General features: G+C 40.4%; 1 protein-coding gene across 1 annotated transcript; it reads left to right on the forward strand.

Moving 5' to 3' along the window:
* Positions 1-479: 479 nt before the first annotated feature.
* HSD17B3 (hydroxysteroid 17-beta dehydrogenase 3) lies at positions 480-25075 on the forward strand. The gene is made up of 11 exons (XM_057426462.1): positions 480-918; positions 2977-3023; positions 9556-9631; positions 16674-16781; positions 17517-17584; positions 18767-18802; positions 20751-20785; positions 21823-21904; positions 23520-23585; positions 23908-24057; positions 24731-25075. The coding sequence occupies exons 1-11, from the start codon at positions 765-767 to the stop codon at positions 24845-24847; spliced, it is 939 nt and encodes a 312-aa protein (XP_057282445.1). The 5' UTR covers positions 480-764; the 3' UTR covers positions 24848-25075.
* Positions 25076-60591: the final 35516 nt, after the last annotated feature.

Here is a 60591-nt window from a genome sequence, read left to right on the forward strand (position 1 = left end):
ATTTCATTGATTTTGTCTCAGTTGTGCAGTGAGATACTGTTCCTGTGAGCATTTTTCCCCCTTAAGGTTTTGATACATGTCCTCAATTTTAATACCTTTTCAGACATGGTTTGTTCAGAAAAGCTGAAAGTCCTATTCCTGTGTTAATAGATTACAGTACTTGTTCATGCCATAATTACACAATTTGTAAAATGGGTGTAATGCTATCAAGCTCTTTTCAGAAGGCTCTGTGAAAAGTTTTGTAATACTGCTTTCTATGTATGGAAGGGGTTAGTTAACTTGTGTAACCTTTTATTACTTTGTTTTTGAATTTGTAGATAAATCTATTCTTCTGGTTTCAGTGTAAACTTGCCCTGTAAATGGCTGGGCTAGAGTTTAACTCTTTGTTGTAAAAAGTAGTGCTGATGTTGTTATCCCCAAGGTTTGTAGTATTCCTATCCAAGGCTTTGGTTTGGACACATCTTCAGTCTCTAGGATTACTAAATAACAATAAAAAATATTTTTTTCTTTTTGTTCTTGGGTAGTTTCCAGAAAAGCAGTGAAACCTTTTGTTTAAAATTGTTTAGTTTGAATTTTTTTCAGCAGTTTACAGATTTGGGTGTAGCGTAGATGTTTTTCTAATCTAAACCCTGGACATTCTGTTGAAGAGCAAAATCACGTGATTAGATTAGACTTCTCACTACTCTGCCAGTGTTCGGAGACTAGCAGCTCACTGGAAGGAGGCATTTCCCAGGGAGAAAGCGACTGATTCATACTTGCTCACCATGGAAGCATTCCAGCATCAGCTATTCACTCTTATTGGAGGTCTGATCTGTTTCTATGTTCTGGTAAAATGCATCAGATTTATGAAATACATTTTCCCACATACATGGAGTGCTGTGCCTCAGACTTTCTTTCGGTCGATGGGAGAATGGGCAGGTAAAGGAAATTTCTTCACCTTCTTTTTCTTGTAACTAAGTAGTGGATTGTTAAATTACTAATCAGGAGCAGTTTTCCTTGCATTTCCTTTCCCTATCCCTTAAGGTCAAACCACAGTTTCCACTAGGTGTGGTTTTCTTAATTTCTTTTTCTTTTCTCCTAGTAACTTTAGGTTTATGAGACACCAGGTTTTGCATACTTGGTGAGAATAGAAAAATAGTCAAACTGGCAACAGCTCACACACCTGGTGAGAATTCTTTTTCCATTCCGACTGTTTTTTTTTCTCTACTGCAAATGCTTTCGTTTTAATAGCATTGCCTATATTCTCAGTTTCCTGATATGTGAAGCAACTAGTTTATGTCTAGCATATGGACTCCAATTTTTCAAAGCAACTTTTCTTTGTTCCTGGGGAGGTTGCTCCCATGTTTTGGTTTTATTTTTCCAGACAGCTGAGCTATCCTTACTGGTACCGTTAACAACCAATTCCAATTTAGCCTAAAAACTTCAAAGGCTGCAACTTGGCAGTACTTTTTAAAAGATATTATGCATTCTCATAAAACAACAGAAATATTTAATATACACCTTTTTCTTCCTACTGTTCATTGATGTTTTTCTAAAGCTTGTTAGATCATCAGTATGAAGCAAAAATGAACAGGTATAACTGTTTCTGAGTTCCTGGGCTACACATGTCATTGATGGTGACATCTTGTTAAAAAGTGACCCAAACAGCATGTTTGCACTTCATTCTTTTCCCCCCCCCCGCATTAAACAGGATTGAGTACCTCCTTAATAAGCATATCTCACAGTGGATTAGTCAGAAATGAAATCCACCCCTGTGCAAAAGACCTGCCTGAATAATAGCTGCTTCTGAAGCAATATGTAGGTCTTGTTTTGATTTAAATAAGGAAAGGACCTCTCTTATGTGTGAGGAGGGGAGCAGCACGTGGGACTTCCTGTGTAAAATCTTTGTTTCCACTGAAGGTTGGGAGACTTGTTTCTTTTCATGGACCTTTTATGCTCTCTGTTTTTTGTAAACATAAAGTCATCTGGGCCCAGTAAAATTCATAAGGCTTGGATGATTTACTGGCACATGTGATCCTGGGAATTATGAAAGTTAAAGTTTATTTCCCAACGGACAATTGCATTTCATCTGTGATTCTGCTAGAAAGCTAAAGATCCACTGTTGCTTCACTGAGGGCTCTCTCTTCTCTGTGAAATGAGAGAGTAGTTGCTTTCCTATTGGCAACAAACCTAATGATTCAAAATCACTTTTTCCTCAGTGTCTCTTGCTATTTAAAAGACCTTATCCACATTTTTTTATATCAGACAATTTTCCTTTTTGCTTTGAAACCTTCCAAGGTTTACCTTGGAATTTCTTTGGTGCTTTCCTACTTTATTTCTTTATTTCTAAGTTGATAAGGATTTTCTTTCCTCTTTGGCATTCGTTTGTGTAATATTTAAAGTTTAGTTTGCGTTACAAATGCCAAAGCTTGTTTACTTTCCTAGTAACGCTAAAGCCAGAAGTAAACCTGAGTAGGACAGCTCTGAAGGAAGAGCATTTTATAGATGGTGGCAAGTTTGCTGTGATGTTTCCTTACAGACAGATTTTTTTTGTGGCAGAAATTCTTGCATCAGCTTTAGTCACCAAGAAGTCCATATCTCCTACCATTCTGCCACCAGCATATAAATGAAAAGCTTGCAAAGCAGAACTTGTAAAAATATGTGTATGGAAAAAAATTCTACCCCTTCTTCGGCAACTGACTTGTTGCTGAAGCAATGGCTGCAATTGACTTGTTGCTTGGTTTCGATCCGCTGAAAATAATAGTAATAACTATCTACTGCGTTGGATACATTATTGTGGGGAGGGATTTGCTTTGCAGACAGAAAACACTAAATGAAGCAACAAAATGATGACAAGGTCACAAGGAACTCTTTTTTTTAAGAGAAGATTGATTCTGTTCTTCAGTATAGCATTTAGGACGCAAACTCACTCAGATGATACAGAAGAATAAGCAGAGCTTCAAATGTAATCTTTATTCTTCTTTTTACTTTCTTCAGTGGTCACAGGAGCAGGAGAAGGGCTTGGAAGAGCATATTCCTTTGAGGTAAGATAGATTACTCACCCTTAAGTTTACTTTAACAAAATGGCAAATGCTACCCCTTCATCGGTTTCTGCAAGTTAGTGTAATCACTCTAGGATTCAAAGGCACTGCGACAAACACGGTGCTGATCCTTCTCCCCTGTATGCAGAATGGCATTTATCAACTTTCAAAAGGAAACAGGTGCAGCATTTCAGAGGAAAGTAATTCATTTCACAACGGTCTCATCAGACCAAGGAAATCATAAAGATTTCACATTGCCTTCCAGGGTAGGAAGTCTCCTAAATTGTCCTTTTTTCCCCCAGTTTTGCAGCTAATATGTTTTCTGACTTCCAGTGGGGTGGTTCATCTTTAGCATACAAAATGTAGTTTTCTAGCCTTCACACTTGAAAACATATTTTGAATGATATATGTGAAACAAAATATAACGAAGAAATCTCTATAAATTTATATAAACTGCAGGTTTCAGAAATTATAAGGAAACCTAATGGTTTAATTATGGATTGATAGCTCTTGGAGGCTGCAGGAGGAAGGAGGAGCTCTGTGCTGGTCCTGTGGCTGCTGCTGTGCAGAGTCACTACAGCAGTCCCTTTCTGTTCAACTGTGCTCACCAGCACTGAAGGCAGGGTGATCTTGTACTGTCCTGCACCAGCCTTGGTATTAGTGATAGTGACTGGCTCCTTTTCTAGAAGCTAAACTTGAAGAGAAGGACTTGGGGGTGCTGATTGATGAGAAACTTAACATGAGCTGGCTTCAGTGTGCACTTGCAGCCCAGAAAGCCAACTGTATCCTGGGCTGCATCAAAAGCAGCGTGACCAGCAGGTCAAAGGAGGTGATCCTGCCCCTCTACTCAGCTCTTGTGAGACCTCACCTGGAGTATTGTGCGCAGCTGTGGGGCCCTCAATACAAGAGTGACATGGACTTGCTTGAGTAAGTCCAGAGGAGGCCACAAAGATGATCAGAGGGCTGGAGCACCTCTCCTATGAAGACAGACTGAGAGAGCCAGAATTGTTCTGTCTGGAGAAGGCTCTTGGGAGTCTTAAAAAAGTCTTCCAATATCTACAGGGGGCCAACAAGAAAGCTGGAGAGAGACTTTTTACAAGGGCATGTTGTGGCAAGAGATGGAGCATGGCTTTGAACTGAAAGACAGGCAATTTAGATTGGATCTTAGGAAGAAGTTCTTTCTTGTGAGGGTAGTGAGACACTGGCACAGGTTGCCCAGGGAAGCTTTGGCTGCCCCATCCCTGGCAGTGTTCAAGGCCAGGTTGTATGGGGCTTTGAGCTACCTCGTCTAGTGGAAGGTGTCCTTGCCCATGGCAGGGGGATTGGAACTGGATGAGCTTTAAGGTCCCTTCCAATCCAAATCATCTTATGATTCTCTAACAATAATCAAGAGTTTAGCTGTGATGCAATCTGCTCATAAATTATAAAGTAGACCTCACAGGAAAGTAAGTTGGCTTTTGAATTGATTTACAGGATTAAGCTAGACTTGCAAAGTATGTGCATTGTTTCAGCACCTGCTTTATGATTTTCATTACTGGGAATGGCAATACAATAACTCCTTTTGAAAGTGCATTGAATGTAGGAAGCACAAATACCAGGTATTATTGTTGAACATTTGGCATAGTTGTGATAAAGATCACAGGCTTTCCCATGGGAGAGAAAGGATAATATTGTCACCTTGTCTACTCACTGAGTTGCTGTAGTGATGGACAAATGGAAAGAGTCTGATGAATACATAGGTCTTGGGGAATGGGATGGGATCAAGACAGGGGAAGAAATAGTCAGAAATGCTTGAATATTTACTTAGCACCAAGTGTAGCCATTTGTATGTGCAGCTTGCTGAACTCATTTTGTGTGTGAGCACCTGGCGATATTTTATCCATGTGAAGGCTGCAGGAACCTGTGAATGTCTAGATCAAAGCCTCTGTGTTAAACCACAATATTGTTCTGCTTCTTTTGTGCTGTATGGGTTATGCAAGAGTAAATCTTATTTTAAATGCCAGCTGTAGCATGAAAATGGCTGCTTTTTACCATGAGAAAAAACAAAACAACTACTGTGTAAAAAACCCAAACAAACAAAAAAAAAAAATTGAAAGAAAAAACACAAAGCACCAAAAACCTGAAAAAAATCACAAAAAATCTTGGCTGGAACTGACTGGATTTTGTGGGACATTTCTTCATTATTTTTGGCTTTTGTGGGATGACTGAGAGCCATCTTTATCCATGCTGAGATGTACCTTCCTCTCCAGGTGGTCCCTTTGATAAAACTGTGCTCAGCTACTGCTCTGTGGGGCAGATCCCAAACCCACACCACGTGAGCTCATAGCTTGGCATGTCATCTTGCTGGCTGAGGTCAAAGCACACTTTTTGTGTGGCCTGTGGATAAATAAATCTGACCCTGCTGTTTTAGTATCTGTGTGCCTTTGGAGTTCCTGGCTCAGCACTGCTGTCTTGCTGGTCTGATGTCAGGATATGAAATTCTCTGATGTTCTTCTGGCATAGGTTCCTCTGGTGGTATGGGCTGATGTGAAGTCAAGCCTTATTTGATGACCACAGTGACTGTTCTAGTGTCTGAGCTCTGACGCAAAGTGATGAATTTCTTTCTGACATCCTGAGCTCAGGCGTGGGCTGATAGCAGTACACAAAAACGTAAGGGCTCTGTGCTTGGTGGTAGAATATGGTACAGGAGGCTAAGAAGAGCAGCTCTTGTGTTTTAGAAGGCTAGCATGATGTGGCTTTCTCTGCCCTTTCATGTGGAAATGAAAGTAGGCGGTTCATTAGGTAGGAGCCAACAGATTGAGGCACACTCAGAGATTGTAATATTTACTGGTTCAGTACCCTAATTTTCAAGGTTTATGACTAGATAAAGGTCTCTGCAAAGTCTATTAAGCTCAAGAGCTGGCTTCCATGGAGGCTGTCTGTATTTCTAGAATATCAGGGTGCTTCTGAACGACTGACCTTTTTGAGCTTAACGACCGTGACCATTTAACTGACTGCTCTGATGTCAGAGCACTGGGGTTTTGGGTCTAGTTTGCTATGCTCATTTCAAAAGCTAGGTGTCTGTTAGATTCGGTCTGTTAGTTCTTGAGCTGATAGAGTTTAGACTCACCAGACTTATGACAAGGAACAAAACCAAGGAACAAAACCTAGTGTGCTGCTAGACTGTCACATCTCTACTAAATTGTTAGCGATTCAGGTATCAGTGCAGTCTTGTTTCTTCTGTTTTTCTGATGTAATAACTAAAGATGGGCTTTAGGATCTGTTACTGACTTAGAACTTCAAACGTACTGGGTTTATGGATGAGACCATGCTGTACTCAGAGATTTATGGTTTAGGCCCTGCACACTTCTCATCTGACATCAGGGCACAAGGAGGGTGTTGGTGGCTTATATGGTCACCATTTTTGTTATTGTTAATGGTTCATAACTCTGTCATAACTCAGGCCAGTTCTTGCTTTTAATGAATGCATTAGCAGACCATCTTGAGACAGGCACTGCACTCATTTGTTAATACAACAGTTCCTCAAATCTTAAACCTTCATTTCATTTCCTGAAATTGAGCATAGTATTACCAGCAGTATAATACAAGATAAATATGATGTGAGCTCTTCCACTCCAGTTGGAAGCATATTCTAATTTCTCCACTTGCTCTTGGATTTACCCTGGAAATACTGCTCTTCTACTTGTGTGGCACAGGCGCATAGCTGGCAGAAAGATTGCAGAATTCTTCTGCCCTTTTGTTTCAGTTCTGGTTTGCTGGACCAAAAGAGGTTGAAATATTTGAATCATAGACATCCTAAAGGTGTGAACCTCAGGGAAGGAAAAAAAGGGGTGAAGCACTGAGGACATATCAGCTTACTCCTGGAGATGAATCTCTTTTGTAATAGGTAGAAATTTACAGTAGGTGGCTACAGATCCCATAAAGCATTTTTAAGAATTTTTAAAGTATTACATCTAATTATTCATGTAGAATATAACCAATTTATCAGAGTAACTGTAGCAGTTACATGCATCGGTTGAATCTAAAATCCGTGTCTTGCCTTTCATAAAGCTTTATTGATTAAAATTTTGCCTCAGACTGAGCTGCAAAATCATACTAGAAAATGCAGAGTGACTTTGTAATAATTTAATGTAGGTTTAAATTTTTTAACCATGAGTTTGCAAGACTCCAGTGTGCAGATCCTGCTTGATCTTTCTTCATTATTAGCCCCATTTCTAAATGCTAAGTTGTCATAATTTATTATGGCTGGCAACATTTTGGCAGAGGTGCAGGAGCATTTTAGTCCTTTGCCACTGGGAGTCAGGGTTTCCTAACACAAGCAGATTCACGTTACACAGTGGTGGAAGCTAGTGCTTGTTCTTAAGTGTGAGGGGCAATACCATCCTCTAACATCAAAGCCTTTCTATGTTCAGAATATGTTTTGTGCTAAAGACATCTACATTAAAAGTTACCTTTATTTGAAATGCAGCAGAGTTAAACCTGATTTAACTTTTCCAGTGGATGGCCAGGAATTTCTTTTCTAAACACAGTTCTTTGTGTGAGAGTGCGTTTGAATCTCATAATGTCCTACAAAACCTATTTCTGATAAAGGTGTGCATTTTGTATGTGGGCAAGGAAGCAAAAAGGAATAGTCAGGTGTAGCTTCTTTTGCCTCCAGAAATGGTTATTACAGCATTATACTTCTGCTTAGTCTGGAGTACAGCAGTTAACAATTTGCCACAAACATGAATTTTTAGCTGAAGTACAATGTAATCTTAGCAAAAGGAATATTTTTTTACTTAGGAGATATTATTCTACCAAGTGAAATACAGAGACCTAAGTGAGATGATACTGACAAGCCCAGTGAAGCAGAACTTTGTTTTTATTTTGTATATGACATTGGGTGGTATTTACTTTTGTGTCTGAAGGCACAGAAATTAAATTAAACCCAACTAACACTCCCAAGTGGCAATGACCGTGGAAACGGAGACCATGCCTCCAATTGGAAATGGCTTGAGTCAAGCTTGCTGTGGACAAAGGGAAATCTGCTGCCTCTATGTAGGCAATTAGAGTTCTCTTCCTGGGAACTTCAAATGGAGCCCTTAAGCTTTTGAAACTCCTGAGTGTCTCTAAGTCTGTGCAGGTCTCTTTGGAGCACCAGTCAATTATGTTAAAGGGTCTCCAAAAGCACAGAATTTTGAACTTGGTCTTTATGCTAAAAACACAAATGATTGTGGCTGATGCATTTAATGGGCAGTCTTCCCCTTGTACTCTCAATGTAGTGAATTTTTGAACAAAGGTCCTTATTCCTTAACATTCTCTGCACTGTTTCAGAAGAGCCAAATGGGACAAACTTTTTCACTTAAATAGCTTTAAGCAGAAATCATTGCAGGGCATCAGCTGTGGAAACGAATGGGTCTTCAGTGTGTGGCCTTCACCAGTAAGTTTCTTCTTCTAAGAAAACCTTGTGCTTTCAGATGGCATTGGCTTTATCTTAGTGCTGGCTAATCCAGTTCTTTCTCCTTGCTCTCATGGGCATGGTTTTTTTTTCAGCTTTATCTTTTCTTTCTTCATGCACACAACTCCATTTATCTTCCATTTTTCTGATAATCCGTTTTCAAAAGCTGGGACCACATTTGTCCTTCAGGTTTTACCTCAGACTTTTTAACTGATGGGAATGGGATGCTTTGGGAAAACAGGAGAAAAACATTCTCTATTTGTTCTGCATTTGTTCTGCACATGATAATACCAAGCTGACTATAAACAGAATGCTGTATTAAATAGTATTCATAGGTATAAACTTCAACTATTGCCAATATCTTTGTGGATGTACATTTGTGGCATTGTATTTTGAGGTTTTAAGCACAGATTTCATCTGTTTTCCTTGTTTCTTCTTCTTTTTTTTTTTTATTTATTTGTTTTGTGGTGGTTTTTTTGATTGGTTGGTTTTGGTCTTTTGGTGGTGTTTTTTGGGTGGTTTTTTTTTTTTTGTTGGCTTTTGTTTTGTTTGTTTGCATCTAAAGAAAGAAACAGTTAAAATCTATCATATTTGATTTCTGTTAAAAATATGAATAAGGTTCAATCCCTTTCAAACTCTCAAGCCTTCAATTCAATATATGTAATCTACTTCCTCAGAAGAAAAAGATAAGGATGGAAGGTGATGTTGTAAAATTACTATGATGTCATCAATATATTTGGGCTCTGAGATCCAAGTAGAAATAAAAATGTGTTTCTGGGAAATGTCATGTTTGTTTTAACTGCAGACATGCATTCATTTGAAATTGGCTCAGTATTTTTATTTTTGTACATGTTATTGGGGTTTGACTGCATGTATGCCTTGTAAGGGTCCAAGATTACTCAATTAAGGAGATGTTTTGGAATACTGTTTACTGTTTGGCCTGGTTTTAATATCTGTTGTTTACCCATTAGGCAGATGACAGGTAAATGAAAGCAAATTTAAAAACTCTGTGATTGCTTGTATTGTAGGATTGGAAAAAATTGAAAGATTCTTATCACCTTACTGTTTCCTAACAACTCTCATATTCCTTTCTTGTAGCTGGCAAAACGTGGATTAAATGTAGTTATGATAAGCAGAACTCTTGAAAAACTACAGAGAGCAGCCATTGAAGTCGGTAAGTGTTTGTCTCATCTTCCTGTTTATCAGAGTGGATTTACAGGGAGCTGGGGGTCTCTTCCCTTTGTACAGTGTCTAGTTCAGTAGGCCCCCAGGCATTCCTCTAGCACTAAACATGATTCTGGTATTACCATGTTGCTTGAACGCTTCTGATCATGGATTGCTTTAAAAATGTGTTCTATCATTCAATCAGTGAGATGGGTTTGATAAAAAAAGTGAACGTGTATTCTTTACTGGTTTTATCTGCCTTTAAAATCTTTGGGGCAAAGGAGATGCAATACTAGAGTCATTGGAGGCATCTATGAAATGGTTTAAACTTGGAAAAGTAAGATTACATTTAGGCTAATTTTTGGACATAGCAAAGGAGGAATAAAATTGAAATTAAGGTTCCTGTCTGAATTTAGTTTGTTTGGCAGTTTTTTTAAGGTTTTCAAGTTATATTTGGTTTTTGATAAAGCAATTAAATAGTGTATATTTGGAATTAGTTTAGAATTAATGTTCCCTTTCTTTGGAAGAAATTAGCCATTTACAATGGGAAATGGATTGTTAAAACACATTAAAATTCATGGTTAGGTTTTATTTAGGAGTCAAATGAGTTTCTATCCTCCATTAACTTTAAAGATTGCTGAAATCAAGGTTGCTCTTTCCACTGTCTCTTTTTCTATACATGGCTTCTACCCACCAGATTCCCTCATTCACAGGTTCTTATGTGAAGCATGTGTCACTCCAAAACTACACCTCTGTCAGGAATTACCTTTAAGCAGGCTTAGCAGCTGACTCCAGCTGAGTATCAGGTCCAGTGACAGCAGGGCATCTTTCAGGGACATGGCAGACTGGAAGTGGGTGAAAAAGTCTCTAATATCTGAACCTGCTGCTACCAAAATCAAAGATTTGACCCTGAAAATTTCCATCCAATTTTCCTTCTTCTTTTTTTTTTTTTTTTCCAGGGATAAACTTGTTTTGCTGAGAAGCAACAGGTGTCAGAGGAGGAAAGCACCAACTTGCTATAAGCAGTGATATCTATGAGGTCAATGTGACTATGGCCTACACTAGCCCCTCTTAAATAAACAGCCATAAAAAAAATAATTTCTGTGACAATTAGGTCAGCTCTGGTGCCATTGTTGCATTTCTTTGCAGCTATGATTGTTAAAGAATTACAATACTAAAAACCTGAAGAAATAAAAGCTAAAGAGTTTTTAGTTTCTTTGCATTGTAAATTAAAACCAGAAGCAAAGAATGGAAACAAAAAGATTCCTGACACTAACATAGCTAAGAGAAAACATGGTGAAGGGGTGGAAAGATGACATACTGTAAATTCCATTGGACTATAATTTATTGTAAGGCCATCCACTGGCCACTTTCTTAATTACTGTGCTGAATTGTGTAGCAGTGTGTGATGAAGTACTTGCCATGTCCTGAAAGGTACTCTGAGATAGCCAACCCTGCAAACACTCCTATGCCTGTGCAGAACTGACCCATGACTTCTTGCATGTCAGGAAGCTTTACTGACAGCAGCAGTGTTATCCATGTAATCGAAGGTGTGGGTAGGTGGATGGTTTGACCCCAGCAGCTCAGGCTACGTTGATTAGGCTGCAGTATGTTCAGCTTGGTTGTGACCATAAAGATTTTTCCCCAGAGCTTGCTGAAATTGGTGGCAAACCCCAGTGAGACCTTTCCATTGCTTTTGGTGGGTTTTGGTAGAAGCCCAGAGTGACTCTTCTGTTATTTATTGTGTCAGGTTGGCAATGAGTGCATAACAAGTAGGCGGCACAAACAAAGGGAAAGAGAGGAAGATAGAGTGATGAAAAGCATAGATTATATGACCTGGATGCCATTAAAATCAACAGGGAGCTCTGGATGTGGTCTTATGGTAAAGCTTTGGAAATGTTCCACTAGTTCCGACTTTCAGATTCAGGCTTTACTGTAATTTAGCTGAGCAGTCATTGTGAAGGAAAAAAAAATTAAACTTCTTGTGATGTTATGTCAGTAAATAAACAACGGAAAACAAATATGCAACAGGAACTTGTCCAGAATGATTATACAGTTTTCACAATTTTCTAACTCTCATTGACTTTCTATACTGCTTTAACAAGCAGCATCTCACTCCAAGCAGCTATCACTACCCTGAACTAGATTAGGGCACAGAAAGTTTTTTGCAGGCTGTGTGAATTTGTTGCAAGACTGAACATGTTACTCGTTTCCTTTTTCTTAACAGCTATACCACGTATCTTTTTGCAGTCACTTGGACATCATAATTTAAGACTTGCCTCCCTCTTCAAACTGATAACATTATTTGCCTAATCATACTGTCACATTCCTCTGGAGTACTGAACAAGAGAAATTAAAAGAGCCTAAACTGTGGGTAATTTCAGAGATCTCAGCGTTTGGCTTTCCTGGTTCTACAGGCCAAAAGTGTGCCTGAGAACAACTCTCAAAGCTGGAGTAGGCAGAAATCCTCAGCAAGAAAAACATTTCTCTAGAGAAGCACTGGAATTGAAAACCAAATTTCCACCCATTCAGTCTCGAAAGCTCTTTTAGAATGAGATAAAAGATAAGGAAGTAAGTCTTATGGAGGGCAGACGAGAGGACTATCACACCAGGTGTACTGCTCATTTAACCCATTTAGCACAGTGGTTGTGAAAACATTGATCAAACCATAGTACCAGGAGATTAGAAATTGTTTAGTGTGATGCATGCCTGTCCATAGCAGGGGGCTGGAACTAGATGATCCAAGCCAAACTGTTCTATGATTCTGTGATTTTAGGATGGAATGTATTAACTGCACACTTATTTTATTTCTTCTCTACAGGCAAAGGTAGGTCCTCATTGAGAAGCTATACCTTATGATCAATATACAACCAGGATTACTCTTTTTGTGCTAATGCCAAACAAACAAAAATCCCCACTTCTGTAAAACGCAAAAATTATTCACAACAAGGGTGTCCAGGTTTTGGTGGTGTTAATGAATTTGAGTTTGATGATGCAGGAAGTATTTTATCTACTTCTTCCTCCTGAAATTATTCCTGTTAATATCGAGCAAAGTAGTGCATTAAAAAAAAATCACCTCACACAGTCTGGAATCAAATGTGCCTTGCTCCCACTATGACCTGCACAGGTGCTAATTCATTTAGCTGTCCCCTCTGTTATAGGTTGTTTCCAATCTGTTGTAGTCTGTGTCCTCTGCTTCTCTTGTCCTTCCTGCTTCAAGAGCTAAGCAAGTAACAAACTGAAATCACTGATTAGCATGAGACAACTCACTTGGCACATCTTTCCTTCATCCTCAAGGGTTGCCAAAACTCCTGTTGTGTCTTGCTGATCCCTTGAGGTAAAGTGCTAATGCTCAAGATTCTTTCCCAGTCTTCTGCATTACTCCATAAAAGAGCACTTGATCGATTTCCTGAGTGCTCTGGTACAGTAACAACTTTTTTGTTGCTCATTTGGGATTTGTTTGTTAGTTAGTTAGTTTTTTTTTTGTTGTTGTTTTGTTTTGTTTTCATTTGTTTTTGAGTTTTTTTGGGGGGTGGGTTTTTTTTTCTTTTTTTTTTTGGTGGGGAGGGATGTGTTGGGTTTTTTTGTTGGATTGGTTTTGGTTGGTTAGTTTGTTTTGCTAATTTCATTTTGGTTTTCATTGAGTTTGTCTTCAGTGGTACTTTCTATCATCACTTGCAGTTCTGCTTTTACCCTCATTCTTTTTGTTTCTTCTCTGTTTTCCTGTTATTTCTGAAACCATGTTAGCTTATATTTCTGAGAAGATGCATTTGTCAAAAAAAAACTTTCAAAATGTAGCCAGAACTTGTGCTTTATAATTTAACATGAAAGTTTTTTTATTTCTGCCCAGTCTTAAATTTATTGTTTTGTAACTTCTTTCTCTTATTTAAGTAACTTCTCATTTTGCTCTTCTCTCTGCAAATTTCCACTGAATAAGAATGTCCATCTTGTTCTAAGCACTTCTCACATCATGACCTGTGGCCAGCAGGTAGAGGGAGATGATCCTCCCCCTCTACTCTGTCCTGGTGAGGCCATATCTGGAGTACTGTATCCAGTTCTGGGCTCCTTAGTACAGGAAGGACATGGAACTACTCGAAAGGATCCAGCAGAAGGCTACAAAGATGTTTAGGGGTCTGGAACACCTCTCTTATGAGGAAAGGCTGAGGCAGTTGGGCCTGTTTAGCCTGGAGAAGAGAAGGCTCTGGGGTATCTGATCAGTGCATACAAATATCTTAAGGGTGGGTGTCAAAACGATGGTGCCTCTCTTTTTAGTGGTGGTCAGTGACAGGAGAAGGGGCAATGGGCAAAAACCGAAATGCAGGAAACTCCATCTGAACACATGGAGAAATTTCTTTACTTTGAGAGTGACAGCACTGGAACAGGCTGCCCAGGGCTGTTGTGGAGTCTCCTTCTCTGGAGACATTAAAAACCCACTTGGATGTAACCCCTTGCAACCTGCTTTAGCAGGAGGTTTGGACTAGGTTCCTCCAGAGGTCCCTTCCAACCCCAGCCATTCTGTGATATTCAAGTTTTGTTACAGTACTTCAAAAGGGTCTCCTCTTTCTAGAAAGATCAGTTCTGTGTCACTCGGGCATTCATTTTGTAACCTCAGGTTTTCAGAAGATCTTCATAACTCTCTAAATAGAAAATGAGAGTTTCTGGCACACTGCATGTCCTAACCAACTTCATGCTTCACACTGATTTATTCTATTCCTGATCAATTTCAAAAGACAGCATATTATCCTATCTGACAAGCGGGATTCCCAAGTGGCCTGAGGTCAGAAGGCATTAGATGTATCCTTCTTAATGATATATTTTATAACAAATTGGATTAAACAACTCAGCTCAAGTTTTTCATTTGACTGAAATTAGTTTTCTGCTCATTTTTAACATAGTCAATAAACTGTCCTGATATTTGAAAACCTAGGCTTTCTGTTTCTGGCAAGCTTAAGACTTTTCAAAAGAGTGGAATGGCTTGTGTATTCATAAATCTTTGTCGCAGAGAATTATAGACATCAGAAACATTGGAAATTATTTTTTGGCTCTCTCCTTTGCAGAATTGTTACCATTTTCTGAAGGGCTATCCCTGGATAATTCATTTATCAGCATGATAGTTTTATTGTTTTTTCATATATTGTTTTATTGTTAAATGAGACAGAGGAAAGTCATCTGGAGTACTTGTTTGCTGGCTGACAGTGCTGGTTGCAGCAGTACAGTCTGGTACAGACAAGGGGACACAGAGAAAGTACAAACGTTTTGTTTGATCCTCATTTTTATGTTGCTCTAGTTTTGGCTGCCCTTCTGATTGCCCTCGAGCAATATGGCTACAACATCACTACAGCTTTTAAGACCATCTCATTTTGTTTATAGAGCTCTTCAACCACAAGGTCACCACAGGTGTCCACTCCAGCTGTTGCTGTCCTTTCCCACTCACTGCATTTATCTCACAATGTCCTTTTCCTTATAGTTGTACCATTCACCAGCCTGGGACCATGAGGGGGTCATTTACCACTAGAATAGCTTTTATATGTTGAAGCTTCAAAGGGTGTTTTGTCCCTTTCATTCACACAACACCAGCTTGGAAAGTGGGCAAGAAAAAGGGCAGTGAACATTTCAGATCTGGAGTCAGAACACCTGCTGTTTCCTCAAAGTGCTTGCATTACCTGAGTAGCATAAGGTGGTCAAGACTTGTAGTATATTAAGGAGCAAGTAGGAAAAACTGGGAGGGAACAGCTTTCTCTCATCCTCCAGCAGAGGCTGTGTTTTGTTGCAAACTGGCCTGCTGGACCCAAAGCCAGCTTTTTGCTAACCTTGCTCTCCAGTGGGAGCTGGTGCAAGGCCTCTTCCTAAGTTCTCAAGATTACTGCATGGAAAACATCAAGTTCTCAAGATTAAAGCAAGATTACTGCATGGAAAACATCAAAACCGATTCCTATTCAAGGCAATGCTCTCTGTTGCCTGTATGATAAAATCAGCATCCAAACAAACAGAGACAGTTTCCCAAACAAGACCCATGCAACTGAGTTTCTGCCACTTGCACCGAGTCTGAAACCCAATCATCTATTGACCTTTCCAAGCTTTGCCTCTCACTTTTTCAGCAAACTTCATCTGGATTTCAGGTTGCCCATAAAACTTGAAAGCAGATTTAGTAGCAAGAATTTACAATGTGAACATCTAGTTATTGGGCCCCTTTAAAGGAAAACCTTGCCTTTAAAAATGAGTAAATAAGAGCCTCTACCTCTTTTCCTTATGAAACTTCATTGAAAGTATGAACAGCAATAAATAAACTGCTGAGAAAAATGGTAACGTACAGCTGGGCTCCACTCCTGCATTGCAAAGACACTGGACAAATCACACATATTTCCCCTTCTGTGTAAATTGACCTTGTAAAATTCAAGTCATACCCTCCCTAAAATGCCTTTTAGTCCTGCAAAATTCTGGGGAAAGTTCAGCCTAGGAGAGTGAAAATGTGAAAATAAGAGAGGAATTGTTTGGAAATAATGCAAAAAATACTGTTTCACATTCAGCCCTGTTTTGTCCTCCTCCTACATGAAAAAACAAGCTCTGCTTGTTAAAATGTTCATCTTATACATGGAAACACTTCTAAACTGTTCTGCAAAACAGTGCTTATGTAGAGGACCTGGCTCCCACATTCACTTGCCTAACATGTGCTGATAGTGTTCAGTTATAAATATTATGATGACCAGAGGAAGAAGTCCTGTGTTGTTTATTTCTGGGATTTTTTTTTCCTTACTGAAGGTCCAGATGGTGTTTCTATTTTGTGAGGGAACTTCCACAGATTTCAGGGCATAAATTCATCTTATATATGCCAGGCAATTTCCCTGAAAACAACTGAGTACAGTGGGAATGCTTTGCTTGTGTTGTGATATTTCTGAAAGTAAGAAAATTGAAACAATTGTGTACTATACAGCAGGCATTACTGAATGAGACCTCTGATTTTTTCTCATTACTTAATTTCAGCTCTCCCTCTCTCTGGGTAGATACAAAAGGATTTTCATTTTTTTTTTTTTTTTTTCTTTCCTTAATTACAGAGCAAACCACAGGTCAAAAGGTGAAGATTATACAAGCTGATTTCACTAAAAATTCAGTATATGAGAACATTGAAAAAAATCTGCAAGGCTTGGATATTGGTGTTCTGGGTGAGTCATCAAGATCTGCTAATTGAAGGGTATTTTATGGCTGCAGTGTATTAAACACAGAATTGTACAAATGATGTGTCATAAGAGCTTGTTAGCCAACATTTAAAACCAAGCATGCAGCTGCCTAATGCATTTGAGCATTACTTTTTGTGAACAAGTTTTAAAAGTGAGTTAGGATTCTCCAAAGGCTTCTTGTTTCTCTATGCTGTGGCTTCTTCACTGTGAAACCTCTTCTGCTGCTTTACAAACAGCATTTAGTTTGTGGGGTGACTTCTTCCCTATTTGGCCTCAATAAATTCATTTTCACTCTTGGTTGTTTTGCAACTATGTACAATTCTTATATTCAATCTGAAATGAGCTTGTGGCTAACACTAATTGGTATAATACAGGCAGCAACAATGAAAACATGGTTTTAGGAGGGGCATTCTTTTTGGTTTGGTTTTCTTTCCTTGTGAAGAAAATAATCCTCTTAATAGTGAAACAAATGAAACAACAACAGCAAAACCCAAAACCAAACAAACCCCCAAACTATAGCAACAGACTGGTTTTTCATTCCCTGAATCAGGAGTGATTACTATTGATGACTTCATGAGAACAAGAGTCGATGTTAAACAGCATTTCTATTCGCATACAACTCAAAAGCTTCTGGGCCTTGAGGAGAAGCCATTTGTTTAACTAGCTGAACTATGCGTTTTGTCTAGATTTGGTTCTTATCATTATATTTCCTTTGATTAGTTAACAATGTTGGAATGCTTCATAATCCTCTTCCATGCCGTTTCCTTAATGGATCAGACATAGATGAGGTAGGATTACTCTGTGGGTTTCTACTTTCAATATAACAATGAGGAATTGTAATTCCATTTAACAAGGGACAGATTTTGCCCCTGCTAAAATCAGTGTGTATTTAACTGTTCAGTTGAGTGGGAAAAGAACCCATCCTGAAGGAGTATAGTTTGATTCGGTTTTCATGCTTGGAAGAACTTACAAGAGACACACAATGGTAGATTTCAGCTAAACTGTAGCAAGCGCCCAGTGATAGGGGAAGACTGTGCAGCTGGACAGGTTGTAGGAGGGGTCAGCAGCCCCTCTGGCTCAGGGCTGACTTGTAATATAATGGGGTCAAGCCTGTCACTTCAGCCACAGCTGAAGTATTGGGTTATTGTTAGTATTATGAAAGCTTACTTTCTTTGGAGCACCATCATCTAAGTATGTGAAAAAAAAAAAAAAAAAAAAGAAACCTCTTTAAAATACAGTTTACTTTTGGAATGAATTAATTAATTTACACATGTAGAATAGTTTGACAGTATTTAGGATGTGATCACATTTTTCATTGACTTATTGTTATTTACCTCTATAGTATTAGCCATGAAAAAAAAGAACAACACAGAATTTCTAAACATATTTCTCGCTAGTGCCTGTTTTGGGATCCAGTCAATCTATATATTATAAACTATTACACATAGGAGGTCCACAAGCTGGCTGCTTCACTCTGACCTGCAGTCACATGATGGCATGTCTGGTATGACCTGTGTTTGGTGCGGGTCTTGGGAGGGCATCTCTACATGGCAGTGCTGTTGCAGCGCAGTGTACCTCTGTCATTGAGAGCCACCCACTGTCTGCCCGGCACATCCATGATTTGTTGCCCGTGTGCATCCATTTTGGTTTGCTACTGCCAGCACTGTCCAGACGTCCAGGTTTCTCCATGTGCATTGGCGTGGCTGTGCAAAATGGAAGGCATGGAATCAAGTGGATGCAAAGCAGATTTGCATGCCGTGTTTAAAATAAAATAAATCAGGATTTACCTGCCTTTGACTGTCCCACAGCACAGGGGCAGCCAGTGACAATCTGAGGCAAGCTAAGCAGCTCTAAAAGCAACTGCCTTGCTAAAAGGCTTTTCAGTTGGAATTGTCAGCTGTCTTACCTGGATGAATTGCAAACTCCCTGTGAGTTAGCTATGAACTTAACTGTTTCTTTGCTTCATGCAGAGCCTTGTCAACTGCAACATTATTTCTGTTACAAAGGTATGTGACACACTCGCATCTATGTTACATCTGCAATGCAGTTTATTGGGAAAAGAGTCCCACACAGAGTGTCCAACCAGCTTTCCTTTGCATTTTCATTTAATTTTTCAGCAGACAGCAATTTTCAGTAGGAATGTCAGCACTATTGTAAGGGCCTTATCTGCTCCTAGGGCCTGTGAAATATTTTCATTTAGCTGACTGGAAACATTTTAACACAGTTCTTGGTTGAAACATATTGTTACACTGCAGCTGAAACATGTTGCAAACCATGTTTGTTTTGGTAAACAGATTTGTTTCAGAATCAAAATCTTCAAGGCAAGAAGATCTGCAGTTCGGCTTTTTCTGTACCGTACTCTTGCCTTTTTTCCTTTGATCGCCATTCTGTTCTGAAAAACCAGAATATTTATTTTTATAATAATATTTTAATGTTATTTTACAGAATATTTAGTATCAGTGAAGCACAAAAACTGAAGGAGCTGACTCCCAGTTCTGTACTTTACCTCTTGGTGCTAATTTTGGTTGGCTGCTTTCCTACAAGAACTGTTAGTAGTTAGTATTCCATGCTTTCCAAGAGTGATTAAGATTGGTATTGCTCTGCTGTTTGCAAGCAGTATGTTAACATGAACAAGAGTAGGACAAGAGCTTTGCAGTTCATCTCAACCTTGGTTAATATCTTTCTAAACATGGCATGAAAATTATCAACAGATTTTGTCTTTCTTTGGTTAGCAAACTTTATATCACAAATTTGTACTGCTGCTTGATGACTTCAGATAGTAAATCACATAATATTAGTCAACTGAAACAAATTCTTCTATAAGGTAGTTTGGTGAACTTTCTGCTCCCAGGTTTTATCCTATTTACATGTCAAAAAAATAGCAAAATCTGCAGTACTTGATTGCTATATATATATACACACCTCACAAAAACAGGCGAACATTTTGTACCCTCTCAGTCCAGATAAAAAAAGTGTTTCCATTTATCATTTCCAGATTTACACATACCTCAGAATCCACATCTTCTGCTTCACCAGGACCTGGGGATTCCTTTCCCCCACTGCTGCAATGCATCTTTTTCAGTCTTCCATGAACATTCACCTTCCTCCAAAACACAAAGAAGAAGTCATGCTGCTAATCAGCATTCCTCATAGTTAGGTCCAAATCACCTTCTATTTGTTCCCCCCTGCCCTCCTCCCTGGCTTAATTCCTGCCAGAATCCTGCTCACCATGCATTAGGATGCCCAACTCCAGGTGTTCCTGGCTTCCACAGATGTGGGTGATAAATGCAGCACTGCAAAAGGAGGACCTTTGCAGGTTTTCCACTTGGAAATCCCTCTTTACCCAAGCTGATGTGGCCCATTGCCACCCTTTCTGAAAATAAACTTGTGAACCACACCCTGCTCCTGCAACCACGATGTGTACAATGGCACTATCAAAAAAAATAGGGAATTAGTAAGTACTGAATTAATGTGCAACATTCATTTGCACTACTTTTCATTACTAAAATCCTAAAGCTATTTTTGGTGGCATAAAAAAAAATACTTGTCTTTTCACAGATTTCTGCTTTTTCTAATCCAGGTAGAGCCAGCAGCAAAAATGAAAAACCACTATGAATTTGACTTTCTCCTTACAGTTATAATTCAGTAGTGAAGAATGACAAAATTCAGAAACTGTTGAAAAGCTTTGGAGAAGCAAAAGACTTTCACTGCTTAGAAGACTAAACGTTGGGGGGGTTGGGTTTGGTTTTAGGTTTGTTTTTTGTGTGTTTGTTTGTTTGGTTTGTTTTTCTTTGACAATTCAGATGATTTTCAGGTTATTAACATTTTTAAAATGTCTTCCAAAACTTTGAACTGTTCAAGCAATTGATATCTTGTGAATAAAGCAAGATTAGTTAAAAAATGAAATCAGAAAAGGGGAGAATGGATATAGTTGTTAACATACTTATCTTACAGATGACAAAAATGATTTTGAAACAAATGGAGTCAAGGTAAAACTGATTTTTTCCTAGACCTTACAATAGCTTTTAGCTGTTACCTCCAGTTTATTCAGTTGTAGCTGTGCTTTTTCACTATTAACTTCTGCACTTTTACAGTATGTCAATCAGTAAGAGTTCTTCTGCTGCTAGTGCTGTGTGAATGAATGATAGGAATTGCCACAAACAGTCAGTTGTAGAACAAGACAAAAAATACAAAATATAGGTCTGTGTGCAGTAAAAACATGAAGGCGTTGCAGAAATAAAATGGAGTGGGATGGGTCCAGTTAAGCCATTTCTTAAATGGCATTTGAATAGAATGTCTTCTTCTTCTAAGAGTGGTAGCTGTGCTTGGAATAATGCTTTTCAAGCTCTGAAAATACCTGTACTGCATAAGAGAGATTAATTCAGCTATGCAATTAAGGATCCCTTTTTTGTTTTTAATACATTGTGTAATTTAGACATGGGGGTCCTTAAAGGAGATGCTAAGGTCTTCAGATGGAGCTTTTAGAAAATATCATTAACTACTGCATTTTAGAGGCTAGTGTATGTTCTTTGTTTGGCAACAAAACAAGCTCTTAGTGTTTAATTGTTTTGGTTTGTTTTTTTTTCCTGGTTGTTGCTGAATGAATTGTTTTTAGTGATTTGTACAGGGAATTGTGAATAGGAAAGCTAAAACAACAGATGCCAGGAGCAGGAGAAAGAATGTGCTGGCTAAGGAGCAAAGGGGACCAACCAATTACTTAGAAGCATAAAATCTTTCCACTGATGGCATTTTTTTTTCTCTGTTAGATGTACAATAGCGTGTACAATGTTCCCATGGTTCTGATTGCACTAGGCATTCAAATTTCACTTATGACATTGTTCCTAGCTGGTTTAGATTTAATTGCACCTAACAAAACCATAAAAATTGGGTCTTTGAAAGTGTAGTCTACAGTATAATAGGAGATCTTTGCCTTCTCAGGAAAAAGAGGCTGTTTTCCACTTGTGCAGGCTTATACTACAATACTGTCAAACGTAAACTGAATGTAACTATTTAAATTGAATTTCAGACGGAAAGGTCTTATTCTGAATCTGTCCTCCGGTTTGGGTACTTTCCCTTGTCCACTATACACAATGTACTCAGCTTCTAAGGTAAGTCTGTCTCATTGCTTCATAAAGAAACCCCCACCAAGTGTTACCAACACATTTCTATCAATCAGCAACACAGGGACAAGTTTTCAGGGTTTAAACCTATGTTGCTCTGCTGAAATAACGAAGTAATGTAAAATAGCACTAGTTGAGAGCTAAGAATCAGGGAAGCTATGTAAATGAAATCCAGTTGAAGGTATATCTGATCACTAGAACAGAATTATGCCTTTGCTTAAATACTATTATGCCAGTGCTTGCAATCTGCCCTCGTTCCAGGAAATGATGACTTTTACCCTGCTGTCTCAGCTAGTTTACTCAAAAGTGTAGATGCATAAAAATGCTAGGTTTTGCTTATGGAACCAAGAAAATTCTTGGTATGTGGGTGGTGAGTTGCCTGACTTCATAGATTTCACTTTAAAATTTTGCTCTGAATTTAAGCCTCACAGCTTTTTATAAAAAATGAGGAGTAAATGATTTTTACTGAAGAAGCAACTTGCTTAGCTCAGGTTTGCTTCAAATGGAAGATTCCAACAATATTTGCTTGAACATAAAGTTCAGCTTGGTAAGAATAAGCTAATTATTCTTGGTAAGAAAGTCTAATATTATTTTTTCTGTTTTTAATGTAAGGTTCTTATTACTCCAAATTTGAACTACATTAAAACCAGACAATTTTACTTCCTTACGGTTTCAAAGTGATATGGTACATTGTTTGTATTATTTTTACTTTTTTCATTCTTGAGTATCTTTAATTTTTTCTTTTTTTTTTTTTTTTCCCTAGTGCCCTGAAAAGGAACTATTTTATTTGTCAGTGTACTGATGCTTCGTGCACTATCACAACATTATTGGTGTTTAAATTGTAAGACCCATCGAATGATGACTTTGAAACACTGACATTTTTCCTCTTTAGTAGGACTTTTATATTTCTAATTGCAGAGGAGTGATCCAAGATTGCCAATTTTCTTAATATTTCCTAAACATCTGACTCCTGAAATCTGTCTTGAGAGATACTTAATTTCTACACAAATAAGTTAGTATATGTGTACTCTTCATGGTGTTCTCTTCAAAAGGTAAATCTTAACAGCTGAAGCTAAAGAACCCCCAAATTCTCAAGTACCTGACTTTGAAGATCCTATCTGTAGGCTGTGCTAATATTTTTACACTGAAAGCATGAGTTATATTTCACTCCCCTTTTTTACTGCAAGACAGCAGTGTAAGCATTGAACCGAGAGTGCAGGTGTCAGTCAGAGATGAGAGCCACATGAAACAATAACGAGAATAATGGCATTCAGATATTTAAATGTGACAAAGTTTTCAGCCCAGTCAGTACTTGATTGATGTCTGGCTTGGGTCAATGCCAGGGTCCATCTTTTCTGGTGCAGATAAGAGTCAATTTTGCCATTGATCATGTGCACCAGCAGAAACTGTGTCTCGAAAAGTTTGTTTCTGTGGTTTTCATCACTGTTCTGTGCCTTAGGTTGTGTGATGCTTGGACTTTTTTGTTAAGAACCTGTTCTCATATATTTGTGAGTATCTGTGAGAGTACTTCATTTCCCAAGCTGATATTATTTTGTTGTTTTTGTTTGTTTGTTTGTTTCTGTTTTGTTTTGTTTTGTTTTAGGCTTTTATAAGCACTTTCTCCAAAGCACTACAAGCAGAATATAAGGCAAAGGGAATTATTATACAGGTATTATTATTATTATATCTTGCCTTATTTCCTTAATTTTAGGAAATCAAGGAAACAAAGAATATTTCTTCAGTAATATCTGAGATGCCTAAATCTGTATAACGTTTCCATCCCCGGTGAAGTGCCGGGTGACCCTCTGAAAACTGTCTCCTCCCTGTAGGCAGCTTCTCCCCTTATTCCACCATGGTATCATTCCACATAGTGCCTTAATCCATTGCAAATATGTGTCATAATTTGTCAGATGCTATGGTATTCCTCAGAGTGAATGGCCCTGTGTAAGGGTTAGATGACATTACGCTATTGTTATGACTTCTTATTTTAGGTAGTAACTCCTTATGGTGTTTCTACTCCAATGACAAGGTACCAAAAACCTGATCTTATTACAAAGACAGCAGAAGAGTTCGTGAGCGAATCACTGCAATATGTCACCTTTGGAGATGAAGTTTTCGGATGTTTAGCTCATGAAGTGCTGGTAATTGAATTTGATAGTGTGTAAATGGCTCCCAAAGGCTGAATCAGAATTGTCTAAGCTCAGCAAGTTCTCCTGACTGATTCCAGGGGCCTTAAGGTTGGACATAAATAAGAAACGGTGAACAGGTTGTTGAGGCTAATATGACACCAGTAAACCCTGAAGGGAGGAATACACAAGTAAAGCATAGTTAGCAGTACTTTCTGTGGCTTTCTCCACTTTTGTGTGTAGAGCTCAGCTCAGTTTGATATTTGGTTAGTCTTTATGCTTTTACGAGCTGCCTGTTTACATAAGAAATAGTTCTGAGACCCCTACTCTTTTACAGAAATTGGCCAGCATATTAAAAAGTAATTAATGGGGAAGGGGAAAAACACAAAACCAGACTGTGCTATCACACGAACATAATTTCCTTAGGATACTAAGCTAACAAAACCAGGATAAATATTTATATGTGTCAGCTGTTAATGATGAGCATTAAATAAAAGTATAGGGAAGAAAATATATTTACTGAAAACTCAGAGGAATGAACATTACCTTCTAAGAGAAACATACACACTGAAAGTATAAAGTCAAAGCCTTTGCTTTTCTCTTGCATTCCTGAACACTCTGCTGATTTCTTTCATGAGATTTTGATAACCTTTTGCCTTTGTATTGTTTTTGCTTGATTATTCGGAAGGCACGTGTCCTGCAGTTTGTCCCTTTATGGGTATTCCACAGCAACAGATTTCAAGAAACAGTCTTGCACTCATTTACTAATTATCTGAAGAAGATGTGGAGGAACCCAAACCCTTAACAGTCATTTTTCTGGAGGATGTGCGCTGCAAAACCCCAGCACAACGTGTTTTGCTGTGTCTCTGCATGTGAATGTAGAAGGAATCGATCAGCTTGAACCGTAACTCCATCCAAATCACCTGTTAACTGATAAGTGATTACTTGGTCCAATGACTCTATTAAGCAAATTAATTCCTGTGTCCTTCTTCAAAGACTTTAAAATTTGCTAAAGCTGTTCCAGTTACTTCTATCAGCCTTACATAGGTATTAAGAAATTTATGCTACTATTTTCACACAAGCATGGAGGCCGCAAATATTTACGATTGTTTGATGCTCATGAATAAAACAATAATTTGCTCTACTTGTAAACCTGTTCACAGTGTATTTGATGCTTTTGGTGTGTGTTTTGTGTCTTTGGTTTGTTCCGAAAAGTGAAGGAAATTTACAAGAATTAAAAAAGGAAGCTTTCAGGATGTTAAGTACACACTGGACCTTTGGAAGTCTGCAGCTACAAAAAATGTGTGTCTGTTCATTGCCTGTGAATGACTTCATCCTCTGCAATATCTGATACGAGCTGGAGGAGTCAGGAGCATGGGCAAAAGATATGACACAATTCTACATTCCTAGATGAATGCAGAAAGCATATCTTTTGACTCTAGGTACCTATGAAGATTATACTTGATGCTACTTGAAAGGCGTTTCAAGGACAACACTATCAGGCACAATCAGCATGGGTTCACAAAGGGAAAGTCATGTTTAACTAGTCCTTCTGTGATAAGGCCACTCATTTAGTGGGTGAGGGGAAGGTGGTGGATGTAGTTTTTCTTGATTTTAGTAAGGCTTTTGATACTGTCCCTTGCAGTCTGTTCTTGGACAAGCTGTGCAACTGCGGGATAAGCAAGTACACAATATGCTGGGTGAAGAACAGGCTAAAGGGCAGAGCTCAAAGCATTGTAGTGAATGGGGCTACATCTGGCTGGTGACCAATCACCAGTGGAGTTCCCCGGGGCTTAGTTCTAGGGCCAGTTCTGTTCAACAGGTTTATTAGTGATCTGGATGTAGTAGTTGAATGCAGCATTAGGAAGCCTGTTGACAGCATCAAACTGGGAGGTGCTGTTGACTCTCGAGAGACAAGAGACCTTGCAGAGTGATCTAGGTAGATTGGAGCACTGGGCAGTGATTCATGGGATTAAATTCAACAATTTCAAATGCTGGATTCTGCACCTGAAGTAGAAGTAACACTGGGTGCAAGTATAAATCGGGAGTGGAGTGTCTGGAGAGCAGCCCTGCAGAAAGAGACCTGGCGGTGCTAACTGACAGCAGGCTTGGTGGGAGCCAGCAGTGTGCCTTGGCAGCCAGGAGGCCAAACCGCGTCCTGGGGTGCATTGGACACAGCATCACCAGCCGCTCAAAGGAGGTGATTAACTGCTGCACTCAGTGTTGGTGCAGCCTCACCTTGAGCACTCTGTGCAGTGGTGGTCCCCACAGTTTAAGAACGATGTGAAGGTCCCTGACTGCATCCAGAGGGGAGCAGCAAAGCTGGTGACAGAGCTGGAACTGTGTTCTGTGAGGAACGGCTGAGGGCTCTGAGCTTGTCTAGGCTGGAGAGAAGGAGGCTGAGGGGCAACCTCATGGCTCTCTGCAGCTTCCTGAGGCGGCGACATGGAGAGGGAGCTGCTGATCTCTTCTGCCTGGGATCCAGTGACAAGATAAGTGAGAATGGCTCAAAGCTGCACTTTACTGAGAGGGTGGTCAAACACTGAAACAGGCTTCTTAGAGAGGTGTTTAATGCCCCAGACCTGTCAGTGCTCAAAAATAGGCATTTGTACAATCGCCTTCATAATTCGCATTAATTTTTGGTCAGTGTTGGAGTGGTCAGGCAGTTGGACTAGGTAATCATTGTAGGTACGTTTTAACTGCTCTGTTCTGCTCCATTCTATTCCATTCTGTTCCATCCCAAAATCACAAAATGTATCCTACTGGCTTCAGAAATTCCTTTCTGCTGCATTCAAGCTAGTGACATATATAGGCAACACTATATAGGCTTACAGTATAGCACTACAGTGTCCCACCTATCTGCACATGCCTCCTACACTTGTTGCGGTAATTTTCAAAAAGAACAATTAAGGATTGTGCTGAGTTGTCTGAACTGAAACAATGAAAACTGTGATATGTAAAATGATATGCATCTTTCCTGCACTAAAGCCAGATTTGATCCAGGTTTACAAATGCTCATGAAAAATCACCTTATTCACATAGGTTCCCAGGTCCTGCCATTGAATTCAATGAAGCTGCTGATGCACTTACCTAAATTCTTTCATGTAAGCATTGGAAATGGAGAAATAGCTCACTAGAGATCAGTGTCGTTAAACCCCAGTATTAAAAAAGGCTTGTCTCACACCTAAAATGCTGAAATTTTAATATACTGTAACTATTCTATATTTGTGGATTTCTTGTTTGGATTTTTATTATTTCTTTAAACTTTTGAAATTCACAACTTCAATGCTTTTTTTTGTGCCTTCCCCCCCCCCCCAAAAAAAAATCCCTAAACTCACACTGATTTTTTATCTATTTAAAGGATAAGCTCCAATTCATACATAATGGCAAGATTTTAGAACTTGGTGTTTTAAAGACAACACAAGCAAACATGGATCTTTATAAAAGTATGTCAGTGTCAACATTAGAATTCCTTTCTCTCTTGAGAGGGGATTTTAAATTACTCTTTGACTGTGCTGAAAATGAAATCCTGTCTATGAATAAAGATAGTACTTGAGACATACTTGTGAAGGACACTAGAAAAACTTGACGTGTGGGAGCACTGCAGTGTTGCGGCAGCAGTGTTTGTCCGGGAGGTCCTTCTTGTGTGGAAACTTTCTTCAGAATTCCTGAGATGAAATAGCTGTGATTACATCTGCAGCAGATAAAGTTTAATAAATATCCCCCCAGCCCCCAAAAGAAATTTTGCCTACTAATTTTAACGGTCTGCAAGCAGAAGTTTTAACTTCCACTTGGTGCATGTGGAAGTGTCTGCTTCAGAATAGGTTTGCTGGTTTTTAAGGAAAGAATGAGGGAGGCATTTAGTTTTGGTGTTCACAACCATAATTAAAAATAAAAGCAGTGAATAAAGTTTGTGGGCTTTTTTTATCAATTCTGTGGTTCAGAATCCAAAGTATCACCAATTCTTAGAGTATAAAATCAGTTCAGTCTTTTCTAAATGTTTTCTAATTAATCTCTTGTCATCAAATGACAACATTCTGTTCTTCAGAACAGGAAAACTTTTCTTTCAATGATTGTAGAAATTTTTTAAGAGCTACTCTTGTAATGTCTGGCCATCACATCTCATTGCCTTTTAAATTAAATGGCTTGTGTATTTCTCTATGGCTTCTTGTACTTCATGCCTTCATATAAAATAACTCTGAACCTCCCCCCTACTGCTGAGTATTACCACCCAATGTAGAAAACATCTGGAAGTGAAAATGCAGTATCTGTCCTGGACATTTCAGCATTGCTTGTTTGAAAAACAAGGAATAGCAATGGTTTGTCCATCACTTCATAAAGACTGTTTTCAGGTGATAAAGCTACAGTCTTCTAAGTGTGATATTTGTGCAGTTCTGCAGCAAATAAGTATGGAATATAATATATGATACATATTACATGGGGGCCAAAAGCTGACGTTCCTGTGGGAAATACACATTATACAGGAAGCCTGAATGCAGAAGCCAAAATTTGTGTTTTCTGCTGGTATAAGTGCTCATTTCTCGATGGATGCATATTTTCAAGCATTATGTTCACAGATACAGCATGAAATGCAGAACATGTCTCTTTCCCCTATTTCTCTACTCCAAACACATACTGAGACCTTGCCCACTGGCAGCTCTTTTCATGTTTGATTTACATGTGTGGTTAGTCCCAATAGGGTGAAGCAACTCTACAGAGCAGTGACTGCTGCTGCTCTGCTCAAGTCAGTGGGGGATTCACTGGCAGCAGCAGCAAACCTAGGGACTCCCCTGCCTGCAACTTCTTGTGATACCACATAATATAGCTACAAATTCCCTAGTTTTCTCTTAATTTTCACATGAGTTACCTAAGTCAGGTTAAAGAACACCCTTTTACTCTCTCTACAATGACAAAAGATCTGTGTGTCTGCCACCGGCTTATGTGATATATATGGACCCTAGTAAAACAGAAATAGCATTGGCACAGGGGGACATTCACAAGCAGTGGAAACTTGGTTTCCAAGGTTTACAAGTCCTGTAATCTATGACAATTCCATATTTCTTGTCTCACATTTGTTTATGGTTGTGCATGCTGCGTGGCTCTTGCAGGATGTTACTGAAGTCGAGCAGTTGGCTTTGTGTAGATTTGTTTCCCTTGGGGAACAGGAGGATCTTGTTACTCACTGCTCTTGCATGGTCACTCTATTAAAGCAGCCATTTTTTGACTTTTCAGCTCATTCCTTACACAATATTAGGCTGATTTGCAATCTTCAGGGTGTTCTTTCCAATGGTGTGTTAATGTAAGGCTACAAAGAGAAGTTTCTCTTCCCCTGGCCATTTGGAGAAGTCAGTGAGTGGATCAGCCATCAGTGCATAAGCTTGGAGGAGAACCAGTTGTGCCATCCCCTTCATTTTGTAGACCACGTGTCTCCTCTGAGCACCAAATACACAACTCCAAATTTGTATCACCTTCTTGCTCTGACACTTAGACCTGGGTCTGAAAGTATAGCGTAGCACACAAAGCAAAATATTATGAGGATCTCATTTTCTTTCTTTCATACATTCATGCTGATTACAATCCCCTGCTTTTGTCCCTCTGCAAAGGCATGTGCATGGTCACCCAGGTGTGATGCTAAAATGTTAGCAGCTTGGGTTCTCTTGAAGGTGGGGTTCAATAAGGGCCCCTGTTTGTGGAAAATCAGGTATTTTTGAACTTCACGTCCTTTTCAGTATCACACTGCAAGCATCCAAGCATCCACTAAGATGTTTGAATTGTGTAGGCCAGTACAGAGCTATAGGTTATGTTTTTTCAGTATTTTTATTTTGACTATTGTTTTTTTGGGGGGGTGGTGGTTTTTTTTCTCTTTTTTTTTATTTTTTTTTTTCTCTAGATCACTGTTTCTTGAGTAGAAAGGATCCAACTTAAAACAATTTACAGTTGTGGGGTGCAAAGAACAAATCTTTAACTCACACAGATTTCAGTTATTGAACTAGTCCTATGTTGAGACAAAGAAGACAATCACTCTAGGAAAAAATATAGTCAGTCTTCAAGACTGCTAGACTAAAGAAAATGGGAACTATGCAGAGCAAGACTGCTTTTAACAAAATGATGTACTCAATCAGTGGATTATATCAGTAGTGAGTCAAAGCCCTACTTTTACAAAGATTGGAGCTCCAAATCTGTCTAGACAAGCAATTTACAGCAAGGGGGAAAAAATCTAGACCATTGAACCCTAATGTTGTAAACAGTCTGTTATCAAGACTAGTAATAGAGACAGAGCCCTACTTTTCTCAAGGACCACCCGCAAAAGAAAGAATTTGATATGGCAGCTTGCCTGAAAGAAATTATTTGTGATATACTAGTATGTGGTAACTGCATGAAAGAGCTGTAGGAGTGAGGACTGCTTTGCTGAAAGAGCAGCTGATGAGACGGTGACTGCAGTATGCACTCCAGATAATGTCAGCCTTCCTAAAACACAGCTGAAAGACAGAGAGGATGCAGATGATCTCCTTGGCTGTTCTGCTGTGTCCTCTCATCTTCCTATCGTAATGGTATTTCAAGAATCATGAATAAATCATAACCTGTGTGCAAAAGGCCAGTTTTTGTTTAATTATTAATTTTTAAAAAGCTTTCTTGGCTAAGAGCATACTTGTGGACCCTATGCATGCTCTTTAAGCCATGGTAGCATATATTTTGGTACATTTTGGGTATCTGGGGGGTGAAGGCAGAACTCAACATTACAACTAAGCATTTTCCAAAGTGAGACAGACTATCAGTCACTGTCTGTGGCTGCAGCAGAAGCATGGCAGACATCTGGAATAAACTGCCCCTTGACATCTCCCTGCATCTCCTGAGACAGCCATGAGACAGTGAGAGCTTTCTAAAACATATTTTCAGTCTTGGGTATTAAAGCTATGTGCCTACATCCACACTCACACTTAGATCCCCATTTTAGAACAGTATGTATGATTTACGCTCTAATTGCTGGCCAGTTTACTCATCAAGTTGAGAGAGCGACAGCAAAATACACTTCTGACCAAAGTCCCTACATTGATTTTGGGGTATTATAACCTCTCAGAAATGATTAAAACCAAGAGTTACTGAAAAGTTTATATAAATCATGTCTCAAACTAAAGGTATCTAAACTTCCCTGATGTTTCAAAGCTAAGGGAATCCGAGCGTTTGTCATGAAAGCTGTAGCAAATGGACCAAACAAGGAACAGCCTGTTAAACAGTTCTGCCTCTCCAAAATGTTGTGTGGGTGGGTTTTGGTGGGTTTTTGTTTTTTTCCCTTCTGAGAAAGAAAGCTGGATATAAAGTCTGGCTAGTGCTACTGGCTACTTGCTCAGTGAATCAAAACACAGGAAAGGCAGCTGGCCCAGGAGGGCTATTACATTCCTCTCTCCCCTTCTCTTCCCTCTGCCACTCTGTAAACTTCAGAGCTAAATGGTATAGAGAGAAGGAGTGGGGAGCAAGGTCAAAGACAGCTTTACACACAGAAGTCACTACTTGATATCTTTGCTAGCACAAGGGGAGAATGCAAAATCTGACAGGGGTAGACCTACTGCAGAATGTATCTCCCTGAAGTGTCAAGGCAACTAGGATTATTACTACCTCCGAGCAGATTAAAAATGTATGGGGTTTTCCCAGAGAACCTTCTGGAAATGTCAAGGATGGCAAAATAATGTGTGACCAAATAATTATGCTTGCTACTGTTCAAGGTAGTAAAAGCTTAATTCAGTGCTGATATGCTGTGACCTAGAAGAAAATGTCCTCTGATGCAAGACCTTGATATATTCTGAACATGTTGTGATTTTATGCTGGGGAAATATCTTTAGTGAATAGTTCAAAGAAAATTCAGTAAATGAAGGACAAAGTTCTGCTCACTGTCTCCAAACCAACATGTGACCTAGGATTTACAATATAAGTAACTAGTGGAAAGAAATAATGATGAAAACATTCATGCAAAAATACTTGAAAGAAAGAAATCAAAAGCAGTTTTGCTTTGACATAGGCTAAAGCGTACTTGGAATGGGGGGAAGAAGGAGTGAGGAAGAGAGAGTGGGGTGACTCAGGTGCTGGAGCTGGAGCAATAGTAGGGAAGTTATCTAGGCTGAGATCTGATGCTGGCACAGGCTAAATAAGTGGTCAGAGGTGATCATTAAGTTCTCTGTGGCAAAGTGGCCCTCCTTGGAGACGTGAACATGTATCCAACATCAGAGATACTGATATGTGAAGCCAGTTTCTTGGAAGACTTAACACAAACTTAGTGACTGTTTAGTATTACTGCTGTTTGATGACTTCAAATATGTTAGCACTGCAAGGGCTGGAAAATTTAATTCTTACCCTGAAGAATGTGCAGCCCAAAATAACTTCTTGAGTTAAAAAGATGTAGCAAATAGTAGTATTATAATTGCTCAATTTCCCCTGAGCAGGCTAGGCCAACTTCTACAAAAATGCTTTAGAAAGTACTAATGTATCAGTATGGAAAACAAGGCAGAAGAAAGATTCCCAGTGATCCCAGTGGGCTTTGGCTCAATCCCTAGTGAAACAGTGTCCTGGCCTCAGCAGTAGCAGTCATTTTTCTCCTTCTTGGTAGCTGGTGCAGTGCAGTGTTTTTGACTTTTGGCCTGATGTTTTGGTTTGGCCAAGGACTTTGTGAGCCTCATGCTCTGCCAGAGAGGAGGGGAAGCCAGGAGGAAGCAGAGACAGGACACCTGACCCAAACTGACCAAAGAGGTATTCCATACCACAGCACGTCATGCCCAGGATGTAACTGGGAGTTAGCAGGAAGGGCTGGGACTGAAGGGTTGGAGGAGGTATCGGTCAGAGCTTGGTCAGGCTGGGGGGGCGAGTTATCGGTTGGCTGGTGGTGAGGTGTTGTATTCTCTTCCCTTGTTATTTCCTTTATCATTATTATCATTGGTGGTAGCAGTAGTGATCTGTGTTATACCTTAGTTACTAAACTGTTCTTATCTCAACCCGTGGGAGTTGCATTCTTTTCGATTCTCCTCTCCGTCCCTCCAGGAGTAGGGGGAGGGAAAGAAGGGGGGGAGTGAGTGAACGAGTTACCTGACTGGGTTTAAACCACGACAGACTGAGTGACTTTGCACAAAAGCAGACATCTGCTGAGAATGGGTATTGTACTTCAAGCAAAAGTATAGTGCTGCAATCCATCTTAGATACTCCATCCTAATGGTGTAGTTGAGGTAGCACAAATATCTTGGAGAAAAGTGACTGATGGTATAATCAGACCGTTTGGTATCTCTTACTGAGTATTGAATGGCTGTTACTGAAACTGAGGGAATGAAATATCAGATCTTAATTGCTGATTAAGGCCAGGAGCACTGGCCCACTTTCGGGGAGTGAGGTGTAGGCTGGCCTCCCTCCTGGTTCAGACCCAAGTACGGCAAGGAACCGAGCAGGGGGAAGGAGCTGAGCCCTGAGGAGGTGCCTTTGTGCCGCCGGCTGAAGGCGTGCTCCTTCTTCTGTCTTACTGAAAAACAGAAACTCTGCCCCATGACCGAAACTGCCTCCTTGGAAGCAGCAGATCATTGGGCATGCTCGCCACTAAGGGGAGCTACGAGAGCATGGAACTGAAGCACGCTTGGCAAGGGAACTGCAGCTTGTGCCTGGAAAATACCTGCTGCGTGTGGCTGAAGCCTACAGAAGCGGAAGTTTTCTTCAGCGCAGGGGAGCGCACAGAACTGTACAAAAAGTAGAACCAGTCAGCGTTAGAAGAACAAGCCAGATTTTTAGGGTTTATGTACACTGCTATACAAATACGTAAGCTTAAAAATTACGGGGAGCCACGCAACTACCTGAACAGATACCTCAGGGGGGCACTGTGGCCACAAATAAGATCCTGACAGATTTGGCTAGTTTTATTTCCCTATTTTGTTTCTCCTAACTCTCATTGTAAGCTTACAAGGAGCTTCATTTATTCATTCAACTTCTCCCTCCAAGAGTATATGCAGCCTTCTTCTCAGAAAATTAAAATGCTGCTTTCAGTGTTGTTTTTCTTGAGCCAGAGCTCCGTGAAACCCAATTAAAGACATCAGAGCTTCTGATGCTTGTTCTGACCTCAGCCATACACAGGCCTTCTCCATGCTGACCTGGCAAGTCTGACAACCGAGCAGAAAGCCCTGCCTTTCATACATGTCTTGACAGTGTGATGTTCACATTAATAACTTCCGAAGGAGCCAACTGGGCACACTCACGCCAAAAGCCCACTGATGTCAACACAATACTGAAGAAGGATCAACAGTAAAGGACAGCAGCCCATAGGGGCACACCTGGTTCTGGTTTATGCCTGCTATGCTTGCAGACTTTGGTCTAAATCCCCCGTGTTGTTCTGTTCCTACCCACAGGCTAACATATGGCTAGGAGTCGTATCATCTGACTGCTTTATGGGCTCTTATCTTTCACTGTGCTCCACACAAGCAGAAATATTTCTAGATCTTGCTCTAGTAGGGCAAACAAGGGTATAAATGACATTAGGTAAATAAAACATCTTTTTGCCTTTGAAGAACATGAAAGAATGTTGTATACCTTCTCAATGATCAAAGGTGGTTATATTGCCCTTTTAGTTACAGATACAGACTTACTATTGTATTTGTCTAATATTTACAGCATGTAAGGCTGCTTTAATCTGTCACTCAAATTTCCTAGTTTTCCTGGCTCTGTTTTTATCTCTTTGACAGCTTTGACCAATGAGATTTAGTGTGAAAGTGTAACCAACTATTTATGCTCCCTTTTTATTCTAGCCTGGGTTTTCACCTGCGTCTCTTTTCTAATCCACTCTACCCACTACTCTCCAGCCCATGTGTATCAGCTGAGCAGCACTGCTGGTTTAAATTGTAATAAACATTTCACTTCAAACAGAATGACAATTTCTCAGACGTAACCAGAATGACATTCTCCCACACATGCAGGGGTATAGCGGCAGAGGGACCTCGGTATGAAGAGGAGAGTGGGAGAAAGAAAAGTAGGGCAAAGAGCTAGGGTGGAAAATGAACTGAATTTGAGCATCAGCTGCCAGAGAGACGGAGTTCACTTGGCAGACTGGCAGCTGCAAGTTGCCTGAGGGCTTTTTGGGCGCAGTCAGAGGCCACAAAGGCCATGCAGAAAGGATTTGCACACAGCCAAAGAGGCACACACAGACTTCTTGGCAGCTTTTTCTAAGCATGCTTCAACCTAAACCACCTTGAATTGGAAATCCAGGGATGCCTTTCTAAGAATGTAAATCTGAGTTTATGTGAGAGTTACAAGACAAGCAAAGCTTGTAATTTGAGTCAGTTTAAGTAATCTGAGGGCATCATATCTGCTTTAAACATGCAAGTGCTGATTCCCTAATATTTTAGTGTGAGGAATGCAAGCCAGCTTAAATAACTGAAGGAGTTCATCCCAGTGAACTCCTCCAGGGTTTGCTGCAGCTTGGACCATGTCTACTTCATTTCTTGTGTTTCCTTGATCTCAGGTACACAGTTACATCATTCTGTGAAATGGCTTTTTGACTTCCTTAATTTGTTTTGGTCCTTAGATGGGACCAATGTCTGGGAAAATTAAAGCTCCTCTAATATGAAGATAAAACATTTTTTTTTTCCCTAGCATGAGTCAAACACTTTGTAACTTCAATCAAGGGCCTCTCTTTAATCAGAGAATCATGGCCGACCTGTTCCAGCACTACACCACCCTCACATTATGGATGTTTTCCTAATGTCAAATCTAAATATGCTCTTTCAGCTTAAAGTGACTCCCATTTGTCCTGTGACCACAGGCTCTCATAAGAAGTCCCTCTCCAGAGTTCTTGTAGCCCCCTAGAGGTATTAGAAGGCTGCTCTAAAGTCTCTCTTAGACTTCTCCTTTCCAGGCTGAACAAACCAACTCTCTCAGCCTGTCTCCACAGCAGATGTGCCCCAGCCCTATCACTGTCTTCATCCCCTTCTCTGGACTTGCTTCAGCATGTTGACGACCCTCTTGTGTTGGAAACCCCAGATCTGGGGTTTCACGAGAGCAGAGTAGAGGGGCAGGATCACCTCCTTCGACCTGCTGGTCACGTTCCTTTTGATGCAGCCCAGGATACAGTTGGCTTTCTGGGCTGCGAGCACACACTGAAGCCTGCTCATGTTCATTTCCTCATCAACCAACACCCCCAAGTCCTTCTCCGCAGGGCTGCTCTGAATCTCTTCTCTGCCCAACCTGTAGCTGTGCCTGGGATTGCTCTGACCCAGGTGTAGGACCTTGCACTTGGCATGGTTAAACTTCATGAGGTTGGCATCAGCCCACCTCACAAGCGTGTCGAGGTCCCTCTGGATGGCATTCCTTCCCTCCAGCATATCAACCGAACCACACAGCTTGGTGTCATTGGCAAACTTGCTGAGGGCGCACTCAATCCTTCCATCCATGTTACCAACAAAGATGTTGAACAGGATCCTTCCCAACACCAACACCTGAAGGGGCAGCACTTGATAGCAGTTCCCAGCTGGACATTGAGCCATTGACCACAACTCTCTGAGTGTGATCATCCAGCCAGTTCCTTATCCACTGAGTGGTCCATCTGTCAAATCCATGTCTCTCCAGTTTAGAGACAAGGATGTCATGTGGAACAGTATCAAAGGCTTTGTACATGTCCAGGTAGATGACATCAATCATTTTTCCCTTATCCACCACTGCTGTATCCCCATCATTGGAAGCCACCAAATTTGTCAGGCATGATTTACCCTTAGTGAAACAATGTTGGCTGTCACCAGTCTCACTCTAATTTTCCACATGCCCTAGTTTAGTTTCCAGAAGGCCTGCTCCAGGATCTTACTGGGCTCCTAGGTGGGACTGACTGACAAACACGTAATGTCCAAGGGCAAGTGGATGCACTTTCTTTAGAAGAGAAACTGTGGAAGCAGCAACAGGAAAGATCATTTGGTTTTGGCTCCCATGCTTTAACAGCAATCAAAATATATACACATTTCAGTTATTTGTCTGTCCCATTACTTCTCCACAAGGCTGCAGGCCTATTGAGTTGCTGTAGCAACTCACTCCAGGCCTTCCTTATTCCTAAGGGTGCTGAAAATCTTCCCTGCCATATGGCTTGAAGTACGTGCCCATCAGTGGCCAAAATCCAGGACCATCCAATTTCTTCTTTCTTCTTCTCTGCAATTTTGGCGTATGTCACAGGCATGACTTCAGTCACACAATGGGAAAGAGTTGGACATTGCCACTCTCTGCTATGAGGTGTGTGAACTGCCCATGTCACCAGGTTCTCCCACGGCATGACAATTGTTATAGTTCTGCATTTTTGAGACATACTGCTGTGAGATGTGAGTCACTGAAACGTGCTGGTTTGGTGTACAGCTGTGATAGCATAAGAGCAATTTCAGGTTTAACTGTGTCTCCTGATTTTGATGGTTTACAGTAACTCCACCTAAATTCTGCATGTATTCCTTTCAGTTACTCCTCTGGGGCTGATTTTCTGCAAGACAATGTAATACTACCCATAGAGTACAGTTTTAATTAAAACTTGAATTTTCTTGGTAGGGAAGCACTCCAGACTGTAAAGACTAAAAGCTTCTGAAGATGTTTTATGTATATCACATTTAACCACTTGCACCCTAATACAATACATGAGTTGCTCAGAAAGGATAAACAAAGCACATTCTGCTTTATTTCCAGAGCAGCAACAATTTTGGAAAGGAAGCTGCTCAATAATACATTATGTAGAAAAACACATTAGAAGCTCTTGATGTCTGACACAAATGTTCACAGAACAGTGTCTAACTATCCTCACATGCTGATTTTATAGATTCAGGCTTTAAAAGGCAGCTTTCTTCCGCCCCCATCCCCCAGGCTCCACCCACATAATAAATCAATAAATATATCAATAAGTAAAGTAACAAAATGTCTCCATTGCTGATACGCAGTAGATGCCAATTTCTATTCCTGTTCTGTTTGGTAGATCCCCATGAATGGCACAGAGTGGGTGGCCCGTACATTGATAATCACCTTGACTTCCAGAGCTGCCTCTGTTATTAAGCTGTGTCACTGATCCCATCTGGATTAGAGAGACCCATCTTACTGATGAAATCACAGAGGATTTCAGTAAAAGTTGAATAATATTCTTTCAGTATTGAAAAACTGTGTGTGGACCTGGCAGTCCTTGCAACATAGGCATATGGCAAGCACATGAACAACATATTGTACTCTGAATCTATTGTTTTAGTTTGTTTCCAGCAGTTTCACTCCAGACAAATCCATTGCTAATAAATGACTTGTGATGGTTTGCTAGGAGAGGAAGATGTTGTAGCAGAGGAACATCCTACACTCCCTGCCTCAGCCTTTTGGTATAGAATTAAAGCAATGCTAAATAAATGTTGTACACAAACAACTTTTTTTAATATAAACAAGTCTGGCAGAAAGAATGAAAACTGTGAAGTATAATAACAATGAGGAAAAGTCTGTCAGGAGAGATAATGTCCTTTATTAGATTGAGTGTTATACTTGGATAAAACAGGTGGTGTTACATACCCTTCTTCATGTCCTAATGTAATAAAAGATACTGCCTCTCCCACCAAACCTGGACTGCTTTTATCCTTGTACCATCACAGCCACATCCACACAACTGTTAGTATAATGAATTCATATGCTTGTGGATAACAGGCAGAGATACTCATTTGCTACCTGAAAATTTCAGATGTTGCTTTTGGGATTTGTAAGGATATACTTTCAACCATCTTTTACTGGTTTGTTTTTTTTTTTACAGGCTTCACAGTAAAAATGAAAATCAAATATATTCAAAATTTTATATTTTTTTTTAGACTTTTGGATATTCTCCAGTGTAGATGCAGACCTCTGGTTAATGTCAGCAACAAGTTTGCTTTTCTTAACGGCTTCTTAATGACTCTATAGAGACAGCCTCTGGCTCTTCCAGGTGCTGTGTCGCTCTTGCAGTGGGCATACTCTTAATCCCATTTAAATGTGAAGCCATTTACTGCTTTTTCTCCAAAAGAAGGGCCACCCAGCACTGTCTGATACTGTGGGGGTGATCACAAGTACAGCAAGAAGGTGATAACTGCTTATTCAGTGCATTTTCACACCCGTCAGTAACTGTAGACATCCAGATGGTGCATTCATGCCTATGTTGAAAGTGGTTGACTCCTGCTTGAAGGTAGGACCTGCACATGGATTTAGCTACTTTCTTTTTCTTCATCAACCACCTTCTTATGAAACCTTCTGTTGTGGGATGTCTCTTCCTTCCCCAAGGAAGCAGTGCAAAGAGCAGAAACAGCCTCGCACAGGATGTTAGGTTCTGCCCTCCTGGTCTAGGCACTGCTGCCTGTCTCCCTGTTGCACCCAGGGCTGACAACCTCAAAGAGCATCCCTCCTCCTCTTTCTCACAAGACTAGTCTTGGTCCCTGGTGCTCACAAACTGTGCTGCTGATCCTGGCCCTGAGCAGTCTGAAACTGCGCTGTGTAATTCAGTGTGACAGGTCAGCCCCTCTGGGAAAGAGGGGCTCCCACACTTCCAGCATTGAACAAGTTATTGTGTATGGGCCTGGTCAGAGAGAGAGGCACACACAGCCTGTGTACACAAAAGTGGAATTCAGTTTATTTCACCTTGAGAGATGACTTTGTTGAATGTGGCAGTATAGCTCAGGAGGACCAGAGTTCCTCTTGGCACTTGTAAGCTGCTATCACTCATCTGGGGTTACTGCCCTGGTGGGTCCAGCAGCACCATGTGTAGCACTGATGTAGGGAAAGCTACACCTCAGCTTGGAGGTCAGTGTAACACCTGGCTAAGCCCAAGCAGTCTCAGGGCCATGTAAGTCCTTTTCCACTTCTGGAGGGACTAGACCTTTTAGCATTTATAGGAATAAATTATGTGTGAAACATATCTCTCCACGCCCCCCTGCCCATGCATGATGTGGATGCTCTGAGACTGTCAGGTCATTTATAATGTTATTTGGTTTTTATTACCAACTAGACACAAAATTATTCATGTACACATCTTGCATATTCACACACAAATTATTTTCAGCTGTTATATTCTCATGTACTTGGCCAAAAACTTGCTGCAGTTTTTCTATATCCCATTTGCCTTTCTCCCATCATTATTTTTGAAAGTAATTAATTGCTCCATAAGGCTTCAGAAGTGTGACAATTATTTTATTCTGATTGGAGAAAATAAAGAGTTGTTGCTGGGTATAATACTTGCTTAACAAGTACCCCTGAAGATCAGTGACAACAATATTAAAGAAATAGTTGAGCGGCTAATGTTTAGAATTCAGCTCTTTGCTGCTGCTGCAGGAAACATATACCTCCCTTAGTTCTGTGGCACCATTTACATTCCTGGCACTCTGTAAGTCATAAAGCTCATACTTACTCTGGTTGTCACAGCACAGGCTATATAGCTGGATTAAGCACCTTAAAGTAAAATTCTGACAAGAATGAAGGCATAAGTGACCCAAATGAGGCAGTTTTGCCCCATGTACAAAAGTGGGATGACACTACAGAAGCCCCATGTTGTATTACTTGAAGCCCGCGGCATTTAAGTTGCTGTCCCCCAAGGAAGATCCTCTTCCCTTCCAGACCACACATCGAGTACAGTAACCACAGCAGCACTTATCAAATCCAGAGTTCAAGATGACTCAAGCTGCAGCTGCAGATCTGGTGCAAGTGCACAGGGAAGCTGCTGTGGTTGCCACTACTCCCCACGCAACAGTATTAGGGAGCCTCCCCATGCAGCACAGTGCCAGGGAACTACAGATGGGTTTCTCTGAGGTTTCCACTCTGCTGGTAGAGCACAGAGCTTCAAAGGCCAGGAAAAGCAAACAAACTCATGGCTCTTTCAAATATTTTAACTGGTGCTATTCTAAATATGTGCGTGATTTGCAAAAAAAGAGTGTGCCGGTGGACCTACCATTTCACTGCTTAATTGAGACAAGGTTCTGCATGATGTTTCACCAACAAAATGACATATGAATGGCATTTGTCCCTGAGGTGTGTTTCTAGCTGACCTCCCCCCCGCAGCTGGCTGTGTGGTGTACTGACATCAATTTGTAGTTTGTGGGAGTTCACTACCACATAGGGAGCAATTGTTGCCTTTCAAGATGCAGTGTTTTTTTTGTGGTTTTTTTTTTTGTTTTTTTTTTTTTGAGACCATTAGTCTTTCCTATCAAGTCCAAACACTGGGAAAAGGGGGAAGAATAAATCCTACACTGATGCAATTAACTAAGCGTGAAGCTTCAGGATATTAAAATATACTGAAAAGTCTTCACTTTGTTAGTCTCTCTCTGGTCCTCTGCTTTGACCTTGGCTTATTCTAATTAACATGAAGTTTCCCTGAGTCAAGGAAAAAAAAGCAGGGTAGAGCATAAAGGACATGTAATCAGGAAAATGTCTCTGGTGTCGGGGAATAAGGAGAGTACTAAGAAAAATACATTTCATTGGAACAGGGCAGCTCAGAATATTTTTACATTTGCAGAAGCATAAAAGTCTTTTGGTCTCCATTTAGATATATTTTGAAAGTATAATAAAATGTTGTGCTTCTTTTCTCATCAGAGAGTGCTCTGGGTGGGTCCTGACACAGAACGGCATTTCAGAAATGGCATTTAAGATCTAGTGTGAGACGAAACATAATTCTTCAGGTTTATGAGTATGGGTTGTAAAGACCATGAGTGATAGTCTGGCATAAAGGTCCTGGCAAGGAGGATTACAGTGGATTTTTATAAGACTTTGGAATGTAATGAGGGTACTTTTGATGTCTACATATTTTGGTATCTGCTTCTCCTTCCATGTGCTCCAGGGCTAAGGCTGCAGCATTAAAAATGCTGAATAGATGCTACCATGCACATGATACTGTGCTGTTTTAATTGCTGGATTGCTCCCCGGGGACAGGCCACTGAAGAAAGTTCTTCCACAGAGTATGACTTACTTGCATCAATGGAATGAGTCAAGAGAACACACATACACCCAGAGTATATTTCAGAGTGAGGTTTGATAACCCAAGTCAGCTGGTGAAAGATCCTTTACCTCTGGATCATTGAGTGTCCTGCAGGACAAGACCCTGGGTAACATGGTAGTCATTAGTCAACTGTTCTGCTCCCCTGTTGGAATGACACTGTGGTGAAGAGAAACTTGAAGCCTTTCTTGATGGCAAATGTCCTAGTGATTACCAGGGGATTCCTGATAATGTAACTTAGAGGAGATGTTTTGGTCACCACCAACAGCTCCTCTAAAAACTATCAGAACTTTAATGATAATTATTGCTGGCAATTCCTCTGCCTCTTCTCAGGGGGATGAGATTAATTAATGATAAGGGATTTTCACTACTGAAACCAGGCTACACTTTCTGTTTTTCCCAGTAAGTGAAAGACGAGAAAGCTTCTTAGAACAGAACTTAACCTGTGGAGAAATGGGGAACTCAGTTCATAAAGAAACCTGGAAGGAAACTTTCTGTGTTAAAATTCCTCTTGTTAAAAAGCTGTGAAGTCATAAAATTTTACCGAACAATTGTTTTCTATACAAAGGCTCTTCAGTCAATAGTTCCTCTCTAAGCTGTTCTACATCACCCTGGCTTCAATAAGCTCAGATAGTCAAACAATCAGTGCAGGAAACAGTGTGACTTCTATAGGTTTAACAGCTGTTCAATATGCTCTGTTGTCAGTCTGTGTGCGATTTTGTCATGTTTTTCACAGACTGCCATTACTGTGTCTATCAGACAGGACATGGAAGAGTTCAGATTTTAAAATAGCTTGTGGGGAGACATTGCCTATATTTTTTTTATTATTATTATTGTGAGGCAGACAGGAGTCCCACACATTAAGGCTCTAAATGGTTCTACAGTAGGGTAGCCATGTAATAGGAGTATCTGAGCTTCATGAAACAGACAAAGGTTTGCAGTCCCATATGGCAATTATTGTTGGTATTATGTATTTAGGCAATGAACAGTATGATGAATTCAAAAATATAGCCCAAATTTCTACAGATGTTGAAACCCTTGTGTTTGTTTCAACAGGAAAGAAAAAGAATATGAATGATTACTGTCTTAATCCTGTTCTCCTTTATCTAAGAGTCAGTAAAGTAGAAATATAGTGGAGATGATAAACATTTTCACTTCATACAGTCTAAACTCATCAGTTGCCTTCCTTTCCCCAACTGAAAGGGCATATGCAGTGGATCAAGTGTCACATGTTCTTGTTCCTTGCCGAGAGCTCAATCTGAGATTCATCAGCATGCTGCTTCATTGTTACTCCTGTGCTTTGGCAGGATGTGTTCCTGAGAACAAAATTCAAATTTCACTAAAAATCTGCATTTTCCTATAGTCCACCTGTAGGATTAGTTGGGTTTTCAATCACAGGCAAACCAGGAAGATGGAAAAGCACTGTTGAAGAAAATGAACAAGGGATTTCACTTAACCCCAAATGAGAAGTTTCAGTCAGAGATTTTTCTCTTTCATAAAGTAAAGCTGCATAAATTTCTAAACAGAATGTCACTTCAAAACACCAAAGCAAACTTTTCAATTCTTACTTGGATGTCTAATAAAACGTTAGCTTTTCTCTGGCTAAAACAACTTGGAAAGTTCAACATGAATCCCAGTTTACTTGTTACAAAGTAAAAATTGGCGAAAAATAACTTCACTGAAAATATGGTTCATCTGTATCAAACTGCACTTATTTCTAACTTTATTTAGATATAATGGATTGTAAGGCTTTGGGAGACTTATTATAATTCATTTTTACTTTCTATGTATCTGAGGCAATATAATTTCCTGGAAAAAATTCCTGCATCACTTACAATACTCTGGTCCTTCGTTTGGAGAATTTTCACATGGGTAGGAATTGCTCTGAGAATTGCAGTAAGGCTAATGACGCCCTGTCTCTGCCAAACACTTGCTATCCAGAATGGTAAAATCAGTATGTGTGGCAGGTCTCTCAGCAGAAAACAGTTGCTTTCTCTTCTGTCAGATAGCTGGGCTGGGTGGACTGTATCTCTGATTGCAAGAGTCTGAACTTGATAGCACTGTAAATACATAATAAAGGTATTGATAATATAACACTGCTGTAATTCCAGATGGTTCAGATTTAATGTAACCAAGTCTCAGATTACCTAGATGCCAGATATATCCTTCAGTTCTAAAACTCATGGGGTATTTGAATTTGTTTGAAATCATGACTCTTGGATTGTCCTGGAGCTACTTGGACAACTGGAATTCATCTGCATTTCACTTAGATTTCAGAAGACTTTCCACCACCCTAGAATCTTCAGAATAAAAACTGACATGTCATTTTCACAACCCTCTACTCACATGCTTGACTGGCAGTTTGTGTATTAATATGATGTTGCTTCATTTTGTTCTAAATATTTTAAGATTAAGGTGTTTAAGGTATTATTATGTGGGAGAGCTGTTCATCATGTATACTTGTATCTACTCTAGTGTTCTGCAGTCAGATTTTCAACTCCCACTCCAAAACAAGCCATGTGGTTTAGACAATTTCGGCTGCATGCTACCTTGCAGGTTCGAGCAGCACAGCAGTCAAAACACTGTGTACAGAAGCCCACTGGTGGAGCTGCAGCAAGAAGCGTACAGAGATACTTTGGAGACAAATGATTGTTCCCAAAACATACTTTCCATGAAGATTTGCCACTCCTGGCTGGTGTGTAGGCAGAAGGCAATAGTTTACTGAAGTACAAACAGGTTTCGAGTTTTGGTTGCCTGCATTTTTTTCCTGGAGGACAGGTGTCGTTAGTCTTGGCACAACTAAAACATGTGACACTGGCAGTACACTGGCAGTACTAGATTAGAAGCTCATTACTCACTCGAGGCTTGTGGACAAACAGGATTCCTACTGCTTTCAAGGGACATTGTGCCCGATGGTAAATCTCAGTTTTGACAAAAGAGGCAAGGTATTTTCATGGTCCACATACAGTGGAAGGGCACTAGTTACTTCAAGATCTCTTCTGAAAGAGCCTGATACAGTAAAAAAAAAAAAAAGCTTTTTAGCAGTTTAATTCAGCCAATAGACTTCTGTGAATGTGTGGTTAGTCTGGGTGTGTATACAGGCATTTGTAAACCTTTAATATCTGTAGTTGACTAGTTCACAGAGGTGTCAGAGTAGCTGCGTCTTCTTTATGCCATGGTTTCCTATGCAGAAGGAAGTTGTCCCAGGCCATCTTCTTCTGCTTGACACAGTGGAAAAATAGAAGTAAACTGCTGTCAGACAGATAGCAATATCTATGAAATAGATAGGGTATGTTTTACAAATAATCATATGCCTACATGACTTCATGGCATGGTCAGAGTGCATGAGAAAAGCAGAGATTAGCTTTGTCTGTCCCCAGTTCTGGATCTTAGCTTTTCCATTTGTTCCAACAGTTCAGTATACTTCTGTTAAAATTTGTGCTTCTCACACGTAAAGAAATAGGTTCACAACTGCAGCTGCACACGGGTTCACAAAAATCTGGCCTTCCTTGCTCCAAACACATCATTCTCTGTCATTTAGGGTCCCCCTGATAAAGCATGAGTATTACATGAATAAACTGTGAAGCTTGCTGCAGATGTATCAAGTATTTACTAGCTGCTTGTGTTTTCTTTTTTTTTTTCTGTGGGAAAAGCAGGGAGACAAGTGCCCTTCTCAGACAAAGCTGGTGAGCTGTGCTCTGATGCCATTCAGGACTTGCTTTCACTGGTCCCTTAAAAACCTGGGGTGCAAGCGAGGGCTGCTTCTTCTGTTCTGGTAGATTTCAAAAGTGCCCAAGAAAGTGTATTTTGAGAAAGAGCTTTAGTTTGTCTACTTGTCACTAGAACAAGGAGATGCAGAAGGGGATGTCTGCACATGGTATTGTATAATACCAAGGCTGACAATGGATGAGATTTGTAAGTTAGGGTGGTAAAGTCCAGATCCAGAAATCTATCTAGGTGCAGTGAGGGTATAAGACAGCTAATCATTGCTGTTGATCCCAACCTAAGAGTTCTGGGTAAAAAGATCAGCATGAAGGAGCAACCATAAACATTTTGGGAAAGAATATGCACCATGGAAAAGCATTTTAGTTAAAAAGAAATGGTAAAAAAATGATTTTGATTCTTTTCTGATGTGATCACCACCTGAGATTTATCTGTTTATTTAGAAACTCAGTTTCAGATGCACATGAATATTTGCTGATGCATTCTTTAATCAGTGAAGAGAAAAGGAAGTTCTGGGGCATGGGTCCTCTAATCCCTATCTAGATAGGTCACAAAAATTCTTTTCCATTTTAACTATCAACTTTCATATCAACTAATGTCTAGATGTACCATTATTAAGTGATAAGTACTCATTAATTAGATAATAAATGTTGATGTCTAAATTCTAGGTGCCTGAACTCAGAATAAATAAATTTATTTCCCTGTGACTGCGAAAATGAGTCTCTCAAATGCCACTAAAACGGTATTGAAGTTAGTACTTCATTGCCACAACCTAAGTAGTCGAAAACCCCTGTAACAGAGCTGTTGAATTGGTGTTTAGAAGAACCAGGATTAAACTTCTGGTCCTCTTTCAAGAGTGCATCGGGCTTGTGAGAGGACCCCAGAGGAAATGGCTTATTCTTTGCAAGTTTTTGCGTGATCGAGGTTCATGAGAATATTTTATAGTGGGTTTGGAGGAATTTATGCCCTCCACCCAGCATCCTTAGTAAGAAAATACTTTCACCATTCTTTTACACAGAGCATCTGGGGCATCTCTGCTGGTCTCACAGGAGAAAATCAAGTAGGAAAGTCCAAAGTTGCACAAGGCCTTGTAGGTCAAAGTCAACACCTTCACTTCAATCTGGAAAAGCAGCAGGCGAGCAGCAGAGATCACAGAGCAGTGGTGTCACACATTGCCATGCTGAGGAGCTGTCAGCAGAAATCCAATTCAAGGATTACTAGAAAAACAACAGATAGCAAAAAGTTTGTTTTGCTTCATTTCAGCTGAGCTCTGAGGTTGCCAGCCTTTACAGAATGACAACGACAATGTACATTTTTATAGTCCAGCAGAGTTCAGAGCCCTGGTAAGAAAGCAAAGCACTGCTTGGTCAGCTCCACACAGGCACAACAGTTCAAGGGTTCGTGTTTATTCCCCTCTCAGCTAAGCTGTTTTCCCAAGAACATCTTTGTTACTTTTTGCCATAAAACAAAAGGTCAGGTTTGATGTTGCTCCTAGAAATGTTCTTGTTGTTCTGTTTGTTTATATAACCCCCTTCTCCTTCCATCTGATGAAGAATGAGCTCTGCATCTTAATGCCAGCTGCACACAGGATTGTGACAAGAATGACAGCCCCCAGAAGGGGCTGGGGAAGGGGGGCACCGAGGGGTGAAGGAAATAGAGGGAAAACAAGCAGAGTTTTGCCTCTGGCCATTTGCAAACAGCTTGTGAGATCCTCAAATCACACACATTGCTGGGTAGCCTGTGCACACAAGCTGTCATTTCCTCACAAGGAGTCAGCACCGCTAAACCCTTTCAGGCGACTTGGGTGGGCGCTTTAGAAGACGCACTGTCTCATCCCATTCAGGAACTGCCCTCTGTCACTGCTCTCCTGGCATGTTGGATATTTGTTTTTTAAGTAAATAAACTGGCTGGTGTCTCAGGCTAGCTGTGAATGCTGTGTCCTCCCACCACCACCCTTTCCCGCCACTCCAGGGAACAGGAGGGGAAAAAAAGTAGAAGAAGAAAACAGCCAAAAGCAACAACAAGCTGAAAAAGTTCACAAAGAGCTCCGATGCCACCCACTAAGCCTCAGCCTACAAATAATCAGTGACCAAATGGTGTCATTAGAGGCCCCAACATCCTGTCAGCAATCGGCCTTCCGATGGGAAGTCCACAGTGGAGGTGATTTCGAAACCATCTTTCCTGTCTCTTTCAGATAGAAGATTCTGGGAGACAGCCATCACATTTTTCCTCATTTCTTCCAAATGAACCTTTCATGTTCCAAGTCAGTGGTCAGCTTCAGCAAAGCTGAAGGAATATTGTTTGAAGCCCTTTTGTCAGCTTGCGTCCTTCTTAGGCTAGGGGATGTTTTCGGTGCAGAAAGGAGATGCAAGATCATGAATCGGCACCTGTTTTGTCAAGGGTGCACAAGAAAGATTGCAAACAAGTTTAATTTGTGTTTTACTGCATCCCCATTGCCTCCTTTTGCTATCTCAATGTTAAGCTACAAGAGGGAAAACAGATGTCTGCTACAATACAGGTTGTTTCTACAGTGAACAGAAACTTTTCATATTGGCTGGCCCAGCACACATTTTTTCATATACTTCTGTTGGTGAATCCATGGGTATTCACATCACCCCCGTGTAGAAACTTCATTAAATAAATCATCTGGCTATCCACCCTTTACTCCCTATGTAGTCAGTGAGAGGGCAAACCAGAATAATTCCAGTAACTCCTGCTTGAAATCACCATCTGCATGATTTTCTCCCTTTCTCTCTCTCTCTTCCCTTCCCCCTCTCCACTGCTGGATCTACAAAATGCCAGTGGTTTAATAAATTAAATTACTTATTCATGCATTTGCGCTTACCTGTTTCCTGGGAACAGTTTCTCACTGAAACATTACTTGTTCATTCACTGTGAAAACAAAGCATACTAAAGCATACTAAAAGGTGACAGATCACAAGGGTTTGCTGTATTGATTGTGCTTTCCTTCCCAAACACTGTTTTGACAGTGGATTGATGAACATCAGCAGCAATAAGAGGTAAGGCACAGACTGAACTCTGTTACTGGATGCATCCTGTAAATGCAGGATGGCTAAGCTCAATATTTTTGTAGAGTGTGTATCAAAACTGGCTTCCAGAAGTACTTGATTCAGTGAAGATGTCATAAATCATGAATTAGCCACAGTGAGCTGCGGTGATGATTCATTGATTTCCCTAGCCTCTCAATACAATTGCTCATAAATAACCTAAAAAAGACACTCCTCTCAGTTATCAGCACCTCTCAATTAGACAAGCAGGGCAACAAGGCTAAGCCCACAGACTGGGAGGGCTCAGCCCTGAAATCTGTCAAGAGAGGCAGCAGTGAGCACAAACGGGATACTGGAAATCTTTCTGAACCCCAGGCCATACATACCACATCGTGTCTCATCATACCACTTGCATGTCCTGTTCCCAAAAGGACTGAGATTTAAAACCTAGAGGCAGATTCTTAGATCTGAGTTTCTCCTGAATTCAGCAGTATTTGGTACCATATGAACTCCATCAGTTTGCATCTGAGACTCATGAAAAAAGCAAAAAATGTACCCCCAAGCTGAGAAACCCCAACCCTTAGAAGTAAGACTCATTATAACCTTCAATTCAACTTCTTTACTATTGCACAATACTCAGTGGGAGGTCTTATCACTATGGAGGTTTTTTTTTTTCCACTTTTACAAATAGGCAACATAAAAGAAAACTGGTTTAATGTCAAATTTAGGACACAACATTGGTAAGTGCAAAAAGTGGTAACAAAGCCATGAATGCTTGATAGCAGCTCCTTTAGCAGTTTCTGGGGGCCTGCTTTTAACTTTGCAAAATCCTAGATGTATATTTCATTATGAAGCCAAAGCACATCCTGCGTTTGCCAAAGATTTCAGCAAATTGAAGCTTTGAGATCACATGAAGGAAAGTTCTGCTGCTTTCAGGAAGAAACAAAGTGGTTTCAGGAGATCACATTTCTCCTTCCTCCTTCCTTTCAAATCAAACAAAGTTTAGTATTTCAATTGCATTTATTTTGATGAAGCAACAACAAAAAAGAGCAAAAAGGAATCAACAAAATAATTAAATTTTCATTTAATACAGAACTTAGAAGATCTAATAAAGGGCACAAAGAAAATTCAGCACTCAGATTCCCTCATGCAGGTGATAGATTAAGCCACTAATGATATAATTAAAGGAATGTCAGTAAGTGAAAGCATACCAAATAATATGGCCCAAAACAGTTTCAAGCCTTTTGGAATTATTCTGCCTGTGTGACTCAGGCTTCCACAGCTGTGATTATAATAACTAACTGGATCCAGCACATTTTGCAGCCAGTTTTTGCTCTGTGCTTATCAGCTTCAGCTGATATCCTGGAAATGGCAGGGTACAGCTGGTCATTCACACCCATTCCTCAGCCTCTTCAGAGTGGGGAGATGCTGCTGTTCCCAGTGCAAGGTCCTTACTGTGGAAAAGCCAAGTGCTTCCGGTTGCTACTCAGGGCTACAATGCTGTCTTGACTTCTCCTAATCAAGCGTGGGAACATCACTTCCCCACCTGATCTGAAGACTCAGCAAGAGACACAAGCCCTTGCCCTCTCTCAGAAGCCAGATCTTCCAGCTTCAGCTCCTCCTAGCGTCAGGGTATAGCCAGGGCTATAGGGTGACTGTAGCTTTAGCAATAGGCAAGCTAGTGGCTCTGGAGCCAGCCTTTCCAGCCTGCTGCATGAGCCCTGGGTTTTGCTGCAAGCACTTAAAAGCAGAATAAGTCCCATGACTCTATATAGCCCTCCTCATGGCCAAACCAGACACGAATGTGCTAAACATCTCATACCGTATATAATGACATCTTTCTCATTACTTGAGCAACATATTTCTTTTTTATTATTATTTTTTTTCATTAAGTATAGAGGGTTTCTTTTGTTCAGGGTCAGCTTTGCTTCAGAGAATGCCTTTAAAATGTAAATGTACATATTGGGCGTCTCACAGATTGAGGTAGCATGTGCTGTGTATATCCCTTGGCCTTGCAAGCACAGACTGGTTCTGTGTTTGCGTATCATTGAACTAACTTGATATAGGTTGATTCAGAAACACTGAGCCTGTTCAATGCTGTGTTCACACAGACACTTTGTAGGGCAGAGCTGCAATTGAAGGCTGTAGGGGTGATGTTGAATACTAATGGGGTAACATGCAATTTAATCCCTGTTCAAATTTGGAGCTGTTGCTCATAGAAATCATACATTTTCATTTAGCTACACCAGAAGTTTTACTGACAATGTAACTATATGACTTTACTCCCTGTGCAATTTCTGGTGAAAAAGCAAGGCTGAAGTATGGTTACTATGAGAACTATAACAACATTCCGGACTGTGAATTTTCTTTCTGTGATTTGCACCGTACATGCAAGGAAAGCTGGAGTGGTAACTGTGCTTAAATGTCACATGCACACACAAAAGGAACAACTCCCCTCTTTCCCTCCTACCCCTGAAACAAAGTTTTATAGATAAACAAACCAGAACAGAAACTATGCCTGTGAATCCATTTCAATTTAATTAATATTATGCTAGTTACAAATGCAAACAGGTTCCCAAGCACAAGAAGTTTGGCTGCCCTTCCCCTCTGTGGATTCAAGTTTGACTCCTTGCTTTGTTCTAACAGAACAAAGAAAGCAAATAACAATGTGACCCTGACCCTTCTTTACCCCTTCACACACAAATGATCCCTTTCAATATTCAGACGAGCTGTGACATGAAGAGGTCCCATGAGAGCAAACACCTGCCATTTCTCTGGACAGCACTTTGACCAGGCATTGCCTATCTAGTTTTTTAACAACTTTTACATTCTTGTGGCTGTTTTGTAAAGAAGATGGTAGCGCTTGCGTTCTCAGGACATAGCCTGTATTTCTATGTAGAAGCTCACAATGCACAGTCCCTTCCCACCATGCCACACAAACACACTCCACCTGCAACCTCACAGCAGTTTTTTTTTGCCTGGAGAACCAATAAGATACAGCCTTGGAGGCAGGGATGGTCTAACAGCCCAGCTGCAAGCCCTCTTTGAACATGTGTGTGTGCATGTGTTTTGACTGAGTTGGGTATCCTCAGGCTCTCCACAATTCTCTGCCTCTTTGGAGTTAAGTCCAGAAACAGCAGGGGAAGAGGGTGTTTGGAAGGTGTGGAGACTGTCTAGACTGAAGGTGCCTTTTTGTTCCTTAAAAGTGAATATGTGCATTAATAATAACACAGGGAGCATCACTGGTGCTCACGCGGTGAGAGCTGTGGCAGAGGCACTGCACACACATGTGGGCAATGCGGGGGGCAGATCCTGTGTCCTCTGCACAAACTGCAGCAACCAGGCTTCTGCATCTGCTCTGGCAGCACTGGGAGCTGGGCTCTGATGATGTTGAAAGCTGGCGTGAGGCTGACAGGATTTTTTATCTTGTGATGAGAGGATACTCTCCTTCCCTCAAAGCCCCAGTCCATCCCTGCCTAGTTTTAAAGAATTTTTTCCTTGGCTTACTTCTGAAAAGCTCAATAACAGGCAGAGAAGTCTGGCAAGACCCAAATACCTCACAGTATGATGTTATTCTTGAGTGACATTTGACAAACCCATTCATAAAACCCTTCAGCTCCAGGCATTCCCAACCTCCCCTGATGATCATGCCTGTGCTTCACCAGTCCTACCATGAGAAAAGCTTTTTTAAAATCAGGTATGAGATTAGTACTGCTGTGGTAGTTGGGTCCTATCTGTCATGGAGGCTGAGAGATTATTTAGCAGAAAGATGTCACACCAGATGGAAACCTTGCCCTGCTAAATGCTGCCGTTCTTTATCTGCTCTGTAACTGTTGCATCCAGGGATCGCTGACATCTTTGTTTCAAGTTCAGAGTAAGAGTTGCTTTATGTTAAGACTTCCTAAAAAAGAGTTCTGCTGCTATACATTTTTACTGCTAGAAAGCACGAAAACCAGCATCAGAGACAAAAGGGGAGAAAGGAAAGCCTAAATCAGGTAGTGGTAGGATTTGAGCTTGATGAGGTCCAGACAGGATTGTTTCCTTCACAGTTTTCATCCATCTGAAGGGCAGCAGCAATCTGGTCTGAGCAGAGCAAGTCAGCAGGGGAATGTGGGCTGCTGTTTACTCTGAAAAACAATGGGGACTAAGTACTGAGATACCAGTGAAGACTTGTCAGTCAGTCTTGGCTTTGGATTTTGACTAACAGTTACAGGAGCACTCTCAATTCTTACTGGGAGGCAGCAGCGAGAAAGCCAAACCAAAGTGCTTGTGTCAAACCAGTTTTTGATGTCTCATATTCTGTCAAAGGCTCAGGCTATAAGAAAGATAAGACAGCTCCTCAAAAAACTGCAAGAGATTAATTCCCACAGGAAGCATTCATGTCACTGAAGTCAATGGGAGTTTGGTACTAAGCACTTATGAGCAGCTGAGCACCAGCTACTATTCTTCCCAGACACAATCTATGAGAAGGTTTTCACTTTGTTTTCCTACTTGAAACAATGAATTTTTGACATTTTCCCCATTGCCTTGGTTCCCAGCAAGAGATGCAGACTTTTCCAGGTTAGGTAATGTGATTACCAAATATTCAGCAGCTGCGTAAGCCGAGTCAGAGCTCTTCTTTCCAAGTAAATGAATGCATTTTCTGAATATTAGACACAGCTCACTGCTTGCCCTCACATCAGAAACGAGCTCTCACCCACCACCTAACACTGAAAAAGATTCGTGCTGTGGTTTAGAGTGACAGCTTCCTTATTTTTCCCATTGTTAATGAGCAACTTCCTGGCATCCCTTGGACTGGCTGGGCCTCCATATTGGTGCGAGGTGTCAGACCACATCCCAGAGAGGAAGCAATCAACATCCATCCAAGCACTGTACCTGCAACCACATGGAGAATGTGTGGCCAAGGATTTGCTCAGGGGTGGAAGTGACTGCTCTTTGACCAGCTTCCTTCCATGCTGGCACTCAGAGACCAGTACTTTATGGTGTCTGATATGTACGGTGCATGTGGCAAACAGTATGCCTGCAGTAGGGTGTGTGCACCTCTGGCAAGGAAATTCCTGCAGAGAACAGTCACATTTACAAATCAAAATGTGTCATTTGTCTATCTTTGTTGCTCCAATCAGGTTTTAACTAGCAAACACATTCTCCAGAACATTTACTGCAAGTCATTATGAATGCACCACCAGTTGTTTATACATTCAAAAGGAGAGGAGCAGTTCTGCTAGTCTCTACTCCAGCTCTGCCTGTGCTTCGTATTTCCTGCTTCCAGGGAAAGTGGAAACACACGCAAGAATGCATATACTTCAACCAAGTTTCCAAAGTCTCAGCACAGATATCAGTAACACTGAAGAGTTTTAAAGCTGTGCCTTACATTAGTTTTGACATGTAATTCATAGGCCTATATGAAAGGGAGTTAAAAGAAAACTCTTCCATTTGGCAAATCAGAGAGATGAGAGGAGGAAGAATGGGTGGCACTGGTGGTTGTGTCTTCAAGGGCTGATGTTCAGAGACCTAGAAAATGCATCTCCAGCTGTTCAGAGATGTGCAAAGACATAATATGGAAAAAAAACCAGCTGTTTTATGATGTAATGCTTTACATCACAAAGTGAAGTACACAGCTAAAATAGCTGAGAGAGAGGCTAAATTAGAATTAGGAGTCTCTGGTTCACATTCTTCCTCACTCAAAAAGTATTCTGACTAAGACTTTTCCTGAGCTTTAAACAGAGGTCGAGAGCTGACAGTCTTCTTGTCTTTGAAACAGATGATGCTCTGAGCAGGCATGAAGGAGACTGGGACTGGAAAGACAGCACAGATGGTCCTGGCCTGTGTTTTTGAATGTCCACTAAAACATGGCTCAGCAACAATGGATGTTCTTGGGTATAATGGGCAACAGATCCTGGGTGGCGGTAAGAGCAATATATACATTCCATCAGAAATCTAAAACATGTAAACAGACAGGCATAAATTGTCAGAGGGATGTGAGAAACTTGTAAATTAACAGCAAATGCAGGGAGAGGAAGTCCAGAACAAACATGCTGATGTTTTTCACAACCATGGAGGAGTTTAATCCACTGCTTTAAAACACATATGGTACACTAAACATCAGATGGTTAATAGGCTGGGAGATACTTGGAACCAGCCCATGGAAATATAAACACAAGGCATTTATTTCATTGTGTTTCTTTTTCTTTAAATATTTACTTTCTGTATTTTTCCAGAATACAGCTTTTGATCCCATATGCGTTAACAAGCTACCTTTCCAAAAGCAGGCTTTGGGAGGCATCACACTGCAAGTCACTGGTTTGGTTCCAGCGGTTCTTTGGGATTTAGTCTATTTCCTGAAGGAAAAATGGCCATATACAACTTCTCTCCCCACCCACAAGCCCACCATGCCTCACCACTGTATTTGATAGCATTTTGGCTATCAAGATTATCAAGAATAAGGACTGAACGGGTTTGAAAAACATCGGTTTCTTGTTCCTCCCCTTTTTCATGAGCTGGAGCATGTAGAGAACAGGTAGGCTTAAATTCCATGGCTGCATGGAGTGGGAAAGTAGATACATGTCCTTTTCTCACTTCACTGCAACATTGTCTCACTGTAATATTGGAGGCAATCTGGATGGTGCTCAGCCCTGTGAAATTTCATGGCATGGAATGGAACTGATAAATTGGAAGAGGTACCTTCACCAGGATATTCATTTCCGGCATGGGCACGCACTGTAATTTGGAAGTCCTGCCCTGTGGGCCTTCAGCGTCATGTAGGAAGACTGGATTGATGACTGCATGTTTGCAGAGGTGTCACTCATGATTCTGGATATGTCATGAAGTATGGGATTTGGAGGCCAGGTGGGAAAAGTGTAAGAGGTGGCAATGCTACCTACAAGATTGGGAGTCCACATGAGGTCATCCTTTGTAGTCCTGAGCCTCTGTAGCTTCTGTTACCCCTTTGCTTTCATGAAATGCTTCATTCTGGGAGGAGTTCACAACCTGGTGTTTGAGGGCCACCCCTACCTTTTGCATACATCGCCCCTCCCTCCCAAATCGCAAGCAGCCATAGGAGCATTTATTTTTTAGGATGGTCCTATACTGAGGGGAGTTGCCATAAGTCAGAATTAAGGAAAGAATGTCAGAATTAAGGCAAAAGACAGAATTAAGGGCAGACAAGGAGAAATTATTTTGCTGCTTTTCCTGTAGCGTTTTATGAATAATATAGGTCTTCATTTTCTCTCTACCCTAAGAAAGTGCCCTGTGACTGCACTGGTGTAACTGTGCGTACCCCAGCAGAGACACTCTGTGCATGGCTTTGGAAGGAGGCATTTCTGACAGACCAACAGGCTAGAAATGTTTGGGAGGGAAGGTTGAGCGGGATGCTGGACAGGCTGTTTTCTGTCAAAATTCACCTGTTTCACAGTCCTTGCTCTGTTTTGAGACTGATTTGTGCTATAACCAGAAAAACAGTTGAACATATGAAACACACCTGAGTCAGGTTTAGACCAGCTAGCTCTGATATTGCTGATGGTGCAGCACTCCCAGAACCATGCTCTATGAATTGCTTCAGCAGAAAACTGCACCTGCTCAGGACAAGGTCCAGGTCCTTGCTTGCATTTCCACGGCTTTCCATGGAGCAATGTAAATGTGGCTTTGCAGATTCTGGACCTGCCTTCAAAAGTATCAAATACATAATGGATACTTTAATGACATTTCTAAATATTCCTTAACGTAACAGAATGCAAACCTGGGGCAAGAGCAGGTGTCGGGAATGGTGAAAGGAAAAACATTCATTTTGTCTGTCAAATGATTCCCTACATATCAACTAATCTTACATTGGCACAATCTTCTGCAGGACTAGGTGATACTTTCCAGTGCTATAAAAGATTCTGTTGTATTCATATCTTCTTCTGTTTTTTCTCCTAGGGAAACTCACACAACACTTAACAAATGTAGATATTGCTCAGCTAGATGAACAATAAAACACTGCTTGTGATGAGACTGGAAAATAAGTGAATGACAAACACAGGAGAAGTACATTTGTTAATATTTATTTCAGCATTCCTCACCCATCTTACATCTTGCAGCAGGGAAAAAAAATAGTGAAAACAAACATATTTAACTCCAGAGGGGGGATTTCTTCTTCCCTGATCTCCACTTCGTCTGCATCCCATTAAAGTTGCAAGATAATCTAGTCCTTTCTTCTATTAAGTTTATGGACAATTGCAGAAGGCATAAGCCTGCTGTATGAGGGAAGTCAGAGAGAACTGGGTTTGTTCAGCCTTGAGAAAATAATGCTTAGGGGAGACCTTATCACCATGTTTGAGTGTTTAAAGGGACACTACAAAGAAGATGCAGACTCCCTTTTTACAAGGAGTCACATGGAAAAGACAAGAGGTAATCAGTACTTTTTACATGGACATGTAATGAGAGGACAATAGAGAATGGCTTTAAACTGAAAGAGGTTAGATTTAGACTAGATGTCAGGAAGAAGTTCTTTCGTGTGAGGGTGGTGAGGCACCTTTTATATGCGTGACCCAGGTGTCTTCTAGTAAAACTGCAAAGGAGAATGGCTGGTTTAGGGCAATTGCAGGTTTAGATCTCCTTAAATTCTTTGTCCCGGTGGTTCAGGGAGTAATTTTACCTAGTGGCAGCAAGAAACTCCGTGTTGTCTCTGTTTCCACCAGACCACCTGCCCAATATTTTATTATCATGTTCAGAGCCGAGCTTCGTGAAGATGAGGTCAGGCTTTCCAAAGACATTAGGGGAATGATTAGAGTCATGACAGAGATCTGACTTGTCTGGGATCTTGGCAAGGTCTAGACAATACTGCTGTTTGATCCAAATGCACATTGGAGTCCACTATTTAATCAGAGACATAGTAAACATTCTGTTTTGTGCCAGCCCTTATTGGTGAGATGTGTCATTGTCATCTCTAGCTAGCAGGTTCTGTTGTCACCCCAGATGGATGCCAACAATGTGGTGGGGCACTGAATGCACATAGGAATAAGCGAGCCTCTCACCTCTGAAGATCATGCCTTCAGAGCAGAGCTGTGGCATTGTGGTTACTGATGTGGGTTACTGGGTTACCACCCAAATTCAAAGGTGTGCCATTTGCTGAAACACTCATCCTAACAGATAAACCTCTCATTCCGTAATTTTTGGAGAAATACAAAGAAGTTGGGCATTTCAGTGTCCAGGCCCACCATATATTGCCATGCTGCCAAATTATAAGTTCGTTTTTTTTCTGTCATTATATGTGACACCAGATCTACAACCTGGTAAGACACAGGAAAAAAAAAAACTATGCTGAAGAGAAATTGAAATATAGGTTTAGGTTTGGCTGTCACTTGGGAAGGACACTAAATAAATAATTCTAAATTCTCATTTCCTAAAGAAGTATGAGCTCAGAGCTTACTTGGAGCTACCTGCTGAGTATACGTTAAAACACCTCTACAGGACTAGTTGAACCATTATTTATATATCTGTGCAAGTTGGAACCGTAAATCCAAAGCAAAATTCAGTTTCATTTTGTGTGCAAATGGTGCAACTTTTAGCATAAATTGAATGCTATTTTTTTTTTCTTTGATTGTTGCTGAGATGTATTTGGACCATATGTAGGGAGCCTACTGCATCCTAAATATAAATCCTATAGACACTGAAAAGAGAAAGGATTGAAGAATGTGTCAATAGGCACGAGAAGACTAATCACTGTCAGAAGGACCAGTAAAGTTTACAGAACCAGCCTCATCTACTTTTTCCCATAATAAATTGAGTCAGTCTCCCAGGCTGTCGTGCACTTCTTCCATCTTCCTCCATGGGAAATTGCCTCTGGGAAAAAGGTTTTTTCTTAAAGCAAGTTATAAAAGACATCAAGAAAATAATTTCACTGTCAGCCATCATTGATAGGCAGTTGCTTTTCTGAGGCTGCACTTGCAGCATTTGTAGATGCTGTTTCCATGCTGGTGTTTCCAAACCATCTGCATTCTGATACAGGCAGCTTGTGAATGTCAAGCTAATTAGCCAAGGCTAATGTCTGGTTTCCTGTAGAGAGCTTTTGTGAAGTAATTACGTTCCTCGAGGTCAAACTGCTGTAATTACAGGTCTTTAATTAATGGAGATAAACAGCCTTTGAATTCTTGGAGTGAGTCAGCCAATCACTCTAATGGACTTTCATCTTAACCTCCAACATATAGGGTATTATGACAGGTGATAGCAATGCTTTTTATTTGTGTGGGATCTAAACAATAACAGCTTTCACTAAAGTCATATAAATTATTAACATCTATTAAAGTCTCTGCCTAGGTTTATGAGCAAAGTCATTGTTATATGCTTTTCAGGGTAGGCATTCATATTTAAATAAATCAGAAAGTAGGTGTTTTCACAAAAGTAGATGACACATGAGTAAGAGCAAGAAACTAAGGAATAAAAAACTATTCTCACCCTAATTTCTCCCTCTTTTTGTTCCTTACTTTTATTTAGTAACACAGATTTACTCTTTGAAGCATAGTACTGAGGCCACTTTAAAATAACAAACTTCCAAACAGCCTGCTTCCCCTCCTTGTGTGTTTCCCTTCCTCTGTGTCCCCTTTGCTTCTCACACCTCTTCTGGAGACTCAGATATTTTGTTCTACTGTGGGAATGCTGGCATACATTTCTCCATCTACCTTCATTATTCCTAAGGTTGATTCCCTGTGGTATTTCCTTTTCAGAAACTGTTATTTGCTGTACCCCCTCTCCTCCTCCACTTGGTAAATGAAACCCCCAATATAACATCTCCTTTTAGAAAAAGAAACCACCCTATTTCTAGCATACTGAAGGCCTACCGTGATGAAGAAAATTAAATGGAGTGCAAAAGAAAATTATTAGAGTCTTGACCCCCATTGTCTTCTGTAGGCTTCAGTTTAACTTTGGAGTGCATAACAAGTTTACGTAACATATTTCCCTGATTTAAGTAATCACTGCACTACTACATTACTAGAAACACATGTAAGTTTAGTTTGGATTCCTGCCACAGATCAAAATCAATACTTGGGTACAACCTTCAGAGCAATCTAACTTATTAGCCACTGCCCAGCAAGAAAGAAAAGAATATCCATAGTCCTGCTACCACTTAATTAATCAGTAAAATTTGCACATTCCTGGTTTTTGTTGGCTTGGTGGGTTTTTTGTGTTTTGATTTTTTTTTTTTTTTTTTTTTACCCAAATAAATTAGGAGTAGAACACACTTAAAGCTTTACAGCAAATTAACAAGTGCCTGGATCCGGCCTGATGAACTGTAGAATGGTAACTCATGACCAAATCATATCCATATTCAGTGTCAGAAAGGAACACGACACACATAAGGAATTAGTTTAGCAGGAATTTGGTAGTTAGCTATGTATGTAAAGCAACAAGAAAGAGCACTTCAGTTTTATTAATTTTACAGGCATGAGACTCAGTGTGAATCTGCACTTCCTGATTTTTGTGTCCCTTGACTCACACTGGGTCCATGTATTACCATGCAGCGCTTACACTATGCCACCTCCCCAAGGTGACTACACCACTGATTACTAATGGATAAATAAGCTTTTTAATCAAGTACTTACAAGTTTACAAGCCCTTTTCCAAAGTCAGAGCAAAAATCTGACTTTTCATCTACATATCTATACATACATATGTTTGTGTGTGTATTTTATAAGTATTTTTGTCATTCAAACTTGCCACTGGAGTATCTATACACAAAGGCCTACAGGAAGGCCATGGGGCTGAATGAAATGTACAACACACACTATTTGCTATGCTGTTATCAAAGGCTCTTCCTATGAAAAGACTCAGGGAGGTCAAGTGGTATATGAAGCAATGCTGGAAAATGTCCTTGCAGTGCTGAGTTATTTT

The sequence above is a fragment of the Pezoporus wallicus genome, unplaced genomic scaffold, assembly GCF_028554395.1.
Source record: "Pezoporus wallicus isolate ANWC-B61680 ecotype Strahan unplaced genomic scaffold, APGP_CSIRO_Pwel_v1 contig_7162, whole genome shotgun sequence".
NCBI lineage: Eukaryota > Metazoa > Chordata > Aves > Psittaciformes > Psittacidae > Pezoporus > Pezoporus wallicus.

Excerpts from the sequence above, each read along its gene's own strand:
- HSD17B3 (XM_057426462.1), top strand. The coding sequence starts at position 765 with ATGGAAGCATTCCAGCATCAGCTATTCACTCTTATTGGAGGTCTGATC. Across the intron at positions 16,782-17,516 it reads CTTGGATATTGGTGTTCTGG|TTAACAATGTTGGAATGCTT; the intron begins GTGAGTCATCAA and ends TCCTTTGATTAG. Across the intron at positions 23,586-23,907 it reads CAAAGGGAATTATTATACAG|GTAGTAACTCCTTATGGTGT; the intron begins GTATTATTATTA and ends TTCTTATTTTAG.